General features: G+C 29.7%; 1 protein-coding gene across 1 annotated transcript; it reads left to right on the top strand.

Annotated features, from left to right (window-relative positions):
* The first annotated feature begins 10,544 nt into the window (after positions 1-10,544).
* Positions 10,545-47,077, top strand: LOC107439090 (transient receptor potential cation channel subfamily M member 3). The gene is made up of 18 exons (XM_043050261.2): positions 10,545-10,736; positions 12,802-12,985; positions 16,282-16,450; positions 17,536-17,677; positions 19,353-19,419; positions 20,250-20,488; positions 24,719-24,951; positions 26,759-26,894; positions 27,323-27,463; positions 28,402-28,482; positions 30,056-30,202; positions 33,281-33,409; positions 35,446-35,721; positions 37,787-37,964; positions 39,180-39,315; positions 39,393-39,604; positions 40,255-40,390; positions 45,210-47,077. The coding sequence occupies exons 1-18, from the start codon at positions 10,653-10,655 to the stop codon at positions 45,595-45,597; spliced, it is 3,078 nt and encodes a 1,025-aa protein (XP_042906195.2). The 5' UTR covers positions 10,545-10,652; the 3' UTR covers positions 45,598-47,077.
* The last annotated feature ends 9,005 nt before the right edge of the window (positions 47,078-56,082 follow it).

Raw genomic sequence — 56,082 nt, 5'->3', positions numbered from 1 at the left:
ATTTTGTCTTTTTACATCTTTATCCTATCTTTTATCCACAAATAATTTTATATCTTGAAATTTTATGCATGTAAACGGCTTTGTACAGTCGATTTTTATTTTTAAACATAATGTTTTAAAATTGTAACGTTTGTAAAATTTTCATTTTACTGATTTATTCAAATTTTATGTCCTTTAGGACAGGCTAGTACTAATGTGTACTTTTATCTTGTGTGTAATTCTTAACTATTTCCTTTTACCCAGCAACTAGCTCTAGCTCTCAATTCGATCCTATTGATACCTTTATTCAACTGTAGTATCTAGTAAGTAAAAATGAGTTCGTGATGTTACAAACATTTCGTTAGTATAAGGGTCTGTTGGTCTGAACGGTACAACACCAAGCACGATCAATATTGTTTTAATTTGTTTTTATGTTAAATTGTTGAACGATATGTTAAATTTATAAGGGTCCGTTGACCTTCTTTCTGATGTGTTTCAATGTTTTCGAGGCTTGTTGCCATCGCTGTTACTGTAAAATTTTTAACATTTTATTTCTATATAATTGCTGTCAAATTAAAAATTGTTGTTCCACTGTATTCGGCGAATGGGCCTATAGGCCTTGGTCGCTGTAAAATTTCCTTTTGTACTTATAAATATCATTCATATCTCTCAAACTACTATTACTAAGACAAAAAACTACTAAATAACTAGTTTGGCTTCCAGTTTCATCTTTTTTACCCTAAGAGTCACCACCTTGAGAATGCATAATGACTCCCCCTTTCAAAGAGGTTATGAGACCTTTTCCTCTTGACGGAAAACACTGTAATTAAAATGGAGATGAGGGAGGGGGAAAGTTCTAAACATATTTATCATCAGTCCCGCAGTGGACTGATCGTTAAGACATGGTTCCCAGCAGATCACCGAAGTCAAGCATCACTGGCTGCGGTCAGTGTGTGGGTGGGTGACAGCTTGGATCAATCTACATAGGGACCGAGAGTGTGTGGTATTGGTCCTCGTTAAACTGTTCTACCGTAAAGTGCTCGACTTCGCGTGCAGGTCATTGGGCTACCGAAGTGAGGGTGCCATTCCCCCTGAAGAGGATCAAAATTATGATGGCTTGTCTTCAGATCATCCTCAGGGATGTTTTCCAGACCGTCGCCAATAGCCCATTGTGCAGCTCTAGTGCGTTGAAACGTTGGCCCGCCTAATATGGTGCTCCTGAAAGAGTGGCAAACAAATACGCCCTAAAACGCATGAATTGACGTAACGTCAAATCAGGTTGCCATTGGGAAAAAATATATTATTAGCAGCATTATCTTGTCATCGCGAAATCAATACTAAAAACTAATCCCTCTATTATCCAGGGTTTCTATAAGTGTGTGTTGATATAAAATTGATAAGTGATATAAAAATGATTAATATAAAAGTGATAAGTGGTCAGCACCTTCGAAAAATCGAAATTATCTTACAACTTTATATCGACTAATAAATATTTGCAATCAAAGGGAAATATACATGGACATAATTAATCCGGATTTCAAAAATAAAAGTGAAATTAAAGTTTCGAACAATATTATGAAACATTTGATGAAAATTACATTTTCTGAAAGGCTGAGAAAAATAAGTATTATCTGAATCATTTAATGTACAGATTTATAAGAAGGATGAGCTAATGGTTTTTCCCCTTATTTTATTTAATTTGAAATCAAAATCATGCAAAACTAATATAGGGTAAACCAACCAGTGAAGGAACACTACCCAGTGAAGGAACATTTCATATATATTGATTAAAAATAAGAATTTGAAAGTTTTTCTTTAGATTGATTGGTAACAATAGCTTACCGTCAAACAATAGGAAGTCATCTAGCAATGTTTTGGATTACCTGGTCCAATAGACTTCTCTGGAAAAATTTTTGAATTTGTTATTATCTCTGCAACACCTTGTTTCTTTGAAAAAATTATAAGATGAGTGTTTGTATTGATATCTTTGAAGTGGAATTAATTGCATGTAATAGTTTTATTTTTCTCACTGTGAAAAAGAGAATTCAAAATATAGTTATTGAAGTTACGTTTTATTTTTTTTAAGCATCATAGCATAATAAAGTACTGAGATAAGGGGGTGTTTATTCACTGGATCACCAAACGATGAAAAACCAGTGAAGGAACAAGTGTTCCTTTACTGGGTTTTTCTCCCAGTTAATGAAAATAAAAGAAATTTTTTAATTTTCTTGTACTTTTAGTCATATTATACATCAAAATTCTGTTTAAAAGACAAAAAACAACTTCTAACCAGTGAAGGAACAGGCATGTTCCTTCACTGGATCACCAAACGATGAAAAACCAGTGAAGGAACAAGTGTTCCTTTACTGGGTTTTTTTCTCAGTTAATGAAAATAAAAGATAAACTTTAATTTTCTTGTACCTTTAGTGATGTTCCGCATCAAAAGTATGTTAAAAATACGAAAAACAACTTCTAACCAGTGAGGGAACAGGCATGTTCCTTTACTGGGCATAGATTTCCCAGTGAATGAACAGTATGTGTTAATATGTTGACACTTTAATTTTCAATTCATGATTACAAAAAAAAGTTAACATTTTCCAAGTACTTATATGTTATAATTTCAAGAATAGGTCTGTTTTTAAATATTTGTATGGCTTATAAATTCATAAAGAGCATTAAAAAATAACCAAAATTAAATGTTCCTTTACTGGGTATTCATTCACTGGTAAGGGCTGTTCCTTCACTTGGTCTTCTTACAACTTGTTATTTGAACCTCCAAAACTTTAAAACAATATTATGTAAGTTCTCTACACTTTTTTTTACATAATTTGCAATTAGTAGCAAATATGTTGACACTTTCATGTAACTAAAATTATGAATTTTGAAATTAATGCGATTTTTTAAAAGGCAAGCGAGGCTTAAGTGTTCCTTCACTGGTTAGTTTACCCTAGATTGGTCATGTTAAAATAAAAGTGAAAGGGAAGACAATTATTTAGACTAAACTTGCACAGATTGCCAATTTATGTTAATTTTCCTGATTTATAAATAACCCTGAAAATGTCACTACACTCTTATACTGCGAATACTTAACATTTTTTCCAGAATAAAGAAAACGTGTTATTATTTTATATTTATTTATTTATTACAAAAAATGTTCTTTTCGAATGATATAAATAAATTAAATAATATTATTTATTATGCAGGAACTGTATATGTGGTGGTACTTTTAAAGAACACAAATCAAATGCTGTTTTTGAAAGTGTGTTGCCTGGAAGTTTTGATAAAAGAAAAACTTTAACAACTAATGAGGGTCCAAGAATTAAAAGTTATCCAACCAATGCTTATGGAAAAATAGAATTTCAAATGGATGGACTTGGTCTTCTAAAACCTGCTAAAGTAAGTTTATACTAATAGTTTCAAGAAAAGTAATAATAAGTTGCTGCGTTTTGCTTAGGAAACTAGATTTATTCTGAGCAAGTTTCAACATTTCAGAGCGCTCGTCTTCCAATGTGGTGACCTTAGTTTTGAATCTTGGTCTCCTGGATCACACAGACAATAGTTCTGGCGTAAAATGTCCTCAATGTTGGACGGATCATGGGTTAGAATCCCCTTGACGCTGGGCTCCCTCAAAAAGTGTTCTACGAAGCTTAGTTTGTCCCAATGCTTCATCCGGAAGTTTCGTTGTCTTCTGGGGTAGGTTCAAAATAACAAGGCAACAGAGTTGAACATCGGTGGTTGTAAACTCACAGTTGGGATTCTGTTCCATGTCGGTGATAAAAATAAATATAATAAAATAAGGAGATAGAGGTCTGGTAAGAAAAGCTGTGAAATTATGTTTTAAAAATTATCACAATTAGCGAAACTCTGAAAACTAAACTAAATTCAGGTATACTAAACTTTTTAACTTGATTGATCTCTCATGCAGCAAAAAAACATTGATTTTTTTAAAATTTTCGACAGTGTGCAGCGCCATTCTCGACAAACTTTGTAACTAATTTTGAAAATTGACGAGAAAATGTCTGGTTTCTTAGCTAGAAAGCAGTAAACTGTGAATTTTACTTCCTTCTTTTTTATGCAATTTTTCATCTTTTCTTTATCTTTCATCTTTCTGTGGATTATCAATTCAAATACTTTCTTTAAGAATTCTTTCATTTACTATTATATCGATTACTATGACTCCATTCTTTCAATTTTTATTCGCTAAATTATCAATTTCTGTGAGCACGATATGTGCTTACAAAAACATGAAATAGATTTTTTTTAAATTTGCTTATTAATTTCTGATAGAATAAAAACACTTAGAAAGTAGACTTATTATATTTTTGCTTCAGCACAAAAAAAGTTAACAAGAGCGCTTTTTCTTAATGCGAATTTCTTTCCTTTCCTTTTCTTTTATCTATTTCGAAAAAAAGTTAACAAGAAAATCACAAAAAAAGCTAATTAAGAAAAGTTAATAAAAGAATTGGATATTTTTTGTTGCTTATAAATTTCTGATAGCATAAAAAGAATCAATAATTATTATATGTAAGGTTACAGCACTTACAGCATAAAGTCTCCAATTTGGTAAAAACTTACAAACAATTTACATAGCTGCCAACCCAGAAGTATTAGCTTCCACGAATATTTAACGCGGTAGCCGAAGAACATTTTAAGTTAAACTTAGTTTGTTTCATTTTGCCTGCACTTAAAAACTTCGCAGCATAATTAATAGTTTTTTATATGTATTTAAATTGCTTGTATGCAAAAAAACAGAATATGAAATCATAACATTTACTACCAATCTAAATATTCAAATTAAAGTATTTCATGCATTATCACCTATTATTATTAAGAAATGCATTATCACCTTTTTTCAACCACTCCCTACGTACCAGAGAAATGGGGTCACTTAGTATTTACTTACGAGAGTCTTAAAATTCCTGCTTAGTAAATTGCTTAACTGTGTTACTTACATAGGAAAACTGAATGCAGCTTTAAAATCAGCTATGTTAACCAATTTAATATCCGTACAAAAATATAACTCAATGGAAATCAAAATAGAATTTTTCCCCAGTATTATTGTATAGTGTTTGTTTTCACTTCTGTTGCTTTTATAATAGGATTTAGACATGAAAGCAGTTTATATAACTAGAGGTGCTGACTTTTTTGTTATTAACACGTTGAATGCCATGGAGGAATCCGGCGAAGCCAAGATTATTAGAAGCACTTAATTCGAGTAAATTTTTTTTTTTTTTTAAAAATTATTATCGTTACTAAAATGGTTTGAAGAAATTAATGCAATATAGAACACACAAAAATAGTTTTATTTATATACACAGAGATGCCAACTTGCTCCGGACAGCGAATAAATATTTTCAAGCGGTAGTTTATTAATTGTGATTCTTAGTTTACTGAATTCAATTTAGTAGATTTTTATCCACCACTATTTCTAAATAATTCGTAGACTTATATAATTCAACACTTTTTTCAAATATGTCATGCTAAACCATTTCAACAACTAGCAAAATCTGTCTAATATTTGCAAATTTAGTTTGTGGTTATTTACCATTTGGCCAGGCGGGCAAGCCATGTAAAATTATCGTGGCATTCAACGTGTTAAGAGTTACACATTTTTATGCATTTCTGAATTATTTTTCTTTCTGTAGTACATCAGGTTGTCAGATGATAATTGTTTGGAATCTTTGGTGACTTTAATGCAAGATTATTGGAAAATGAATGAACCAAAGCCTCCTCAATTTATTGTATCAGTTATTGGAAATACAGCATCTTTTGTTGACGATCAAGAATGGAAAGAATCATTTGGTGATACTTTAGTAAAAGTAAATACTTCGTTCGTCCATTTTGTAAAGTGCATAATTATTTGAAATTTTTATATCTCAGGAGTTAAACAGCCTTAATTTTAAGCTGTTTATACAAATTTCAGGTATAAATGGACAACAGACGACCTTACGATCCCTTATGACTTAAAGTCTATCTTCAACTGTTAGATTTTTTGAAGGTTTTGTTAACTGAACTGTTGAACTATTTTCTGAAAATATTACATTTATCATACTATTGCAATTGCATGTTAAAAATGTATAAGGTTTAATCATATTTAATTGAATCCAATCAATTTAACGATCCCTTACAACCTTACGATCCTTACGATCCCTTACAACCCTTACAACCTTACGATAACAACCTTACGATCCCTTATGACCTAAAGTCTATCTTCAACTGTTAGATTTTTCGAAGGTTTTGTTAACTGAACTGTTGAACTATTTTCTGAAAATATTACATTTATCATACTATTGCAATTGCATGTTAAAAATTTATAAGGTTTAATCATATTTAATTAAATCCAGTAAATTTAAAGTTAATCCATACACTGAATCAAATCCTGTTTGGTCAATTTAACCGAAACTTCAACACAAAAATTAAAAATAGTTATTCAAGATAAAAAAAAAATTCATTTCTTTTTCAAAAAATATTGCTAATTATGTTAAAAAATAAATATAATAATTAAATATAATCTATAAATTTTTAATTGATGTAAAAACTATGCTATTAAAGGTGAAAAAAAATCCCTTTCAATAAGATGAAAACCTAGTTAAGAAATAGAGAAGAGGGGGGTTAGTGAAGAAATGGGGCTGCAGTAGGCAAATTATGCCATCAATAATATGTTTACTACGCGTCCATTGTACGTTCAACAAGTCTCCCCTTCTATATCACGTTTAATATCACTTTCAATAAGAAAATCGGAATTAGAAGTAGAGAGGAGATTAGGCCCACTGTGAGCATGGGATTCCAGGGAATACTTACCCCTAGGACACCTATGACGTTGACCCCTCTTTGCAATAGTTCGAGTAGAACCAATACGTCCTAGGGAAGGCCTCCGCACGGGTTACCACAAGCAAGAAATTTGATTCTTTAGTAGTCAAAACGTAATGCATACCTGCCAACTTTTAATCCCTTCCATTATGATTTTTCCCAGTGGTATTGAAATGGAATTAAAATTTCAATTTTAAGCAACAAAATACGTCGTATTTGCAAAAGCTTAAGATGATGACCATGATAGTAACACATATTAGTATATATGCTTAATTCTTTTAAGAATAGTGGTGATCAAAATCATTTAAAAATTAAGTTAATAAAAGTAAAGAAAATATATATCTACTACAACTTTAAATATAAAAATAAAATTTTACGCCAAATGCGTAAAAGTTGGAAGATATGGTAATGGCATCTTTTTTGTATTTACAACCACTGCATAGCTTAGTAACCCGATCTCAGTGTCTTATTTTTCATCCACTGCGTAGTTTATGTTCGTTACGTCGGTCTACTAAATTGATCAGTGGTGAAGTCTTCTTTCTTTTAGGAGGTATTGGTAGTACACTTTGGTCAGAGAGTTAAAGCAAAAAGAGGTTAATAGAAGAGGTTAACAAAAAGAGTGTTAACGAATATTGTTCCCTCACACGGATTAACTGCGGACGCTGGATTAATCAATATATAAAGCAAGAAAATCGTTCATTGGATTTTTTAATAACAATTAAAATGCAAATTTCATTACAAAGTCTTAATTACAAAAGATAAAGTTAAAAGAATTATCCATAAAATGAGACAAGATTTGTGTTTTTACAACCATTCGTTCAGGCTTCAAGGCAAAAATTGGCAAAATTTTTTGAAAAAATCCCCTCCTTCAATGAATTCTTACGATTGATGGCAGGGTTTAAATATTATTTCCTTGAACTAAAACTTTCCAAATATCAGTTTTATTCCAAATAGCTCCTTTTTAGGGAGTGCCGGGAAAGGTTAGATGGAAAAAAAATTTATCCATGTTAATTATAAATGTACATTTTATTTGTGCTACTTTTTAAAACTGTATCTTTTTGTAATGTACAACCAATTTTCTTTTCTTAATTTTTAGAAATATAGAAATTGGTTTGGTTGAAGCCTTATCACATAACTAACTAATAATTATTAGATTACTACTTGACTAACCAGAAGGCTCAAGAACTAGATGTTTTTAATTACTATTTTTTTTCTTGGGATTAGGAAAATAAATCTCATTATAAGTATATTAAATCTCATTAAATTTACTGATATAGTTTTGTTTCTTTCTGATTGATTCACGCATAGCTTGATGTTTTCTGTAGTCAAAAATAAGTTTAAATAAATATTGACGTAACAGAATAGTTGAATCCTTTTACACATTGTTTTCATTGCAGTCTTATAAGCGTCAGGAGATGAGAAATTTTTAATGGATGAAAATTAATTTAAAAATAGTTCACAGACATTTTCTGACAATTAGGGTGAAGTGCAATTTAATCCTTTCATGTGCAAGTTGAGTTCATGAAGATAATTCTTTTTAGGGTTTGATTAAAATAGCAGAAATACTTCTATACTATTTCTATGTACACAATTTTTCTCTCAGAAAAAATGTTTCAAAATATTTTATATGACAAAACTGTTGGCACAATTTGGGAGATAATGCTTGAATTTTAAGAAAATGTCCATTTTTTTAATCTGCATCGATCAAAATAATCGCAAGAAGTTAAAAGCTGATGTCTTTTTTTCAATACCATTATAATTAAAAAAGCATTCTTATATAAATATTGCAATTCAATAGAATGATTTCAAAATTGCTGGTATTGAATTTAAAAACGAAAAATGTTCAATATTCAAGTACACGTAGTAAAAAAGCAAACTACCTCGGCCTCATAATAAATGGCAAACTAATATAATAAATAGCATAGACCGACTATATCAAAAATATAATAGATAAAGCAAATACAGCAACAATAATAATACAACCACTCATCTACAACCAGAATATGTCATTAAAACAAAGAAATCTGCTCTATGCATCGATGATCAGACCATTTCTCACATATGCCTTACCTGCCTGGACAACCATACCGGAATACTTCATGCAAAAGCTCAACCAATGCCGAAACAAAATACTAAGAAAAATAACCTGTTCCAGATGGTTCATCAGAAATGCAAATACTCAAAAAGACCTCAAAATTCCGATTCTATCACAATATATTCCTAAATTAAATGCAGATTTCTTCGATAAGGCCAAAAAATTTAATATTACAATCATCATAATAAATTAAAGTTTTAAAAAATTTCTTATCACAGATCCACCAATAACATCATCTTCAACAACTACAATATTGAAAGTTTCATCAAGCGTTTCTCCACGTTGACCATTAACCAGCATCCAAAACTCAAGTCACACATAAGCTGCTCCGTTTCATTTTCATTATTATTATTTATTCAAGCAAAGTGTTTGAATCCCCCTGACAGCAACCACATTGCCTGCTGACCTCAACGAAACCAAACAAAATGACGAATACTACACGATGAATGGGATAGGGGTAAACAAGACCAGGGCTAAAGAGAATACAAGGGCTAGTTCACTCCACTCTTAGAGNCCTTCTATTCTCTTTAGCCCTGAAACAAGACAAGGTATTGAATCTAAAAAGAAGTTATTTATTTCCTCTTCATTATAGACAATCCGAACTTTGCCTGGGTAAAAATAATATTATTTCTAAAAGCTTCTAGCATGATCTTTCAAATTGAGCCAACTGTTATGTCATGTAAAATCTTCTAAAATATTTGTTGTAAAAGAAACATTGTTTACATGGGTAATGGGCCAGTATAGAAGTGTTAAGATATTTTTGATAAGCTTTCGTATCTGTTCATAAAATATGAAGGAATTTTCTAATTTATTAAATCCAAAAATAATTATATTTATGAGGATATTACTGTGGACAATGTTTGAGTATGTGTTGATTGGAAAGAATCTGAAATATTAAAAGAAGTTTCAGCTTCTGGTGATGTACCAGAAAAAGAAGATGACGAAACAGAAGAATTTTATGAAAACGTAAAATCGAATGAAGAAAGGCAAAGATATCGAAATTACTGTTTTTTGGAATAAATACACGTTTTACAACATTTAAATTGCTAGCACTGTAATAAATAGGAANCAGAAGAATTTTATGAAAACGTAAAATCGAATGAAGAAAGGCAAAGATATCGAAATTACTGTTTTTTGGAATAAATACACGTTTTACAACATTTAAATTGCTAGCACAGCTATCATGTCATACCATTTTGAAAAACGTTTTTTTTAATCGCAATATATGCCAAACAAAAAAATTTAAATTTAAAGTAGTTATATAAAAGAGTGTAAAAACGCTATTTGAATATTTTTAATGCTCAAGTGAAAGATTAATTCAAACATTTTTGATTATGTCGAAATTACTACTGCGAATAACTACTGCGTTGTGAATTTTTTTTCCTGGGCATAGCACCTCCATCACTATTAAGGTGCCATTATTGAGATTTCTAATAGGATAATCGCAAACTTATCTCTCAACTTTTCCAACTTTATTTATAAACCTTATTTCTGAAAACGAGTTTTGTTCTGAATAGCGTAAATTTGAAATGTAAGCTTTGGCGAGTTTTAAAATATCCCTTTCGAAGCTTTACCACCAATTGTTTCGGTTTCCCCTTGATTCTGGTAAACCTGGAGGTTATCAATTATATAAATATTATGCTTTTTATTGTAGGCCTTATGGACTGGTAATGCATGGTTGTTGACAGGAGGACTGAATTATGGATTAGTGAAAGTAGTTGGGGACGCTGTAAGAAAAAGACAATATTTACTCTCAACTAAAGATCGAATGATTCATGGTATTCGATGCATCGGTGTCACGAAATGGGGATGCGTGGAAAATAGTGATTTGCTTATTAACACTGAAGCAAAAGTATGATCTATTTTTTTAAAATTTATTTATAATCTTTGAGATAAAATAATATCTTAAGCACATTCGTCGATTTAAATTCTGTTAACAAATTGCATGCTGGTCTTAAAATTTTGTTCTAATACATGGATGTCAACTTGCACCACTTGGCAGAATTCTTTTTTCTTGTGGTAGTTAACGTCATGTTTCAATGCATGATTCTAGGTTTAGAAATTTCGATTCAAATCTATTTAGGCTATGGCTAAATATAAATAATTCAAAAATTCGTATAAAACTCGATTTCAATCCAACTATCTCGTGGTGAGCTTTTGTAAACGTTGGCAAAACTCACTATTTTTCTGCAAATTTTAGCTTTTAGTACTCTACCTCTTTAAGCAAACTTTCTCCGAATTTGAAGTAATCAGAAAAATCATTTTAGAAAGTTTAGTGGTATATTGGTACTAAGGGTGCTTCCTATTACGGACGAGATAAACATAAGCATTTTAACTAATAATCGAACTTATTTAAATTATCTTGAATTTATTTTCAAAAAGATGCATTTTAATTATTGTAATGCACTGATTTGACAATTATATTAGCGGGCTCTGCAAATTAGTCACCATATCAACAAACAACACCCTGACAAATAATTTGTTACTTGGATTCCAGCCAGGGCCCGATTAACCTCTGAAAATAGGGGAAGCATAATAGGATTTTGGGGCCCCCCTAACTTGAGCAAAAGAAACTTTTGATATTTTTCACCCATAAACAATACATTTTAAAGAGGGAAGAACCATGTGAAAACTATTAGAACCTTAGAAAGGAATACAGAGATCCTATGCAATCATGTTGGACCCTTCTTTACGTGCTTTATAAAGCACGTAAAGTAGGGTCCAACATGTATAGTAGCCAACTATATATAGTAACAAAAACATGAGGGAGTAGCTAGCACATATGTTGAAAAAATTTAAATATTTCACTAAATTAAATTATAAAGTTACTTGTTGTTATACGAAAGGTTCTTTGCAAGAAGAGTCTCTTTTTTTATGCCAATTTTTTTACTAGCGGCAAAACAACACAAAGCATCCCATTTATTAAGCATCCCATTTTTTTTCTTTTCGAGAGTTTTTGTTGGAGTCATTTTTTTTTCTTATTTCTTTTATTATTAATATTTTTTTTGGCTACAAAAAATAAGAAATTGGGCCCTTAATTTCAGTCATTTGGGGGCCCCCCTAGAATTTAAAAGGGGAAGCACTTGCTTCCTGTGCCTTTTCGGTAATCAGGCCCTGATTCCAGCGCCCTACCAAGTAGGCTATCCCAGCCTCAATTAAAATAATGGTTAGAGATTTAGGAAATTTTTCGTCTATTTGTAGATGAAACGAGACATTTTAACTACCAGGTAATGGTTAGAAGTAATAATATTTAGATCTGAAACTGATTGCGGTTTTACACAGAAGGAAAAGTTTCAAGATACATGACTAGTGCCCCAAGAGCTATCAGCAACAGACTGCTAAGGAAGGATCTAAACATAGAAGAAATTAACTGCTTCATTGCCAAACTCAACTGTAAATTCTATAGCGACGCTAGAAACTATACGGCCTCGAATTTCAATCACTTGCTAGACATCAGCTTAATAAACGACAACATTAAATATAGCCCAGTAACCGCATTCCTCATGTCAGATTGTATCATATCAAAATATTACAAATGATAATATCACTGACTTATTTTTTTAAATTTTTTTTACCAGTATAAGCTTATTTCTTCATGACTTATGAGCACAGAACAAACCAGTATAAGAATAATCGTGTTTGAGAGGTGTCATTTTACACATAACTGAGCTGAAGTCATAATATTAATTATATATTAAATTTAATTCGATTAAAATGATTAGTTGGATAGCTTTAATAAATAATTATATGACAGGAAAAAAATATTTCTTAAAAAAATAATTTGATTAAAAGCAAGTGACTCAAGTATCATACTTTCTGGAGAATGGCTCATATAGCTAATTAAAACCCGCTGATATTGTAAAACTCTTAAATTGTATTTGTTTTTTAATATATAACTAGTTCTTTATTTATTTTAGGAAATGCATTATTCAAGATACAAAGTAAAGCCACATCAAAAATTAGAAAGTGGTCGAGCTTATTTAAATCCGGGACATACACATTTTTTATTAGTTGATGATGGTACAAAAAGAATATGCAAAGGAACTGAAGTTTTTCGTGTCGAACTCATGCATAAGATTTCATCGACCAAAGAAGAGGAAGGTAATGTGACTTGTCCAGTGCCATCTATATTTTTTAGATGAAGTTAAAAGAACTTAAGAGATTATTTTCTTTTTAAATACTCGAAATTTGACATTTAATTACAAAGCTAAATCGAGAATCCATTTTATAATTTATTTTTTAACACATTAAACCCTAGCGCTGTTTTTGTTGATGGACGGTTTCTTTTTTCAAATAAAAAAAGGCGTCAGCACTTTAAGATTTATTTCACAGAAAAAGAGATATCTTTGTTTACCACCATATATTCTTAATTAAAATATTTATTTTGAATCTGAGGTTAAAGGGCAGAGCTTCTTTAAAGCTACATCAAGATGATTACGTGGTAGTAAACTAAAAAATTTTAAAACAGAATATTGCTTACTACTACACTTCTTGAAAAATATTTTGTAGACTGAGAGGCAAATTAAAATTAAAACTTTCCGAATTTATGGTAATTTTGCAAACATTTTCAAAGCAGCTTCACGAGAGCGCGGGAACAAAGTTGCTAAAATTTTTGTTTATTCAGAGAAAGTACGTTTTGTTTTTGATTTCCTCACCTAAAATATCATCTACAAAATTTATTAGCTGGTTTGAGGTCCTCTCTCGAAACATAAGGATTGAGTTCCAGTGGTTTTTATGCAATTATGCACAATTATTTTATGCATAATAGCCTAGTAACATTAAAGTAATTATGCATGAAATTAGTCTTGTGCTAATTACTTTAGTGTTATACAGTTATTATTACCTGGTGAATTTAAAAATATAAAACAATTTACTTATTTTGATAAAGTTTAATTATAATATTTTGTTTATAAATTAAGTAATGTAAGTAATTAGTATTTTCTTTATAGTATAATTATTATTAAAATATGCGCAATTGCTTTATGCATAATTGCGTTAAAACCTAGTTACATTAAAGTCTTATGCATAATTATTTTAACCCTTTTAATACGGTGAAAAATCAGCAGGGGTGAAAGCGAGACGGAAAAGAGGAAATGCTGGTAGTAAAACCATTTCAGTTATAGCTAGTTTTGGGGAGGAGTTTACTTATTCTTTTTTTAAATTTTTCAACAATATCTATTTTATCTTGGAAAAGAAGCAGTTTTATATATATGCCAGAATTATAAAAGAAATTTTGATAGTTACAGATATTTCATTTTTTTCGAAAAAAATGCTGGAATGAAATGTTTTACGTGCCAGGTTTTTCTCTTTTCCGTCTTGCTATATAAGGGCTTTCACCCATGGACTGGCACAGCACATGTCCCGTCCGGTGCGAAAGGGTTAAAGAAATGCAGTCAATATTACGTCGTCTATGTCAAAAACAAGTTATGTATCTCTCTTGAAACTTTCATACGTCAATAGTATATGAAATAAAAACAATCTATTCATGTTTTCCTTCCTCATACAATCATATTTCGGTGTATCAACGCTTATTGCAAGGTATGATCATCTGTTATTTAATTTTGCCTTATGATACAAAGCAATATTTTGAGAAAATCCCTTATCAGTTTGAGTTTTCTTTCAAGAAGTACGAAAACTACTTAAAAAATGACTTGAAAAGTTTTAAATTTTTAAGATATTCAAATCGTATTTTTTATTAGTTGACAAATACGGTTCAAATAAAATTAAAGAAGAAACAAATTAAAATTTTTCCTGCGCATGTGCCGTATAAAATAACTACTTCAACTACATTACTCATATCTTACCCAGTTTTAAACAAATTTTTCTTAAACTTTAAATCAATAATTTTGCAATTAATTTTAAATTGCTACAAAAATTTTGCTTAATTTTAAAGCAGAAAAGCGTGAAACAAAAAATGAGTTTTTTTTATAAAAATGCCAATATATCCATAAATATTTGAGCTAGATTTACGAAATTTTGCGCAATTATTACATTTAATGACCAAACTAATTTATACAATTTAGAAATTTATTGCTACTTTTTTAAGCAGAGGGTGTTGAAAAACACTGTTTTTGGTTTGTAATTTATGGTCGGTCTCTCAAATCTCTAAAAACTTTAAACGTCTTTGATAAGTGTGATGCCATAACAGGCCTTGCATGTTTCCTAGCTTAAAAAATTTCTTTTATTCCATATTTGAATTTTTTAATCATTCTTAATCTAATTTTAATTTAATTAAACCAAATATTCAATTTTTATTACATTTAATGAAATAACAATCAATGCAACGGCTAACCTTTTAGTTCAATACAAATGTAAAACTAATTAATTCTCAACATCAGCTAAATCATACATCAAAATCTATTTATAACTATTTATATTTTATTTCTCTTACCACTAAAAAAATTTAGTTACTGGGTTCTTTAAACTCTCACGGTCTTTTTGGCAATTAGCCATTTTCAAATTATTTCAAAATTCAATATTAATTACAGGGGGTTGACCTTGTCTTAGGCTATTTTATCTTTCGATTAATCGCCAACCATGGATCTCTTTCCTTGCTCCTAACTGTCGTTTGGGAACAATTCACTTTACTTTTAATTTTGAATTCTTGACGTTAAAACTGGGAAAAATCCGCCCCTCAGCCTGACCGTTAATTAACTTTACGAAATTCTTGATGGGAGAATGGGAATCAACACATCCCTTTAAAGGGGCATCTTATCTTTATTTTATTTTAAAAATTATATATGGCCATATTATGCCGACCGGCCTGTGTAGGGAACAGGGAACTGTCCTTGCATTAAAGGTTCTGGGTTCGAATCCCGGGCAAGGCATGGATGTTCTTTCCTTCTCTGCACTATCTGTCCTCACTGTGGGAGCGACGTTGGCCTACCTAATATGGTGTCCCTGAAAGAGAGGCCAACAAAATCGCCCTGTATATGCCTGAATTGACGGATGTTAACTCAGGTGGGCATTGGGAAAAAAATATATGGCCATATTGTTACTGATAATAATTACAAAATAAGAAAGTAATTTTTCTTTAAATGTTTTTGTTTAATTCCCTCACATAAAATATTATTCAGTCGTAAGAGACGCAAGTGTATTTCCTGTGGTCAAAATATGCTTAAATACTACAATGATATTACCCATACTATAAAATAGAACAAGCCACCATCACAATAATTATGAGAAATCACATACTATACAGTTTTAAATTTATAAAATGATTCGCTAAGTATTTTTTGAGGAAGATAAAAAATTTGTTAGTACAGAAGTGCTTCCATTATTTTGTACATTACCACATTCCATTATTTTGTACCCTATTTCTATTTAATAACACTGTAATTTTTTAACAAATATATGGAGAAAAAAAACTTACAACTGCATTTACAATTTTCACTTAGGTTTAGCTATTCCAGCCATTCTTCTTGTTCTTGGAGGAGATTTAGACACAATTGACGAAATATTGTTATGTCTTCAAAAAGATATTCCAATACTTTTGTGTTGTGGATCTGGTGATATAGCAGATATTATTGCAATAGCAATTTCTGGATGCAATATAGCGAGCTCAAAGTGGGTTTTTGAAGTACTTTAAAGTAATAAAATTCAAATTAATTAATTATTTTTTTCGAAATAAGTAAAACTATTACATTATATTACTCAAATGTGTTCAATTTTAAAGTCGTTTTGTTGAAATATTGTGAATTATTAAAATAGGACTAGATATGATAACTATATAATTTTAAAAATTATAATTTATTTCTTTAAACCTTTAGATAGTTTTATTAAAATAATATTTATGAATAAAATATTACTTTATTAAAACGTTTAAAAAAGTAAATTAATAAATTAATTATATTTAATAAAAATAAATTGAAATATTTTATTATATTTGATGAAATGAAACACTTTAAAATGACACACTTTAAAGTAATAAAATTTAAATTATTCAATATTTTTTTCGAAATAAGTAAAATTATAACATTATATTACTCAAATGTGTTCAATTTTAAAGCAATTTTGTTGAAATATTTCGTATTACTAAATTAGTTTGACTAGTTAAAATAATTATATCATTTTAAATTATCATTTATTTCATTAAACTTTTCGAGAGTTAATTGTTTTATTAGAATAATATTTATGAATAAAAAATTACTTTATTAAATTATTTTAAAAAAATCAAATAATAAAATAATTATATTGAATGAAATGTTTTAATAAAAAAATTTAATGCTGTGAAATATTTCAACATAATAATATGATATTTTATATTAGCATTCATAAATTAAATTTGTTAAAATATTTCAAATTATTAAAATAGTTTGATTAGATATGATATTTATATCATTTTAAATTATCATTTATTTCATTAAACTTTTCGATAATTAAATGTTTTATTAAATTAATATTTATAAATAGCAAATTACTTTACTGAAATATTTAAAAAAATAAATTAATGAAATAATTATATTTAATAAAATGTTTTAATAAAATAATTTAGTGCTGTAAAACATTTCAATATAATAATTTTATATTTTTATATTAACATGCATAAATTTTAAAATAACATTTATATAAAATAATTTAATTATTGCATATTAAGTTATATTATAAAGAATTAAATTAAAGTTTTGTTAAACAATTTTATTTTTAAATAGGTGTGAAAGAATGATTGCCGAGGAAGATAAAGATTTAATAAGAAACTTACTAAATTCCTACTCAAAGAAATCTAAAATTAGTGCGGCTGCATTAGATGCCAAAGTTAAAGATATTTATAAATGTTGCAAGAAGAAAAATTTAGTAAGTGTTTTTTAATTTTTAAGGTATCGAAACTGGAGCTGGATTCCACACTTTTTATAAAATGATGTTCCATTTTCTTTATTATTGCTAATTATTACTTTATTATTACAGTTTTTTTACGATTTTTTTTTGAATAGTTGAAGGGCAGTTTTCAAAAACTCGAAGCATGACCAACGCCTCCGAGAAGAGAGAAGACTTTCGCATAGGTTATCATAAATAAGAAATAGCATCGTTTAGTAGCTCAAAAGTTGCTTCATCTTTCGTATTTTTCCCCACTGCCCAGTATAGTATCCCGAAAGCTGTGACATTGTTCGTGTTCTCTCCACAGCGCTGTTTAGTAGCTCATACGCTGTGACATTTTTCTTTTTTTCACCCACTGCGCAGTTTATGTTCATTATGGTCAACTGCTAAATAGATCCTTGTGGGGGCATTCTGTGACGTTCAAATAACACAGCTCTAAATTTTAGGCTCTGACTACAGTTAAGTTTAAATTTAATACGCAGTAAAAATTTTAGAGTTTTCAGTTCCGACAATTGACATTAATTAACATAAGTTGTTGCAAAAGTTTTCAATAAATGCCTTAAAAAAATTTCCAACCAAAAAGGCATTTATGATGTTAACTGCGCCAATGTGACCTTATTATTTTTCAATTCTGTCTAGATGTTTACAAATAAAAATAAGATTATAAGGAATAAATAGCACGGTTACTAGATAATATCCGTAACTAATATAGCAGTAATAGATAAATTATATTTCACCAAGGAAAAATTTTAGTGTTTGGAAACATGGTAAAAAGTAACGCATCAAACCACACTATTATTTTAACAGAAAAATGATTAAAGTAAGTACTTTAAACTTAGTTATCCATCCTTAAAAAGTTTTTCTCAGGTACTTAGGAACTCATATTTTTGTAAAATATTTTCAAACAAAATGTTATTTTCTTGCTCGTAAAATTGGGCAGAGTTCAATCAGTCCGCAGTACTGATAGTTTTTCCTGCAAATTTTATTATTTAAGGTAATTTGATAGCATGAAATTTGAAGAAAAATATTATTTTAGAGTTAATTTTGTATAAATTGAAAAATATATTTCACAGCTAGGAAATATTTATAAAATGTAACATAAATATCAATAAAATTCAAAATCAGCTGCTGTTTGTTATTGTTCCCACCTTTCGATAAAGCATATCTGAAGCACAATTTTATGAAATGCCCACAAAAAGTATCCTAGAAACACTTTTAAATTGATCGAATTTTAAATATGTAAAGTGTTATGATAATATGTCCAAGAAATATTTTAAAATATAGACAGTAGTTAGTTGCTACTGCTTATCATGCTTATTATAATGCACAAAAATACCTTTTTCCGATTTTTCCGAAAAAAGAAGAAACATGATATTTTATTTTAACTTCGTCCATAATAAATTAATTTTGACATCAAACTTTCTAAAAGACTAAACTCTCTTAAAATAAATTGACTTCTATTCCAAACATAGAAATTTCATACATATTTAAAAAGGAATACAGGATGGCCAAAACAGGGTTGCTACAGGTGACTAAAATTGCAAAAAAATTGCAAAAAGTGCTAATTTTTAAAATTAAATATTTTATTAATCAATATTTGTCACGGTAAAAAAGTATATATTTTGTTAAAGGTGTTGTTTTATTTCATTTCTAGTTTCATATCTTTGAGATAAATGGAAATGAGAGCTTAGATTTGCACATTCTTTCAACTGTGATAAAACGTAAGTTATTTTTTACAAATTAAATATACTACTAAATCAAAGCTACGTTAACACTATGACGGAGATGGGTTACTGGTGTTCCTTTCATGTATATTTTTACAGACGCTCTGATTACAAGTAAAAATATATTTTGACATTTTTCAATTATAAAAAGCGGGAATTATTTAACAAGTATGAAAACATAGAATCATATTTATACTAATATATAAAATCCAAAGAAAAAAAGTAGTTTTACATTTTTTTTTCAGTGTAAGAAATTTCAGTGATAAATAACTGTTTCTTTTAGATCTAAATAACTGCAAATTAAAAAAGAAATATTGTTCTCAAGTGAGCCGTGTTTGAAAGCTTTTACTTTTAACACAGAAAAAGACATTGGTGTTTCATGCAGTATTTCATAACCATAAACTATTAAAGCGCTAAATATTATATTTTCGCTTATTTTGACCTAAATTAGCACAAAATAATAAAAAAAATTGTTTAATAAAAATTCCGCACCAAAGTGTTATTGTTCAAAAATCTAAATCCGTCCAAAATAATGTAAGTTTAAAGAAAATACGTAATAGTTTCTGATATCGTAACTTACAAATTATATCACAACTTATGGCACAAATTAATATAACTTACGTCACAAATTAATTAGGATTAGGCCTTCACACCATCTTAGTCCATGAAAATTCGATTTTCACTTCAAAAGTTACTAAAGTGTTCTCACTCTTTCAAAAAGGCACTTTTTACATTGTTGCATCGTTAGTATTTGAGAATTCTAGGATGAATAACGAATTCTGCTTACGCTATATTTTTAATTGTTTAATTGAATAATTATTTTTCAGATAAAAAAGGTGCTTCGCTTCGAGATCAGCTGTTACTCGCCGTTAATTGGAACAGACCTGATGTGGCAAAAAAGTTATTTCCTGATTGTGGTTCTTGGCCATTGGACATCATTGAAGATGCCATGACAGCAGCTCTTATCACAAACAAGCCTGCCTTTGTTCGATTGCTTTTGAAACGTGGCATTGTCATGCGAGATTATTTAACAGTTGGATTGTTGAGAACACTTTATAACGAATGCGTAAGAAACAATTATTACTTTCGCATATCCGTGAACGAGTAGAAATATGCTCTGCTTTTTATAAGAGATAAAACTCATCATCGATATAATTATTATCATGCATGTATATATATGTTAAATTTATTTGTAAGTAATTGTGGTCAAAATCATTTTCGATGCGATTTTTGACATCAAAGACCTAAATAGAGAGAATAAATTTTACTACCATTTTAAGAATAAAAATTAAAAAAAAATCTAAAAATGGGCGAACATTTTTCTTTAGAGATCTAACCTTTTTTTTTCTTAGCCATTAGAGCCTCTAGTTATCTAATTTATTGGAATTAATGTGAAGGATGTTGTTTCAACCCTTTTGAAGGCCGTGGTAAGTATACTTACCACCACGTTTCATTTAGGTTTCCATTTTTCAATAACTTCAGCTTTCTTAACTCTTTGACGGTTATGAACGAGTTCAGCTCGCAATCGAATCGTGCCTCATAAAGCGCGCAAACGAGTTCCGCTCGGGAGCAAGATTTCTACCGTAATGGTAGAAATCTTGGATTTATCATTCTGGATCAAGTAACGAGCACTATTCGGGTAGTGAAATTTTCCCCAATGCGTGCTGACGAGCTGACCTCGTTCGTCATAATTATTCTGCATTGACTATGTTAAAAACGAAAAGTACGTAAAAACTGTTATTTATGTACTACGAATAGTTTAAGAAATTTTTAAACGCGTGAGGCGAGCTATCTACCGCATCCAGAGAAGCCAACTTGCTCCGCTTTGTAAAATAGTATTTCCTAGTGATAGCGAAAGTCAAGTTACTTTCAGTTTAGTATTTTTCCTTTTAAGTAATTTTTTCACCACTAAATATCAAAAACTATAAGTATCATATAAAATGCAACGTTAAAGCAACAGTCTACTGGTTACTCTATTAAAAAGTAGGCGTAACTGTCCATCTCCAACGAAATTATAACAATTCCAGAAAGCGGAGCAGTTGGCATCGCCAGAGAAGGGTGACATTTTCGGTAGAACAGCGGTGAAAAATAGCTGCCACTTTCGACTACTGTTTGCTCGTAATACTGCGCGAATTAATGAAACGAAAACTGCTCATTTCCCTGACCGTCAAAGGGTTAAANTTTTAATTTAGGTTTCCATTTTTCAATAACTTCAGCTTTCTTGAAGTGAGTTTGAATAAAATTGGTAACCATTTGTCACTTTTAAAAAACGTATAAAAGTTATAAAATACGTAATTCCTTTTTAAGTTTGTAGCATTTAAGGAATTTATTTTATAAATAAAGAAAAATAAAAGTCAGTAAGTTCCTAATAGGTCATGTTTAATATATTTACCACCAAAAAAATGGCATTTTTATAAACTAAATGAGTTTTTTTTTATATCAATTACTGTTCTTCAACAATTTCAATTCCAAAAATACTTTAATTTACCTTTACTAGAAATAAAGGGCCCATTGAAGGGTTAAGCCCGTAGACCAAGCGAATTTTGCGCATTTATTATGTATTTCTCCTTTTCTCTGAGGCTATGTGGCTACTGTGCACCTGAGAAGCTCGGGGGTAATACCTCGAAGGGAGGCGGGGCAGTTTGCCACAAAACCTCTTCTCTCTCTTAAACTTGTTTGTTCAATCTCACTACTTCATTTTAATTTTCTCTCAGTAAAAGATACTGAACCCCAACTTTCACCTATCAGTTGCGCTTCGGCGATTTATCATTTATTTCCCTCCTATCATTTATTTCCACTCCTTTCCACTCCTATTTCCACTCCTGTTGGAGCCCCTAGCGGGGCTGATGCTAAGATAACCAACACATATGAGTATGAGTATACTATACTCGAGGTTATTCTTTTAAAAAGTAGGCGTATTTATCCTTATTCTACAAGTTTTGCTATTTAATTGGTTACCAATATATTAAAACTTCCGAAGAAAGCGGAGCAGTTGGCATCCCTGGATTACACTAGTCTTCTAGTCGATCCACAAGCCGCCAATTACCCAATCACCTCCTCATCCTCTTCAGACTCAAAGTATCCACAACTTGGGAAAAATTAAAGAGTGGTGACGAACTTTTCCCAAAACTGCTGAAAATTTCATTAACTTAACTTCCAATTAATTTTATAAGATCTGTTTTGAATTTTTCAACTCACAGTGAACGTAATGAAATTATTTTTTAGCATATATGAAATTTTAAAGTACGTATATTTTTCAAAATGAAGTTACCACTTTTACAAAATGATATTATCAGGTCAGAAGGGGTTAAGCCTAATTCCAAAAGTCTTAGTGGTCCTAGGGCAAATTAGATGAAGAAGTCTGATGCCCGCTTCGAGGGCAGACACTTCGTAAAACAACATGTCAAGTCAAGTGTTACAAACTCATAGAAAAGTTTTAGAATAATACCATCTTGATGAAACGAATTAACTAGACATGTAAACAGACAAGTATTTAAAACCGAATAATGTCTTTATGAAATTGGCATTTACCATAATATTTCATTAATTCTAAATAAATATACCTAAACCTGACGACTTTGAAACTTTAATTCTAAAGTAAAAGATAATCGCGGATGAGTTTTTAAATCTGGACACTACTCGAAATACGTATTTATAAAAATAAACAAAGTACAAAATGCATGTTTACTTAAATGGCCATAGCTCGAAATGCCGTTTACAAAAATGGATATAGCTATTTAACATGGACACAACATTTGATTCCGTTTTACAAACTCCTTTTATGAGCATTGTTCTTTTTTTGAAAGAATTAAGTAATGAATCCAAAAAAAAAAGTTCGTAATTAGAAACCGTTTATTTGCACAAATCACTTGGTACGTGCATTTAATTAAATTAGTACAGCTTATTGCGCCGGGATACTTTGGTATGGCAGGGCATTGGACTCACGTCTGTGACAACTAGAGTTCGAATCCAGCAAGCAAAAGACTCCCCCGTGTAGAAAATGGTAACTGGTGCACTTTAAATCTATCGAATCGCAAAGTCCTCCATGTTTCCATAACAAATTATATCTCTGTGGGTACTGAATAAGAGATTAATTGATCTTTGGTCCAGGTCTAAATTACGATCTGTGGATTAATGAATGGATGTATGATTGGGTCCTCTGTAAATATAACCGTCGTTGAACAGCTGAGTTTACGGCAACCAACGATCAACTCCGTATCCTTGTATTATTCCAGTCATAGACTTTAATCTAATCCAGAAGACAAGGGAACTTCTGGATCAAGTATTGGGAAATTTTTGCAATCGTGGGAGACTTTTTGAGGGAACTAACCCGCATTTGCGTTACATGGAGAGGAAAACCACGAAATCCTCACTTGGCTAGCGAGCCTGAGGGCAAGGGTACTCTAACCCATGATCCATCTACCACTGAGGATATTTCACGTTAGCATTGTGGTCGGTGCAACCCGGGTGCGGAATTCGCATCGACCAACCATCACTGGGATTTGAACCCGGTTCTTCTCATTCGAAGGCAAACGTTCTATCTCCTAAGCCACCACTGCTCAGGTCCGCCCTATTAACGTGTCTGGGGTATTTGTGACGAGTTCTTGGCCCTAGATGGCGCCACTGGAAAAGAAGAATACTCGCATGCCTTGTCTGGAAAGACTACGACAACAACAACTGTACGCTTTACTAAATAAGTCTTTTATTTAAGAAAAAAGACTGAAGTCAACAGTTGTTTTCACAAGGTTGTTACGGATGCTATTATTTTGTAACTGTGATAGTAAATTTTCATTTTTGGAATTTAGAGTTTTAAAACTCACATAATCGCTTAGCGTTCTGAATGCGAATTTACGACAGTAATTTATATAGCTGCCCCAACCTCGAATTCAAGCACTCTGCCCCGTAATGATTATGTTCAGTGTTTAATTAAGTAATGAATTGCATGCACGCAATTCTTCATCTAGTCGTTGAATTTTGGTTGAAAACTGAAAAGGTGCAATTGTTGCTGTTTCCAATTTCGAAAATACGTATTTCGAGCTGTGTTCGGATTTAAAAACTCACCGACATAAAACTGAAAATTTTTTGGCTCCTTTATAACAAAGATGATACTAATTTTTAATTTTTGCCAACGATTCGAATGAAATCGAATGCCAGGAGTTAGAATTTACATTTTTTCCCCGAAATATTTATTATGCAGCGAATTTGACTTCATTCACTCGCTTAAACAAACATACATTTTGTGCAAAATAAAAGATTCAGTGGCAATATATTTGATTTGCAATCTGTTCTCTTTTAGATATCTGAAAATGAAGCTGCGCTAGTTGTCTTAAAAGACTTGACTCATAAAGACAGGTATTTTAATCTCAGAGACATATCAAATTTTCTGGGTTTTTTAATGAGAAAACACCGGCATGATGTCTATCAAAGAGATATTACTTGTAAAAGAGGTATTGAATCAACAGGAATATCCGGAGAGCATTTTGAACAGCCTTTTAGAGAACTATTTATTTGGTCGATCATTGTTCTCAGGTAAGATACTTTTGCAAAGCTGACAATGTTATAGAAATGTAAATTTGCATATATTTGTGATTCTTCGAAAAGTGTGATATTCAAGAGTATAAATGTGATGCATAAAGTACTTTTTTAAATTGTTAACAATAATCAAATTAATCTACACACTGTTGACTATTACGAATTATATTTTGGTAACAAACCTTTTATATTGACCTTAAACAGGTTTTTTCAAAAATAAATCATGTTTATAGTGAGTCAGTAATATGCGTAAATAATGGAGAAATACAAAAGGGTANGAAAAATAAAAAAAAAAAAAAAGATAGAATCACAAGGGAGTTTTTTTTAATTCAAAAAAATATGTAATAACATATTAATGTATTTCTACATAACCATAAGCAATTACTCCTTAAGTTCTACACATCTATTGTGTTCAGAAATATAATATTTTAAGCATTAATTTTTATGTAAAAAATCGCTTTCAAACATAATTACTTTTTACATAAATAATCGTATTAGGTCGATCATTGTTTTTTTTTGCGTAGCTACCAAATTTGTAACAATGTAAATTTGCTGTGATTTTTATGATTTTTCGAAAAGTGTGATACGCAATAATATATATGTGATGTACTAAGTACTTTTTTAAAAAAGAAATTGATACCATTAATCTACTCACTATTCACTATTACGAATTATATTTTGGCAACAAACCTTTCACTAACTCTTCTTCTAGATACGATATTGAGATACGATAAAGCATTGAGATACGATAAAATAGTTTTGGCGAAATTAAAATTTTAAAAAAATTGCTAATGTTTAATACATAAAGAGATGTGAGATTTTAAACATACCATGCAGATTTGTAACGCTATGAATTTAGCAGTTAAATTAATAGTTCCAAAGAACAGCAAAAAAAATAAATATTTGATGATTTAAAAAATTAAAGTCGTCCATTTCGCCCCCCGGTCATGAGAATGGCTGCCTATTTTTGAGCACTCGAAACATGTCAACTTTTATTACCATCATCAATATTTTAAAGCAAATGTAGCTTTAAAATCATTCAACACTTTTTCAATATTTAATAACGAAATTAATTTTTATGCTAAGCTAATATTATTCTTCATTCATATTATATTTTACAGGTGGTTACGATTCTTTTCAATTCATTGCCAGCGTTTTAACAATCAATAGTCTGTCAGTTTGAAGCTTTGATAAAATAAATCTTATTAATTTAAATGGTTACATAAAATAAAAATTAAGCTAATTAGAGAAGTTGTTTTTAATGAAGAGATAAAATTAAAACAAATAAAAGACAAATAAAAAATAATGGTAACAAATGGTTTAATAACATCATGATGCTTTGTTCGCCACTGCATTGCATTGGAGGCAAAATGTATCCTATGAAATCACACCATGTTGGTTTGATTTTTAAGTTGTTGTTTCTTAATTATTGCTGTTCTATAATTTCGGTAGATATAGTTTATTATCATTATACCAATTTTTCATGAAGCCACTTTTTGAATGACTTCAATATAAAAAGTCTGGATAAAAAAAGTTAATTATGCCAGATGAAATCATTCCATAGTTCCTAGCTTTGAATTCCTTTTTGTCATTTAATTACTGTTTCTCTGTAATTTAGGACGGATTTTTTTTCTTTTTCGGAAATCTTTGGATTGAAATTCAAAAACTACTGTATATAAACTGTATATGTTAATACTGTATATGTTAGTATATAAACGGTTAAATGAGTCATATAAGACAACAACACAATTTTTGACATTGAAAGTTATTTTACCATTCAAAGTTTTGTTTCTCAATAATGTAGGACGGAAATGGCATTGTTTTTCTGGACGGAAACCCAAAAACCATTACAAATGTCTGTAGTAGCCACTGCACTGTATTGGAGGTTAAATGTGTCATATGAAAACGAGGAAAAATCAATTTATGTAGATAAAAAAAAGGTAAAAACGAAGTAATTTTTTCTCTTAAACAAATATAAAAGTATTTTATTAATTTAATTACTAATTTATTACTTAATATTTATTAATATTATTATAATAATTATTTATTTAGTATATTATCATTATTGTGATTATTATAATTATTACTTATTACTATTATAATTATTATAATGAATTATTACTATAATAATTGTTTTAATTAATTATTATTATAATAAGTGTTATAATTCATTATTATTATAATTTGTATAATTAATTATTATTATGATTATTATAATGAATTATTATGATTATCGTTATTAATTTTCAGTATTATTGCTATAATTAATTAATTATTATTATTTAATATTTATTTATAATTTATTATTCATTAATTAATTATAATTATTTATTGGACTTCAATAATTTAGTTTTTTTTCTTTGAACAGGAATTCGAAAAGATTGCAACAGGTGTTCTCGAAGAATGTGACAAAATGGACTGGAAAAAAACCTCTGAAATTTTGAACTTTCGGGATGGCTATTGGGGAAATATGACATTATTGGATCTCGCAATTTTGGGATATGACAGGGTAAGACCATTGCTTACTAAACCAGGGCGTCCTGTGGTTCCTTAAAATTATGATAGTGGTATATAAATTTTTATAGTAAATGTATTTCACGTTTTTAAAAAGTTAACATGACATATTCTTGATACCCACAATAACCCATCCATATTTTGATAATCAAGAATTTAAATTTGTTAAAAAAGTGGCATGTTCATTCGTTTTTATCTCCATTAATTTAATGACTCGTTAGCCTTAACTAGCTAGAAATTAAGACGGCGATATTTCAAACTACAAGATTGACACCCAATTCATCAAATACCGATAATTTTACCAAATTTATTGAATAAATATCTATTTATTGTTGGTTATTATTTTTGTCTGGTTTTTATATTTGGTTTGGTAATACTTAACTCATAAACTTTCAAAGCTCTCGTGATTTCTCATATACTTTTTCCAAAAAAATCAAAACTGTTAAAATCATTCAATTTTTCTGGTATATTTTTCAAAACGTATTAAAATAGTTGTGAAATAACAACAAGTTGTGCAACAAAACGCATATTTTTTAATTTAGCGAGAGCATTTAAACGATCAGAACTAATCAATTTATAATTAGTTTCTCTGTTTTAAATTTTGAATCATCATATTTTTGATTAAGTCTTCACTCATTATTTCGAAGTTTTCATTTCACTATGCATTGAATGTTTCATTATATGAATATATCATATTGCTTTGAACTATTTTTCTTCTTCTAAATTCATAGGGATTTATGTCTTCAGGTATCTGTATCTCTCTCAATTAATCTGTAATTAGTTTAAGTTCACTGTTTTAAATTTTAGATCATCATATGCTTGATTATGTCTTCACTCATAGTTTCGAAGTGTTCAGTTCCCTATCCATTGAATATTTTATTATACGAATATATGATATTGCTCTGAAAGAATTTTTTTCTTCTAATTTCATAGGGGTTTATGTCTTCAGAAACCTGCATAAAGCTTACAGAACAATTGTGGTTTGGAAAACTTGAAAGCAATACAGTTCTCAGGGTAAGTCTCATTTTCATTTAATTGAAATTGGAAAACATTTAAAAGCTCATTCACACTTGTCAACTTTTTCCGCTTTTGACGGAAGGATTTTTCAGAAGATGTAAAGGGGTATTAAATTTTTTAATTTAAACATATTATTTTCGATTTTATTTACAGCGGAAATAAATAAAAATTAAAAGGGTTTCAACCACTTTTTACATTTTTAATCGACAATGGCATTCTTACAGAGAGTTGGCATGCATATAATAAAAGTTCAAAGAAAAAAATTTTAGCGAAAAATCAATTTTGAAATTTTGATGTCATGCTCCTGCGTACATGTATAGAACTTCTTTAGGAGATAAAGCATAAGAACAATTTAATGCAAATTTTTTTTTGCTTTAAGTTATTCTTATTTTTTTCATGTAATTCTAATGTTTTTAAAATATAAATGTTCGGAGTTTGTTACAATCATCTTTTGTAAATTTTGAAATTCATTAGTATTAAATTGGAAAAATAAGAATAAAAATTACAATCACCTTTAAAACTCAGTAGCACTTGAAATTTAATGTAAAAAAGACCAAGACTTATCTTGCGTTCCAGACGATAAAAGTAAAATTGATTGTATTATATGTCGAAGAAATTGAAAATAATTGCAAAAACTTTTCGTTTCCTCCGTAAAAAATTTTGTGTAATTTAATATTTGTCATAAGCAGTGAATTACAAAAGATTTTTATCATAAGTAGTGAATTACAAAAGATTGTTATCATAAGTAGTGAATTAAAATAATCTTTTCACACTTTTGCTGTATTTCTTGCATTTGCAGGCCTACGAACTACAACGCTTTTTGCGAATTTTTTAATGAAATGGTAGACATTCAAAGACCAAAATTTTTAAAAATTTTATAATTTTGCTTATATTTTAAAAACCTTACCACGATAGAGCTAGAACAAAGTAATGTTGCGTATGAAATTTGTAATAATTTATATGTAGTGGTGAGGAAAATAATTTCAAATGAATAAAAAAATAATGCACATTAAGACATAAGCTTAGGTGCCACTAGATTTTTATTCCTTTACTTTTCTCAGAATAACTACTTAAAGATTTGCACAATTTTGTTCAAAAAATTATTTGTAAGGAAAAAGGAATTCCAGAATGAAAACACACATGTTCACAACAGTTTGAAGAAAATGCATACAAATTGGTACACTGGTATGCTAGATATAGTAGAATATATTATTTAAAAAAAGAATTACTTAAAAAATGTATAAAAATAGTTTGAAACAAAAAACTACATTTATATGGGAAGCTTATTTTTTGAAGTTTAAGTTTTAATTGTTTGCAATTAATTTGCATTATATTTTACTATAAAATAATTTTAAAGCATATTTTATGTATGCATAATTCCTTCCTTGCTTAATTCATATTTGTTATTCATATCTAAATAGTGTTTGTAAAGTATGTTAATTATTTTAGACCGTTATGTTAAGAACGCAAAACTGAATTTCTCCCCTGGCGTTGCAAGCCCTTAATTCATAAGTATAAATTTTTAATTGTTTGTTTTTCAATTTCTTGTAATTAATTTTTCTTTTGTTAGCTTAGCCTTACTATCTTCAATCCTTTACTCATCGGCTTAGGATACCTCAGATACAGACATGATCCTGATGCAGAAAGGGAGCCAAATATTTTTGAAAAAATTTACTTTTTTTATTCTTGCCCGGCTATTAAAATGATGGTGCTTTTTGTAAGTAATTTCATAAATATTCCTTTTTAACTGCCTTTTACAGGAAAAAAATCCTAATCAAGCATATTCCTTTGTAGTTTTTTGATGAATTAACTTTCGTTTTAATGGCTCGAGACAGATTCCAAACATTAAGATTCCTATTCATTACTTCCTCTGTCTCAAATTAATTGCAACATTTGAATATTATTGATACTGTTAGTTTCATGATTTTGTTTGAACGTTTTCAAAGATTTCAGTGAGTTATGCTTTCAATCACCAACAGTTACTCACCAAGAATTCCTTAAATCGGTGCTAAATTAGTTTCAAAGTCTAGTGTTCGCCACTCTAAAGTCACGCCCCATTTTGTCACGCCCCATTCACCAGTAATCGCTTAAAACTAACTTCTAGCTAGTATAATTTTACTGGTTTCAAACTACAGAACTGCATCGAAAGTTATTTATGACTCCATTTACATGAAATGTAGCAACTGATATGGGACAAAATTTTCGACCCAAATGTAGCAACTAATTAGGGACGAAGGGAGTGAAAAAAAATACGAATAACCTATTTTTGCGATAATAGTTAAAATGTTTTTTCGTTTTTTATAATTAAATGTTCGTTAATTTTCTTACAAAAACACTAGTTGGTCAATGCAATTTGACAGATGCAAAAACTAATGACAGTTTTGTTAGCTTGTTACTATATTAACCAGAGATGCCAACTGCTCCGGACACGCCAAAATAATGAAAAAAACGGTAATTAACTACAAAGTAAATTTGCCAAATATTTAACTATTTTTGCTTGCTTTTAAAAGGTATAGCGTTACATAAGTACTATAAAGTGGTGCATTATATAAGTCTACGAATTATTTAGAAATAGTGGTGGATAAAAATCTACTAAATTGAATTCATTAAACCAAGAATCACAATTGATAAACTACCACTTTAAAATATATATTTGTTGTCCGGAGCAAGTTGGCATCTCTGTATTAACGCACCATGTCCTTGTTAATGCCTTAAACCTCTTTTTTCCCCTCTTGGTAGAAAAGAATCATTTTAATTTTGATTATTCCCCATTTTATAACAGCTAAAATAACAGTAAATGCTCACAGATATTAATAAAAGACGATATTTCTCAGAATAAAACGATAAGACTCAAAAGTTCATTTCTGTACCAGATTAGAGAAATGTTGGTTACGGTAGTAAAATACTCTAATAATAGCTCAAAAATCGTCAAAATCAGTATATACAAAAAGACATTTACACAATTTCGAGCTGTTAAGTATCCCTCTCTTCGTAAGTGGTAAAAAGTTGTATGATCTTACGCGAAGAGTTTTTATGAGATTTAAAGTGCAAATTGAATGAAAAATAATGAGAGTTGAAATTTTATAAAGAGAATAAATGATAGAAGAAACTTAAATATTGCTATCTAGACAAATGAGGCATTCCGTTTATTTATTTTCGCTGAAGTAAATGAGATTAAATACGAGACGACAAGACAGATAATTTAGAAATTATTGTGATGCTGAATCTATAGAAATCAAATTCCCGTTCATAAGATACAGTGTCGAGGAAGTGTGAAAAATATAATTTATTTAAAAACACATATCAAGCGATGTCTTAAGACTGCAGTTTGAGTTGAATCTAAAATAGTAAGTTCAAAGACGATATAAATTTTCTTCACAGTAAGACAATTTTGATCTATGAATAAGAATTATCATAGTTAAGCTAAAATGAATAAGAAAAGCAGCAATGTTTACGGCTTAATTTAAATTTTTTTTGAAAATATTTTTTCAAACTAAATTGTAGCTACTTTAAGCAACTCTTTTTGTTTCGCAAAATACTTCCTTTAGTAAAGTCACACGAAAATAATAACGATGTGCAAGTTCTCTGCTAATTTTAATATTCTTTTGTAGGGTAAACTAACCAGTGAGGGAACACTTAAGCTTCGCTTGCCTTTTAAAATATCATATTAATTTCAAAATTCGTAATTTTAGTTAAATGATAGTGTCAGCATATTTGTTACTACTTGCAAATTATGTAAAAAAATTGTAGAGAGCTCACATACTATTGTTTTAAAGTTTTGGAAGTTCATATAACAAGTAGTAAGAAGACCAAGTGAAGGAACAGCTCGTACCAGTGAATGAACACCCAGTAAAGGAACACTTAATTTTGGTTATTTTTTAATGCTCCTTATGAATTCATAAGCCATACAAATATTTAAAAACAAGCCTATTCTAGAAATTATAACATATAAATACTTGGAAAATGTTAACCTTTTTTTGTAATCATGAATTGAAAATTAAAGTGTCAACATATTAACACATACTGTTCATTCACTGGGAAATCTATGCCCAGTAAAGGAACATGCCTGTTCCCTCACTGGTTAGAAGTTGTTTTTCGTATTTTTAACATACTTTTGATGCGGAACATCACTAAAGGTACAAGAAAATTAAAGTTTATCTTTTATTTTCATTAACTTAGAAAAAAAACCAGTAAAGGAACACTTGTTCCTTCACTGGTTTTTCATCGTTTGGTGATCCAGTGAATAAACACCCCCTTATCTCAGTACTTTATTATGCTATGATGCTTAAAAAAAATAAAACGTAACTTCAATAACTATATTTTGAATTCTCTTTTTCACAGTGAGAAAAATAAAACTATTACATGCAATTAATTCCACTTCAAACATATAAATACAAACACTCACCTTATAATTTTTTCAAAGAAACAAGGTGTTGCAGAGATAATAACAAATTCAAAAATTTTTCCAGAGAAGTCTATTTGACCAGGTAATCCAAAACATTGCTAGATGACTTCCTATTGTTTGGCAGTAAGCTATTGTTACCAATCAATCTAAAGAAAAACTTTCAAATTCTTATTTTTAATGAATATATATGAAATGTTCCTTCACTGGGTAGTGTTCCTTCACTGGTTGGTTTACCCTACCATTAGCAAATTTAGCATCCACTATAAGCAATTGATTTTGTCTAACAAAAATACTTTTTAAGTTGCATTGCACGGGCATTATTTTTCATGAACTTTTTTATTTATGGCTAAAATTTGAATAATTTTTAACATATGCTCTTTTATTTGACAGTACTCCTATTTGTGCTATCTTTTCCTATTTTCATATGTGATACTTTTTGACTTTCGAGATGTTGTAAACTGGCCAGAAATTATTCTTCATGTTTGGGCATTCAGTTTGATTCTGGACATTGGAAAAGAAGTATGAAGATCTATAAATTATTTCAGTACATATGTAAAATGTTCATAGCAGAAAGCTAATTATGGAAGATACTCTTTCGCTACTCTATGGAAGATACTCTTTCAGTTTATTTTACATGTTTTTAAATTTCTCAAGAAATACTTAGAGGATTATTTTGTAACTTTATTGCTTGCGATTTTTCATACTTATCTGTACAACTTAAAGCTTTTAGTGGTTAGAGGGACCGACAATAAATTACGAAAGAGAAGAAATGTTTTTGAATACTCTATGCCAGTCAATCAAGCAATACCTTTGCAACTTGTATCGATCAGTTTGGTTGTCATTTAAAATAAGTGTATAAAATTTCGTAAACGTAGCTTAGATATTCATGAAGATACGGACATTTTCATAAAAAAAAAACTAATTTTTTAATATGGCTTGAAAAATATTTAATAGAATTCAACAAAATTTTTGGAGCAATTAAAAATTCATTACAAAATTATCCTTCTAAAGTATGAAAAATCTTTGTTACTAACTGTGCAAGATATGAGTATGATACTGTTAATGACAGAAATAGGTGGTTATTGACTTCCACCAGTGGAAATTGACAATCAGATAGTAGCTTTGGTAAATGTCTGAAATATGTGCTAGGTCTAGTTAAGGTATGCATTTGTCCGATATGTCCTACATAAAGGTTTTGAAGGTCAAGTGCCACTGCCTAGTATGCATTCAACAGATACTCCGAACACTGATGTTTCTCCTAATCTATCATCAGAAGATATTAAAATATAGAATAAATATAATAATAGCGACGAATAAATTAATATCAAATGGGAGATAACAAATATCTCAGACATTCACCAAAGCAATAATGTGATTGCTGACATTCACGGGTGAAAGTCGACATTCTTTCGATTTCTGTCATTCACGGTAGCAAGTATATAATGTAGTTCTTTTATACTGCGCAAGCGCGGAAAAAATTAAAAATAATTTTTCTTCATAATTTTGTGATCCATCGTATTTGGCAACTAATGAAAAAAGTTTGATTTGAATATCTTAAAAATTTAAAGGAATTTACAAGCAATTTTCTAAGTAGTTTTTGTACTTTTCGAAAGAAAGCTCAAAATGATCAGGTTTTTTTTTTCTCGCAATTACCATTTTAGTGTATTGCAAATTATACTGCCCTATAATAACAAGATTTGATAGTATGAGAAAAGAAAATCTTTGAAATATAACATTCTTTAATAATGAGTTGGCCCTGTACTTTTCAATAAATCTTTTTTCATAATTCAAAACGAAATTTCTCAATTAATTGCAAATGTAATTAAATGAATAGCTGATTTTGAAGCTAAATTGCTAAAGGGGTTGGAAAAAAAATAAAATAATTTTTATAGTCACTCTAAGTAAATAATCGTTCGTTTAGCAGTCGATGATTTGGAAGATTATCTGATGTTGAACTTAACAAAAATATATCAAAAATCAAAAACTGCAGAGTAAAATTGGTGTTGTAAAAATCAAAACTTTTGTAATCGAAATTTTCAATAAATTTTTTTTGACAAACATATAGCCTAAACTGTCTTCGTAAATTGCTCCAGAACGATTGAAATACTAATAAACAGATTACGTATTAGCCTTGCAAGATTAACACACAGCCACCAAATGAACCGGCGATTGTCTGCTCTAGTTACAGAAAACCATTAACCATATTTTGACAGTGATCGACTTTTAAAATTAAAAGGCATTACTTTAATTGCGATTTTCCTAGTCTATCTAATTTATTTGGTGCATGTTCACAGCAAAATCTTGCTAAATTTCTTGAAACTACTTTTAATTTAAATCATGGTTTTATATAGAAAAAGTATTCGGCTCGAAATAGTTTATCTCGCACAAGAAAACAGAAAATAACTTGTTAACAATGTCTTCATTCAAAACTCTAAATGAAATCGATATTGTCTGTTACTAGTTTCATATTATTTTTGATAAATAGCAGCAGTAATTTAGTTAAAAGTGTATTTTTGCAGAATCATAATTTTGAATTTTTACTTTTTTATTTTTAGATTGTTCAGCAACCAAGTGATCCAAAAGATAATAAGCTAATGGAATGGTTACACGGCTATTTTTGGAATAAATTAGACGTAGTTTGGGTGATTTTCTTCTTTGTTGGTGTTTCTTTAAGAGCTCTATCCCAATTTATATACATTTCTAATTGGATAAGATTAGACGATATTCATCTTATCTACACATTTAGCTGCATTCTTAGCTATATACGACTATATGAATTTTACATGACCATGTCACACATTGGGCCAAAACTTATAGTTTTAAAGAGAATGGTAAGTAGAGCCTTGATTTACACCGAATAGCCATTACATTATGACCACCCTCCATTTATAACAATGGGCTCACCCAGGTTTTCATGGTTTCTCGCCCAGGAACAATGTTTTCATGGCACACATTAGGACCCAGAATCCTCATAGAACAATCCCTGACGTCTGTAAGCTACTTGAACATAGTTGCAGACCAGGTTCACCCATTCATGGCAACAGTTTTTCCTGCGGGGGATGGTGTTTACCAACAGGATAATGCACCATGTCATAAGGGTCGAATCGTCATGGATTGGTTCGAGGAACATTCCAGTGACTTTCAAGTCATGTCTTGGCCCCCAAATTCACCTGACCTTAATCCAATAGAGCATTTGTGGTCCTACTTGGAAAACCAAATTCGTGCTGCCACGCTACCCCCTCGCAATGTGAGGGAATTGCAGGACCAGTTGGTGAGCGCTTGGTACCAGATACCTCAGACTACCTATCAACACCTTGTGGAATCAATGCCACGGCGGGTGCTAGCAGTTTTGAGGGCTAAAGGTGGTCCTACATGTTATTAGCAGGGTGGTCATATTGTAATGACTCTTCGGTGTATATTATGCTAGAGTAAATAATGCGAAATGAAAATATTTTTTCTTTACCTTGAAGAAAGCATGCTTTATATTGTCTATAAGCCACGTACCAAGCCTGAGAGATTTTGGGCTTAATTTTTATAAAATATGATGATAATCACTAGTTGAGTTGAAAACAAGTCTCAGAATACTAAGAATATTATGCAAATAAATATTAATTAGACATCATGAAGAAAATTTGATATTATGGAAATTCATATAAAATTATATGAATTCACTGCAAAAATTTTTTTAATATCATCACACTAAAAATGGTGGCAAATATATTACACCAAAGTGGTGTAATGATAACTCTTGGTTCTTGGTGTTTCACTACACTAAGAATCAAGGATAATTCCTGGTGTAGTGAAAACTCAAAGAAGGTTCTCTTACTCTATTAGCAAAAAGTAGCTGCCACCATTTTAAGTGTTTACTAACACTAAAATTTACAATTATAGCAAAATTTGATATAAACAAGAGTTAGTAGAATTATTTTTATATTTAAAATAGTATGAATACTATTACACTGTGAAAAAATTAAGTATCTTCACACTACAAAGGGGGAAAAATATTTTACACCAAAGTGGTGTAGTGATAACTCTTGGTTCTTGGTAACTTACTACACTAAGAATCAAGGATAATTCCTGGTGAAGTGAAAACTCAAAGAGTGTTCTCCTACACTATTAGCAAAAAGTAACTGTCACCATTTTAAGTGTTTACTAACACTAAAATTTACAATTATAGTAAAATTTGATATAAACAAGAGTTCGTAGAATTATTTTTATATTTAAAATAGTATGAATACTAATACACTGTGAAAAAATTTTAAGTATCTTCACACTAAAAAGGGGGGCAAATATTTTACACCAAAGTGGTGTAATGATAACTCTTGGTCCTTGGTGTTCACTACACTAAGAACCAAGGATAACTCCTGGTGTAGTGAAAACTCCAAGAGTGTTCTCTTACACTCTTAGCGAAAAGTTTCTGCCACTATTTTAAGTATTTAGTAACACTTAAATTTATAATTATAGTAAAATATGATACACACAAGATTTAGTAGAGTTATTTTTAGGATAAAATATATTGAAGAATAATTAATTTAGATTGCATATATGCAGTGATTCCATAAATAAATTTAGTTTTTTAATCAAACATATTCACAGTACGGAGAGAATATTACGATGAATTCGAACTTAATAGAGCTGAAGCGGAGAGAAACTCCAAATTATAAAAATATTTAATAATAATCAACAGATATTTTAAATCAAAAATATAATTTTCCTTACTACAGAACTAAAAACATACGTGCACTTTGAAATGACGAGTTTTTATTAGTAGAAGATGCATAGATGGGTAGAAAACAACAATAAATTGTGAACAAACTATTAGCGATATTCAAAGTATGAAAAAAATCAGTGCAAGCTATCAGCAGTATTGAAAGATGTATTTTGTTTTACTTTCAGATTGGCGACCTGATCGTATTTTTTCTTATTGTTGCTGTTTGTATTTTGTGCTATGGAATTGGCCGTGTAGCACTTTTACACCGTGAACGTCAACCATTTTGGAATGTTATTACAGAGATTTTTTCACTTCCTTATTGGCATCTATTTGGAGAATTAGATTTAGATGAAGACTCGGCAGGTATACTTTACATTTGAATATGCATAAAATACTATTTCTATACTCTAGTTCACGTTCTTTATATATAGTATGTAGTGATCGCGAATGGATAATATATACAGTGATCGTTGCTAAACTAGCGTTCATATGTCAGAAAAGGTGAGAGATAAAAAAAAGGGTAAATTTTAACATTCTTGGTGTTGTGCAAGAGGGTATAATAAAAGAAACTAATAATACAGTTAGCGGGAAAAAAACGGACCACACTGAATAACTTTTGATTTATTTATGAACTGGGAAATCATTTTAAAGAATGTAGTTTTATATGGTTGAAAAGTTCGTGAATTGGTAGAATAGTTCATGGGAAATTGAATTTTAAAAATTTCAGTTATTTAAAATTCGATTTCTCAGGAGCTATTCAATCAATTTTGCTCAAACTTTGTATTTTGCCTTGTAAAATGGTATTCTTTAAAATGATGCAAAACATTTTGTACCTCACCATTCAAATGTTTTTCAACCACTGTTAAATAAAAGGGTAAACAATAACAAATATTTACTAAAAGTTATATTTTGTATGTTTTGCATCTTTAGATAAACGAATTTTATCATTGTATGCAAAAAAAAATTCTATTCTGTTTTTGAAATGCGGCAAAAATTAAAATTAACAGTTTTTGAAATACGGTAAAAATTAAAATTAACAGTAAGGGGACCAAACTTGGAACAGCTCTTCTGACCAAACATATTACCAAATAATGGATACCCCTTATATTTTGGGGCTGAGAAATTCGAATCCGTCCATAAAAGGTATGCTTATTCAGAAAAAGTGCGTTTTTTTGTGTGATTCCGTAACTAAAAATGTCGCCTGCACTTATTAATTAGCATATTTGAGGTCACCGCTTGATTATAATCTTATTGGTATAGTCTTATTGGTAAATTACTTATTTTAATCTTAGTTGTAATTTAACCATTTTAATCGTTGAAATTATTGTTTGATTCTTGTCCAGTGCAGCATGTTATTTTTATGTCGACCTAAAGTCATTCAATTGCGTTTTTTTAACTCATTGTGGTAGCTAATGAGTGAAAATATTCGCTTTGTTTTGACGTAGCTTCAATTTTTTTATAAAGTCAGACAAAATGTTGTATTTAGATCTTTTAGACAGGGGTTGCATTAAATTGTTCTTTGAATATTTAATAAAATTCATTAGCAGTAACGGTTAAAGCCATTTTTCTATTGTATAGGCCGATTTCCTACCTGTGATGAAGACCCCTCAACTTGTCACCAAAGTCCTCATGCTTGGATAGTTCCTATTATGCTCGCTGCATATATGCTCATTGGCAATATCTTGCTGGTTAATATGTTAATCGCTGTATTTACGTAAGTACACAATAAATAATTTAATGTAACATTTTCATTTCTTATTGCACTCACTCACGACAAAATTGATTTTTTAGACATGTGTTTGATGAAGTGAATACAAATTCAAGAGAAATATATTTATTTGAAGTTTATGTATCCGGACTTCAATTTTCCCGAAGATCAACACTCCCACCACCTTTTCTGATAATTGAAGATTTACTCTGTGGAACATATTACATATGTTTAAAGATATATAGAAAAATATATTTAAAGTGTTGTTGCTGCCTTCATGTCATGAATGAAAAATGTAAGTGTTTCGAACCCTATTAATTCTATTTGTAGCTCTCAATTCTATTTATAAGTCTTTACAAATACAATAGAAATCTCAGGGATATGCGCTTTCGCATTCACCCATTTTTATCATCTCCATTTCCATGGGTTCGGTGAATCTTACTTTTTCCCCACGGGAGTACGTTTTAATAAGAAGTTTGAATCTACTTGCGTGGTTAAAAATCAAGATTTGCCGAAACCATGGAAACGGAGAGAAAAAATGTGGAGAGTGAGAAAATCGCGTAATAAAAAGTGTGGTGTTCATTTAAAAGTACAGTTGTTTTTCATAAAAAAGTAAGCCTATTATTTTTGTATTTAAAGTAGTTACAAAACTTGTATTATAATATTTGATTCTTGTTTACACAAATTTTGGTTTATACTTCTTTTTACATGCAAATAATTAGAAATATATTGAAGTCTAGTAATTCATTTTGGTACAATTTAAGTTTCATCGAAATTGGAGCAATTTCTTTCCGCATTTGCTAACTCAATTGCTAATTAATTCTCGTCGGAAAAATGTTAATGTTGGGAACTACGTTGCGTCTAAATTAATTTTGTGTTGGTTTAAATATAACTGTATGTATTCACTTTTCTGATAGGTAATAATTATAATATTTTGTATTTTAGGTCAAATGCAAAGACGCTTAAGACGAGTATATGTTGGAAACTTGAGATTATTTGAAAAAGAGGCTCGTGCAAAATATCTCAAAAAAATCGGAAATCCTGATGAGGTTGCCTTGGAAGCTGCAAAAATTGATCAAAGGTAAATTCTAGAAGTTTCATCATGTCTTCATCATTCTAGGATTCAAAAAGGATTGATTAATTCAGTTAAAGTGGATTCAAAACGGATTCAATAATTTAATTAAATAGAATTTATTAATTTATTTAAATTAATGATTAAAGATTATTTAAAAAAACTGATTTAATAATTTAATTAAAAAGGATTCACTAGTTTTATTGCAGAGGATTCACTACAGATTTACGCTATCTTAAACGTTTAAACACCAATGTTGAATTTTCAGAGCGCGTCCCTTTTTCAAAATAATAAATACTGGCAACTATATTTTTTCATTATATACATTAATCTTGGATAAGCAGCATATCCATAGCTACTAAAGTATTTACTACTAAACTAAAATTTATGTTTTATTTTGAGAATTCCCCGACTACCAAGTATGGTGGTTAGGGAGCTGAGGAAGGTGCCAGGTACGACTGCCAGTCAAAGGTATGCTGTTTCATTCTTTTCTCTCTGTGCTATCTGTCCTTCTTACTGTCATGGCAAGGTTAGCCCATCTAGAATGGTGCTTCAGAAGGAGTGGTCAGCACACTGTAATTCTGATACCCGAATGAAGAATGTCAATACCTACAAGAGGGCATTGGAGAAAATAATTCTGAAAATTTGTGTGTGTTATATATTTAAGACAAACTGGTAGGTAAATAAATTATAGATTATCTTAAGGGGGTGTAATTAAGAATATATTGTCGCTTTTTTCATAAAGGCAGTTTTATTATTGTTGCAACTGATACACTGCAAAGTGTCCGGGCTTGCCTCTGTCATGCTGTGGCCCCAGGACTCTACAATTGGCCTAGGCGAAATTCTGAAGTTGTCACTTGAAATGCATGAAATTTCAAATTGAAGAAAATATATTTTTTTTTTCTGCTCACCTTCTTAATTGTTTTTGGAGCCTCCTGGAATCAACTGTTGGTTGAGCCAACGCCTCCTATAACTGAAAGCCTCCACGAAGATTTCTTATAAGTAGTCCGATCTGACCACTATGAAGGTAAACCAGTTTACGAAAGAGCCATTTAATAGAAAATCCAGTAAAAATAAGAAAGTGGTTGCAAAAATATGTCTAAAAATTTGTTTAATTTATGAAAATGATTGGTTTGTCTTATTTACTTATCAGCCACTACAGATTCAATTCTCAAATATCTATGATAAATTTCTCTCAAGTACTTTTAAAATAGAATTTGGGTTCATACGCACAACTGGTTCACTTTTAAATTAGCCAGCGCAGACTACTTATAAAAAAACGTGCGGAGGCTTTTTAATGAAGGAGGCGATGGTTGAGCAGAAGATTTTCGATGTTCTAAGGCGATGGGGTCTTTTGAATTTTAGACATAGGTTTTCCTACACCAGGGGGACAAGTAACAACAACATTATTGTAGCAAATTGTTAGTCCGGGGGGTAAGTGATTTACCTGTTTGTTAACTCATTAACCACGAGTTTTTTTTTTCGAAAAAAAAAAACTGGTAACACAAAAGTTTGATTATTAGAATTTGTTTTGAGGAAAAACGATAGCTCTATAAACTACAATACATTATGATATAAGTACATAAATTTGGATTTGAAATCATGACATGCTCTGTCGCCAAGGAAAATAATAAAGCCATAGTTTCAGCGCCTTATACTTGAAGCAATGTGATGATTTTAAACTATATAATCTAGTCGCAAAGAATCTGGGCTTTAGAACAGACAAGTAACTTTAATATTTTAAAAGTTATTAAACTTTTTTAAACATCGCCAATTTGGCGAAATTTTTCAACCTAGTGGAAAATTATCAAAATCACTGCCGTATTCTTAGTTTTATGTAAATTTTTCAACCTAGAGGAAAATTATCAAAATCACTGCCGTATTCTTAGTTTTATGCAAATTTTTCAACTTAGAGGAAAATTATCAAAATCACTGCCGTATTCTTAGTTTTATGCGAATTTTTCAACCTAGAGGAAAATTATCAAAATTACTGCCGTATTCTTAGTTTTATGAAAACTTTTCAACCTAGAGGAAAGTTATCAAAATCACTGCCGTATTCTTAGTTTTATGCAAATTTTTCAACCTAGAGAAAAATTATCAAAATCACTGCCGTATTCTTAGTTTTATGCAAATTTTTCAACCTAGAGGAAAATTATCAAAATCACTGCCGTATTCTTAGTTTTATGCAAATTTTTATAGACCTAAGTAACCTGCATTGAAGTACGTTTATAGATATTAAATAATTTGACCACAAACGCTTCTCATTTACACAAAACTGTGGCTTTTCTCCATATTGACGTGTTGCTCCATTTTCAAAACAAACGTAGAGAGCGCTGACTTTAGATTAGCTAAATTTGACCTAACAGTCGTGAGTAACAGTTTCAAACTCACACCAGTTATCAAAATAGCATATTATTCGGACAAAGCATCATTTCGTATTACGACAACGCCTTTTAAAAATATCCTTAAAATAAATAGAATTTTAATGAGACTTTTATCAGAGCACAACATTTTTCCTACTAACCATCATCACATCTGCTTAAATTAATTATAAAGAGTAGTGAACATTTTTCTTTTAAATTTAATTCATTAAAATATTAGTAAACACTACATTTGATGCCGCTAGAGAAAATGTCTTACGGAAAATCCGTATTAGTTGGATGGAAAGGTATAGGCCTAAGAGGATGAAGTATGATGTCGAACCCGTGAAACTGGGGTTCAAACACCAGGAGAGCAGTAAACCTGCGAAGGAATGAGACGTTAGTTAATTAAAGACCTTATGGGGAAAACTCATCAAGAAACACTTTGAAAACATTCGAAGTTTTTGACTTTAAATCCTGTTATTATCAGTAATTTGAAGTGTAGAACATAAACTTTTTCCAAAAAGTTATGGATGTGTAAGAGGTGTATCAAAAGGAAAAGAAGTTCTGTTTACAATTTTTGCTGTTGAAGTATTTTCTACAGCTGTTGATTTTAAATGAACTAAAGGTAGCTTAGCTCGTAACTATAGGCAGAAATATTTCATTCTTGCAATTTTTAAAAATGAGAGCACCGTTTAGGTAGCCGAGCGGTTTGTGTACCTGACTGCGAAGCCAATGGCTGCAGGTTTGAATCCTGCTCAGGGCACGGATGTTTCTCTCTGTGTTTTGTCCTCTGTTGTGTGTGATATGTGAATGTGGCTCACCCTGTGAGCAGGTATCTGTGATAGTGTGGCGTGAGTAATGTTGCTCGCCTCCATCACGATGGTCACAAGATGCTCACCAGGCAACGCAAAATGAGCAACACCTCCATTTCGAAGAACGATAAGTTCAGTAACTGACGTTAAAAAAAAATTTAAAAATTTGAAGAAAATTATTTCATAAACGCTTCCAAAACGCGCAAGTTTCCGTACACCAGGGAGTAAAAGGGGGAAATTGTTTTTCTATATTTTATAATGGTATAGAGTATGGGAAACATTTTGAAACTGTTTTTGTTTTTGGAAAACAATGGTAACAGCCTAGCATGTTGTGAGCCAAACATTCGTGAAATTTAAGTGTCTGAAATTACGCAACAAACGGCAATCTGGTCAACAATATACACCACCCGCTTCGATTTCACAAGCAATCTAGCACCCATCGAACTGAAGCTGGGTGAGTTTAAAGTTTCCACCAGAGAGCAATCCCCAGTCCAGCCAACACCTCCTAGAAGAAAGAAGGCCTGAGCACGGATCAATTTAGTAGTACGACGATACGAACATAAATTGTGCAGTGAATGAAAATTACGAAAAATGTCACTAAGTTCGGCCTACTAAGGTGCGCAGTGGCGGTAAATACGAAAGATGTCATTGCGTTCGGACTACTAAAGGATCAAATTTTCATTTATGGTAATCCATGCTGAGGCCTTCTCTTTTCTAGGAGGTATTGGCCATACTCAATCGCAGCTCAGTGCTATACCCGCAGTGCCATCACGACTTGTGTTTTCTGATAAAGCGATTAATATATGTTTTTAGAAGCCTTGTCACAAATGAGGAAAAAGTAGTAGACATTGAGAGTTGCAAATTAATATTTAGTCTACAAACAAAAACTCTTCTTAAGGTTTTAATGTTTTGAATATCTTCTTTCTCGGTATTTATTTTTTAAAAAAGAATTTCCTTCGTGCCTAAATATTAATTTGTGATACCATTGTAATTTATCCTCATTTCTGACGAAGGTTCTGAAAATAAGCATTATGGCATACGAATCATGGAACAGTTTGCATTTACTACTTGTGTCGTTAATTTCTCTTCTCATTATATAGACTACATTAGGGAGAAAAAAAATTTCTGCTACACGAGATTTTTTAATAGATCTTAAATGCTTTCGCGTCAAATTAGCAATTGGTTTATTTCTACAAGCTACAGTTTTTAAGTAATTTGATAACATAATCTAAAGCAAAATGCTCTAAAATTCACCTGAGTGACTACTATGTATCCCTACTTCTCTGGTACGTGGGGCGTAGTAAGAAGAAGATGATAATACATTTGAGTTTATAATGCGATACGTTATGATCATTTGGCTATTGTTTTAAGTTTTATTTTCAAAACAGCTGTTAAGTGTATAGATATCCATTTAAACATATACGCTCTTTATAGACTTAAACAGTCAGTCAAAAAATAAACTAATTAAATTTGCAATTTTGAAAATATTTGTACCTTTCGGAGCAAAAATAATTTTAGGTTTGAAATCCCTACGCTCGAATTAGGTAAGATCAAGTACTTGTATAAATGAACTAAAAATTTGTTCCCCAGTGTCATAAATAAGAAATAAAACTCTAACTATTATAAAAGTTTTTGTTATTTTGTATTTTTCAGAATAACCTATTTAAGAGATTTGGTGAAGAAAATGCACCAGCTACAAAATGGAAAAACTCCAAAACGTAGCTCTAAATCCGGTAGGATCTTAAAATCAAAAGAGTTTTTGACACCCAAATTTAAGGTTCAAAATTTTTCCAATCAAGATGAAAAAACCAACGAAGATGATGAAGAAACTGCATCACAGTTGGACATTGATGAATTTGTTCTACAATGGTCTACAATTAAAAGATGCGCATCTGAGCAACAATTAGCAAAATCTTGGGCTGATGCAGATAGTAAACTAAACCAAATTGAAAATTTTTTAACATACCTTGTGACTAAAGTTGAAAACATTGACCAAACTGTCACGAAAATGGCTCAAAGTGGTGTTTCTATTTCAAATTAAATTCTTCCTTTGTGGGATCAAAAGTCGTAACCTAATTTGCTATGCTACCTAAATTTCCAAACATATTAAAGAAAATTCATTATAATTTATATGTATATGATATGAATATTCTTTTTTTTTCAATTTAACAGTTATATTTAAGAAGCGACCTTAATTTTGCAATTTACAAAATAGTATAAAATAGAAATCCAACGTTGTACAGTTTACCGAGCATGATAGAAAAATATTTCTCAATTTTATGATTTACCAGGCATGATAAAATAAATTGTCCTTATTTTATAGTTTACCGATTATGATAAATAAAAACGTCCTTTATAATTGTTGTTGCCCTTTATTGTTATACTGTTATTGTATGATTAAATAAGAAACGCTTAATTTCATAGTTCACCGAGTATGATAAGAAAGTCTTCAATTTTATAGTTTACCGAGCATGATAAAAGTATCCCTAATTATAGATTACTGAGCATAATAAAAAAGCCCACACTTATAGTTTACCATGTATGATAGAAAAGTCCTCAATGAAAACTAAATAGTTTACGGAGTATAGAAAATTAGAAAGGCCTAAATTTTATAGTTTATTGAGTATGATAAAAAATAGTCCTAATTTAATTGTTTACAAAGTATCCCAACTTTTATAGTTAAACAAGCATGATAAGAAAAGTCCTCAATTCAAAAATTTACCGAGTATGAAAAAAATAATTTATAGTTTACTGAGCATGAGAAAGTAAAAATTTCGTAATTTATAGTTGGTAATTATAAAAAAAAGCTAAAAAGTTTTTTTTATCAAACTATATTAAGAGTTTGGCACAATATAATGTAAGGACCCGAATTTTAATTGTTCAAAAAAAGTTGTCTTCAGACAATAGGCTGTTTCTATATATTTAGTTGATTCATGTCAGTTAGAAAACACTCAGCAATATTATAAGGTACTTAGAAGGAAACAATGCTAAGAACTGATTTTTTTTATAATTTTTTAATTAATAAAGCGAATTAAATTTATATTATTGCAAAAATATTGTCCCATCTATGAGCTTCAGCCCTTTATATGTAATGTATTATTATCTATTTGAAGCAACAAAAAAAGAAAGAAATTTAAAGCTTTTTACTGACTATTACAATATTTAAATACTTCAAAAGAAAAAAAATTCACTTTCTTGAATATACCTTCTGTAATTTCTGATAAAATTTATATGGTCGTTCAAAAAGAACTGAAAAAGGCATTTAACAATATGCATGTATCATTTTCAATTTTTTAATAATGCTCAATAATTTAGGAGAACGCATTACGGGTTTTGATCCAATGATTTTAAATATTTGATAAAAATTGTTTTTCGAATTGTAAATAATTCTTAAAATTTATTCATATTTTCATAGTTTTTTACATATGATTCATAGCTTTTGCAGAGAATTCAACATTCATCGTGTATTCTTTGATTCCATATTTGTCATACGATTCAAATAAAAAATCATTTCGCTTTAATGTTTTGTCTTAATTCTCTCTGTTTTGACACATTGCATTTTGTGTTACTTGTATTTACTTTACTTGTGCAATAATGAAAAGAATAATTGAATTTCAAAAGCGATTATAAATTTCAAAGAAATACTCGCAATAACCCAACAATAATCGAATCGAAAAAAATCGAATGAATCGAGAAAAATTTAAATTGCAAGACATGCTAATTTTTACACCATTTCAAGCTTTCTAATTTTAAATAAAAACATACGAAGCGCGACTGAAATTAGTTAAATAGTTTTTGAATTACAAAGTAATAATAACAATAATAGTAAAATAAAAATATCAAAAATTGGGTATTCAACTTTGTATTTTGGATTCTATTGATTTTGATTCTACGATTCAACCGATTCTTTCAAATTTAGATTTTTGTGAATTAAAATTACCTAGTTTAAAATGGTGGAAAAGTTTTCAGCCTTACACTTCAACTTTCATTAAATCAACTAAAGAAACTTAATAAATAATTATTAATATTATTTTTTAACTTAAATAATATAAGAAAATAAGTTTTATAAGTGAGTGCAAGAATTTTTGAAAAGTTTAAGAAATAAGACAAAAAAAAAATTTTTTTTCTTCAAGCTATTTCTAAACTGAACAAATCGGATCATATTTTTAAAATTGGGAATACTTCCCCAAACACTATTGCAAAGTAATTTAAGCAAATGGACGACATCTCTTTACGTATTTATTTATTATGCGTATTCTGTGAGGAACTAAAAAAACAATTTTCATTTGAAAACGTCCATTGAATGTGTAAATTTTCTTAATTTCTTAAACACAAATTTTGAGCATTTTATTTTGCATTTTTTGAAAAATGCTGGTAAGTGTAAATACATTTGAATTCGCTACTCATTTTATATATTACATTTTGTGTTTTATTCTGCGCTTTCTTGATTTTTCATTTTCTATTTTTTGCTTGATCATTTTATTTTGCATTTTTTGCTTTATTTTACATTTTTTTGAGTTTTACGTTCGATTTTCGTTGCAGTTTTTGGTGCTCCTCACACGATTGTATTTTTATATTTTGCTTTAGCTATATTAATACGATATTAGAAAGCACTTTTTGCGGATGTAATTGTGTGAGCTGATGATGAGATTAAATATTTTCCTTATTCTGTTTTTCTGTTGTTTTTTTTTTAAAAAATTTGAATTCTTTTTAAGAACTTTTTTTTCTTTTTCTTAAAAAAATTCTTCACATCTTTTTACATGTTTTCCACATTTTAGTAATTTTCTGTATTATCTCTAAACCTTTAAGAAAAGATTGAAATAAAGGGGTCACTTTATTAGAAATGATTTTTTTCAATTTTAATTTAATTATGAACTAGTGAAAACAAATTTGGATGATATGGTGTGGAAAAAAACTTTTTTGCATATGGAAAATACAAAACCACTGCATATGGAAAATACAAAGTATGCAATTTTTTTACAGTTATCTCGTTTCGACACTTTTAAAGAGTAGGCATAATTATCCTTATTTTAAAGTTTTATTGAAACTTTTGCAAAAAGTAATGCAGTTTGCCCACTGCTCCGCTGTAGTATGCAATCCCTGTAGGATATCATCCTGTAGTATACAATGTCTATAGTATACAATTTGAAGGGGAGTCAAAACGTTATATTAGTAATATAATTTTAAGGGAAGGCGAAACACTATGTTTATATACAATTTGAAGGGGAGTCGAAAATTATTTGACGTTGAAAGAAATTCACGTAAAAAAACTGTTCGACTGTATGTCTGAAAATAAGGACTAATTTTTCTTATAAGAAATTAATCTTTAAAAATAATCGCTATTAAAGTATCGTGAGAACCACAAACTCATATTTAATTTTCGTCATTCATTCGAGAGGAGTTATAACAATATTATATTTAATTTAAAAATGCTCCAATGAAAAACGATTGCGTATTGATTGCGTCAGTGACAAAACAGCCACTAACATTGCTTTACAAAGCGCACACTTCTTTAGAGATTCGATAAAGGAAGTCTTCTTTAGTTTATCTTATAGAATGATTTTAATCTAGTTTTCATACTTACAGTTTCGGCATCGACTCAAATTTATTTTACAAAATATATCAGGTAAGATATTATTTGCACTTTATTTCTTTTTAAATAATACTGATACAGTTTTCATGATACATGATACAGTTTTATGATTTATTTAGTTATTTTTAAACATTTAATTTTGTCATGCAAATATAAATTAAATAAACACTATATGCTAATTTATATACTAATATAATTATATATACTAATTTATGTACTATTATAATTTAATATACTAATATATAAGGGATTAAATTATAGAAATACAATACCATACTAGAAAATATTACAAATACATATTGCATATACTATGTAAATGCATATTACTTATGCTATGTAAATGCATATTACATATACTTTGTAAATACATAGCACATATACTATGTAAATACATATTATAAACTTAATTATATATATACATTNATTACATATAATTAAAGGGTAGGGGATTGAATGATTTAAATATATATTTTATAAACTGTGGAAGATATTTTTAAGTAAAACTAAAAGAAAATTATTAAACTATACTAATTTATATAAACTCTATTTGTTACTTTTAAGTGAAACTTAGAAATTAAAATTGTATATATTTCAAACATATATGCTATATAAACACTGCATGTTACTTTGAGTAAAGCTGACGAATCAGGATTAAATTATCCATCATAACAACGTTATATGCTAATCTTAAATAAAACTTAAGGGTGTGTAGACAAATGGAATACTCCTGTTATTTATATTTCAAAAATTCTCTGTAAATTTGGGCTGACTAGAAAAATTGTGTTGAACTTTCATGTGAAGTTACGAAACAGAATTATTTATTTTTAATTAGAAAATTTTAAAAAAAAATGTTGTGGAAAAGTGTAACTTCTTGATTATTACTCTAATTACAACTCCAAATTAATTTTTACGTCTTATTTAACAATATTATATTGTGATTGAATGTGCCTATTGCTTATTTTAATAGTCACATTTTATAGGACTATTAAATTTAATAATATTAATGAAATTTTATTTTATGTTTTTATGGTCCTATGCCGTTTCTTAATTAACAACTAATGAATTTAAATGAACTAACTGCTCCAAAGGACTAATTTGGACATGTCAATATCAACAGAGTCCCCCTCCTTTTAGAAATAGTAAATTTATTTTATTGCTCACAGAAATTTCTTTAAGATGACATTTTAACGTTTATAAGTGTTTTAAGTCATAGTTCTTACACACACATATTTTCTTTACAAAATTACATATAGTGGAGGTCACAAATTTATAAAATGATAGAATTTCGTATTATTTTCGTTACCATTATTTAAGTTTTCCTAAGACTACATGAACTCAGTTAAAATATTTATATTTTTCCTGGGGTGGAATTTGTAGATTCTTGTAATATTTAAATTACAGAGTAATAACAAATAAATTAGCTACGTTTGTTAAAGTTTGTCCGCACTTAAAAACATCATCTTAAAATTATTAGGTTTTATATATTTTATGTATCGTAGTGGGCAATTCATTATAAATCAACTTTATTTTTCCAAAAAAGAAATACATGGCATAGCTGCCAACAACTATGGGTTGTCCCTAGTATTTCATTTTTAGATTTAAAATAGCAATAAATCTTATACATTTTTTTAAAATTTTTTTTTGACTACCATTTAATGCAAAAAGAGGAACATTTTCAGGGATGCCAACTGCTCGGTAATAAATCGGTAGCGAATTAAATAGTAAAACTTCAGAGATATCAACTTGCTCCGGACAGCAAATAAATATTTTCTAGTGGTAGTTATTAATGTGTGATTCTTAATTTAATAAATTCCAATTTATTAGGTTCTTATCCACCGCTATTTCTAAATAATTCAAAGGTTTATATAATTCGCCACTTTGGCACAGTTCAGTCTGCTACCTAAATGCTGCATAATTCAAAATGTTTTTTAATTCAACTTGTAAATACTTCATGATGAATGGGTTAGGGGCTGCTGCGCGGCCCAGGCACCCAGTTTTAGTTAAAGAAAGAAAGAAAGAGACAGTTCAGTCATGCAACACCGTTATAAAAGTAAGCAAAATAATGTAAATATTTGCAAACATTTGTTGCAGTTGTTTACCGTTTATTAAATTATTATAGCGCGTCCGGAGTAGATGGCGTCTCTGAAACCTATAGAGAATAATTATAGGTTTATAATTATTCTCTATAATTATAGAATAATTACGCCCCCTCTTTAAACATGTCAAAACGGATAATTACAATAAAGTTGCATCTGTCATACTTTCAATTTTTGATATGTAGTGGTGGAGAATTAAAAATTGCTTAACTAAAAATAACTTAAATTTTGTTACCACTAAAAAATATTTTTTTACAAAGTGGAGCAAGTTGACATCTCTGCCTTTGCTATCCCTTTAACCCGTTTTGTCCCGAATTTATTTATTGAAATNAAGTACTTGCTTCTTATAATTCTACATCTAATCAGAAATAACTAATTCATTGTGGTATCTGAGAATCTTTTAATTCACCCAGATAAATGAAAATACTGAAAAGAGTTTCCCACCACAATGAATGTCTTTGAAAACAGGAACTGTCCTAAATATATGACGCTGGGAGTTAACCGGTTCAAAATTCAAGAAAAAATTCGTAAAATTAGAGAAGTCAAAATATATGCATTTATTAAGCTTTTAACATTAATTGTTAAAATAATTTTTATGATTGGGTACTTAGAACGATATTTTTCGAAAAAAATTAGTTCCATTTTGATTTTACTTACTTTCTTATGAGTAACAATATATGAAATTATAAATTTTACATCTTGTTTTTAACCTAGCCTCATGACATGGAGGTCATGTTTAGAAAAACATTTTTTTTAAAAAGTATAAAAAATAAAAATTAACAAATAAAGTTATTAACTCTTTTTAAAAAGTATTAGGAAAGTTAAAAAAAGTATTCAAAATGAAGATAAAAGTTTAAGTTTTAATGAAAAAAAATGCTAAATATGGTCAAAGTAATAATTAGTACCCCTTTCCTGTTATATAAACAATAAATACTGTTTTTGAATCTAGTTTGCCTAAAGGAAGTAATTTTGACTGCTTTTTAACTGCTTTTTCATTTGCAAAAAATTTACGAAAAATAATGCATAAATTAATATTTTCTTTCCAAGTGTAGTAAATTTTTTATTGTTAATATTTACTAATAACTTGTTATATAACTGTAAATAATGTAAAAAATATTAAAAATAAATTAACCAAATTTCTTGACACATTAGTTATTCTTTCACAATGCAGTCATTTTGACTGCTTTTGGGCAATATACAGAGTTGCCAACTGCTCCGGACACGCCAAAATAATTAAAAAACGGTAAATAACTACAAAGTAAATTTTGCATATATTTGACCATTAAGCTTGCTTTTTAAAATGTGTAACATGACCAACGTACAGGAAAGTGATGAAGTATATAAGCCCACGAATTATTTAGAAATAGTGGTGGATAAAAATCTACTAAATTGAATTTATTAAACCAAGAATCACTATTGATAAACTACCACTTTAAAATATATATTTGCTGTCCGGAGCAAGTTGGCATCTCTGAATATAGGTATTTAATACTAAGTTTCAGTCTATCTAGTGTTAAGAAAAACGAAGGATTAAGGTGTTAAATACTACAAGTGCACGCCTGCCAACTACTACACTTTTTGTAAACTATTTTATAGAGTGGTAGAAGTTTTAAAACTAAAGCTAACCTTGCCAACATTTGCCTTAGTAATTTTGCCAACTTTGCCTTAGTAATTTTTGCCAACATTTTAAAAGTCTCACAACAAAAGAGCTGCAACAGAGTGGAGTTGCATACGAATTTTTAAAACATTTATCTGTAGTTATGTGGAAAATAAGCTAAATTGAATAAAAAGTAATACATTAAAATATTAACTTAGCTACCCCTAGAATGAAGTTTTACAAAAAACGTAGAAAGTTGATAGCCCTGAAAATGCATATATGCTATAAGTAGAAGTTCATATTTAACACGTTCACGCCGGGTGTTGCGCCTGAAAGCGGGACGGAAAGGAGAAAATACTGGTAGAAGAACTATTTCAATATTAGATAATATTCGTGAGGAGTTAATCTATTCTCAACAATAACATTTCACTGTGAGGAAATTTATCACGCATCATCATCATCAGCAGCAGCATTTATCTGGGCGCCTGGGGCCGTTAGCGGCCTATTTCCCATTCGTCTTGAATTTTGATCTTTGGGGTGGCTCTTTCTGGTTATTGGAATGCAATTGAAGTAAAAGGAAATTAAATATTTTGAATTTTAGATAAAATTACGTCACTACAAAAATGAGCTGCCATCGGTCTGAGGTTTATGTCTTCTCTTAAGTTTTCAAAAGTAAAAATTTCGTTGAATCCTGCGGTGTCACAATTAAAGGTTTTTTCAAAAAATCTGAAATTTAGCTTTGCAATGTGATGATCTAAAGAATCTTATGTTGAGGTCGCGATGTATGTTTTTATTTCTGATAAACCATCTTGCTTTTGTTACTTTCCTGAGGATTTTGTTCTGGCATGTTTTGAGTTTTTTAAGGAGTGATGTTGCACCAAGCTGGAGATGCATAAGTCAGGATGGGACGGATCATTGAGATGTAGAGTATTTGTTTAAGTCTAAGCTCCATTTTGGGGTTCTGAAGAAGGATTTGTAATCTGTGGCAGGCTGCTTGTGCTTTGTTGATAACTGTTTTGATGTGATCTTTCCAATTAAATTTACTGTTAATGACCAGACCAAGGTGAAATTTATCACGCCGAAGAAGCAATTCAATATAAAAATTGCATCCGTTAAAAACAATTGGTAGCTATGGATTTTTATTATTCCCGGAAAAAAACTAAGAAATGAAATTTATTTGTTACCAGTTTTCACTCCGGTGCGCCGCCCGATGAGACAATCTAGCGTGACTCACCGGTGGGTCATCCCGGCGTGAACGTGTTAAAGAGATGAGTAAATAGACCGGATCAGCAGGGGTTCCAACTACTACGCATTTGTTTGTGAAGTATTTTATATAGTGGAAGACAAAGATAAACTTATTCTCATAAAATTTTTGGTAATTTTGATATTTTTTTAAAGGTCTCATCACGCAGGTTGGACACAGTCTGTAAAAATTTTAAAAAAAATTTTGATAACTGCTTTATGAGTTTATCATAAATTTTACAGACTTTAATTTTCTTCGAGAAATCATTTGGTCAGTTGTACTGCAGATATTTAATTTACAAATAATTTAGTTCGGTGGATATTAATTAAGGCTTTTTATTTCATCAATCTTTTTCTAACAGTGTTTTAATTTTTGTAGAAACTTGCTAAGCTATACATGCAACAAAGCAACGTTTTCTATGAACATTTGAAATATCAACATAGTAGTGCGGAAAATAACTTAAAATTAAATTTACTAAATCAAAGGTGATGTATTTAAACACAACTTAGTTGCCACAAGAAGAAAATATCCTAGAAAGCTTAGAAAGTTGGTTGAAAAGCTAAGAAAATTTGTTCAGTAAAAAATGATAATACCATGCAATAAATGTTGATACACCGAAATATGTTTGTATGAGGAAAGAAGACATGCCAAGGAGAAAATACTTTTAGGGGAGATGATTCCCAATGATGCCAGTGTCACTTTTAATTAATCTTGTTCAATAATACATAATGAAATTTTTAGAAAACCCCTTATCATTTTGGGCTTATTTTAAAAAGCACGAAAGTATGAAAAAAAAAGTTAAATTTTTCGGCACATACTCAATTACTTAGATATTGCACAGTTTCGGGCGAAATTGTTTTCAAATTTTAAATCAATGATTTTGTAGTTTTATTTTAATTTGCTCCAAAAATTTATTGAATAGTTAGAGCAAAAAAAAAATTAAGAAAAAAAGTTTTTTTATACAAGTGCTCCATAAATATTTAAGCTAAGCGTAAGAAAATTTGGGCAATTATTTCATGAAATAACCAAAATAAATCTTACAAGCTAAAAATTTATTGCTACATTTTTGACACACTATTTTCTGCTTGTAATTTATCGTCGGTCCCTCAAACTCTCAAAAGATCTAAACTTACAGTTCAAAATGTAGTGAAAACATGGAAAAAATAGCAGAATAGTAAAAAAAGAGAAGAAGAAAACTATTCAAAAAAATATTTAATAAAAATCTGGGGAAAAAATATATAATCTCCTCATCAGCTCAGACGATTATATCAGCAAAAAGGAGTGCTTTCTAATATTGTATCAATGTAGCCAAAGCAAAATATGGCAGTGTGAGGAGCACTCAAAACAAAAAGAAGCTTTTTTCTTTTTGTCCTTTTTTTATTCATTTATTGTGCTATATATATCTATATCTATCTATCTGCATGAACATTTGAGTGTAAAANTATATATATTGCACAGTGAAGCTGGAAAGAATAAAGAGAAATGAGAAAAAGAAAATTAGTAAAATAAAACAGAATAGAATTAAGAGAATATGTTGTAATGTTTATTTATCCAAAAAGAAATAGACAAACTCTTTCAAAATTTGATCAAAAACAATGGTTACACAACAAATGTAATTAAGTTTTATATAAAATCAATTAGTTAATTGTATGTTATTTATCATATAACTAATTGTTGTAATTAATTACTATAACTAATTATTATTTATATAAATGTACTAAAATTTTCCTTGCTAACTAAATTTATATTTTTGCTAAGTGCAAATCCGATTCAAGAAATTCCATGGCTAAAAGCCTGTGAAAGTTAAGCCGCTCAGCCACCGGGCGTCATATATATATGACGCCCGGTGGCTGAGCGGAAGTGCTTCGCGCTGTCGTGCCACAGGTCCCTGGTTCGATCCTCGGGCCGGGCAAGGTTGACTCAGCCTTTCATCCCTTCAGTGGGTCGATAAATGAGTACCAAGCATGCTTGGGAACTAAACACTGGGGGTTCCGCGT

The sequence above is a fragment of the Parasteatoda tepidariorum genome, chromosome X2 (assembly GCF_043381705.1).
Source record: "Parasteatoda tepidariorum isolate YZ-2023 chromosome X2, CAS_Ptep_4.0, whole genome shotgun sequence".
NCBI classification, from domain to species: Eukaryota; Metazoa; Arthropoda; class Arachnida; order Araneae; family Theridiidae; genus Parasteatoda; species Parasteatoda tepidariorum.
The sequence above is the reverse complement of the archived record's forward strand: the minus strand, read 5'-3'. Positions and strand labels throughout refer to the sequence as shown.

What these genes read in the sequence shown, in the direction of transcription:
- LOC107439090 (XM_043050261.2), top strand. Translation starts at nt 10,653, where the DNA reads ATGATTCATGGTATTCGATGCATCGGTGTCACGAAATGGGGATGCGTG. An exon ending in TGGTCGATCATTGTTCTCAG is followed by an intron (nt 24,952 to 26,758) that starts GTAAGATACTTT and finishes TCAATAATGTAG; the next exon opens with GACGGAAATGGCATTGTTTT. An exon ending in ATGTTAATCGCTGTATTTAC is followed by an intron (nt 39,316 to 39,392) that starts GTAAGTACACAA and finishes TTGATTTTTTAG; the next exon opens with ACATGTGTTTGATGAAGTGA.